Raw genomic sequence first — 60,620 nt, 5'->3', positions numbered from 1 at the left:
TAAATTGTATTTGTGTGTAACTTACCTCTACAAAAAGTGTGCTAGGAGAAAATGGACGGCAGAACACTGATGGTTCTGAGCGGAGACTGAAGGCGCAGTCCAGTCATTGGAAGCATCCTGCAGTTCTGAAATGAACATTAAACACTAAAAGCCTACACGACACCATCATTGTATAGAAAATATGCTTTTTGATCTGCTGAATAGGCAAAATAAGTAGTCCTGTAACATATGAACTCATTCCTGAACAGATTTGTTTGTTAACTAAATAATTGTCAGTTAAAATGAATATATGTAATGCATTGAACTGCCATTGGGCTTGAAAGTCTTACACACTATATCATATTCATATTTCTGCTTGAATTGAAACAAAGACTTACAGCTGTAAGAACAACTTCACTAGCAGTATCCTCATTTTACACAGACAATAAAACACTTCCATGCGGTGGAGTTATACTTTCACTTTTGTCAGTACAGACATTCACAGATCTATAGTGAATTCTGTGGCTGTATATGGTATATACCTTTACTTCAGTTGAGTCACGAACTGTTCCTAAGTGAATTGGAAAAAAAAAAGTTTGATGCTGCCAGATTTTTTGTATATTTTAGCCTACACCAGAACTCTTTCTATGGTACAAAGTCCTTGTCTCTAATACTTAATCTTAATCCTTATTCTAGACCCTATTCCGGTTCAAATAATTAAAACATCAAATACTGATCCACTTGAAATGATTAGATAACAATTATCCTTAATTTCAAATATATATCATGTATGATACAATGTTCCCGCAGCGTGTGTTAAATGATATATATGTGTTTCTAAATGCAGGCCTAGAGTGCTAATATATTTTAAAATAGAAGTAGAAACATGTGGAAAAAAGCAAAATAAATGTAGAAGACGACGTACCTGCTGCACAGTCAGTGTCGGAAAGTCATTTAATCAGACTTCATGACCAAAGCTGTAAATCATTGACAGGATGTGTCCTTAACTCACCCCAAGTTGAACTGCAGCTTGTACATTAATTCATTTTTAGTTTGGAATAAAATTGGTGAAGAAATCCCAAACTTTCAAGTTTACCTCTCCAGTGTTCCCCATGAACTGGGTTGGGTTTTGTCATTGTTTTTATAAATTGTTATCTACTTCGGCCATTCAATTTTGGAATAAATGCACAAAATTACAGCACAATCCGGGGAGGTGATACATTTGCATATGGACAGATACGGACATTATGCAGAATATTAAGGACTGGATCTTTGACAGATTGTATTTGTTATTTTTAATTTTTTATGATATAATATAATATAACATAATATAATATAATATAATATACTGATTTGGATACAGATTCATAAACTTGTATATCATTGGATCTTTCAGGATAAAGGTCATTTTGTAAAACTGTCAATTAATCAACTAATAAATAGAACTTTAAACAGAGTTTTGGGATTGTCTGGTTTTAATAACTTATCTCAGTTTTACTTTGAGTGTCTTTGCAACGCTGAACTTTGAGCCTGTTGCTAGGTAACGGATCACGAGTATAAAATATTACAGCTGTTATCAAAACCATGAGCAATAACAATGTTTCTCTATTGCCTATAGGAAATGGAGACTGTTCATGAGGTAGTTGTTAGGTCTGTTTTGTAACTGCAGGGGGCAGAACAGGACATTTTACCTATAGTTTATGCAATAACATTTCTGTGATAAATCAGAAGTCCAAAATAAATCTGAGATAACCCTGGTGATGCCATCAGGGTTTCGACAACTCTTCCAGAAGCCATACAACTGTTTTAGCAACCTTAGTAACACTCCTTGTATAGAACTAGAACTGTCCCCTATTTATAACACTGGGATTGCATTAGAAATGTTTTTTTTTTTTCCACAGCCTGTATAAAGAGAAGGAAATAACAGTGAACAAAAAAAACGGTTTCTATGTAAAAATGGGGATGTGAGCATTGTGAACCTTGTTTTAAGATGACAAAAGAGAACTTGAGCTGACCGAAGGAGCAGGATGGTCAACCCCGTTGAATGGGTGCCATAACTCTAAACTGGACAAACTACTGTATGTTGAAGCCACTGTGACTCTGGCTTCAGCTTTGGCAGCAACATCAAAAGTCAACTGCACAGGAAGAGGAAGTTCCGCTTGCATACTTGTTGTTGTATTTCAGTCTGATATTCAGACAGCAGCAAGACAACATGGATGTCACATCTCTCTGCTTCAGACTGCGTGAGTGCTGGAGTCTTAGTTTCTTTTTCTACATTTTATATTTTCCTGTAAATTGAAGCATCTATGGTTAATATACAACTTCGCTCTTTGTTTATTCAGTGATGCTTCAATTCATTCTCGGGGACAGGAAGTGCAGAACAGTTATACTCAGGAAAGTGGTGAGTAGCAATGAGTCAATCATGAGAAAATACTTTGTTTTATTATCATTATTATTTTCCCAGTTTGGATGAAAAAATTAAATATCTCTCTGTTTCAGGTGCACCTTTCCTTGGTATCACTCCCGACAGACTACAGCACTTTGAGTATGAGTCCGTCTCGTTTCACTGTGAGGGGACTGATGGGTCCACTCAGTTGAAATGGATCAAGAATACTGAGGTATTTAAACCAGTATGTGATATATGGAGGACGTCAAAAGGGACCTTCTGCACTATTGATAAAATCTATCAGGAGAGAGTGGAGAATACTGGTGTGAGACTGACGGAGGACAGAAAGCAAACAGAGTCAACATCACTGTCACTGGTATGTTTATTGCATTTCTAGCCACTACATGTAATTTGAAGTATAATTACCTCATGTTGCGTATATATTCGCCCCATCATTTTTTATTTAACATAGATTTTGTTCATGGAAATATGAAAACCTTTGGGAATTATTGCTTCCTCTTCTTTGAGATGTTTGAGGCTCATTTATTTTGTGCTGATGAATGTAATGCCTGGATTATGTACAGTTTTGAGAGAATAAAACTGGAGTCACTGCGAGATGTTAGGGTGAATGACGGGCATATAAAAAAGCAATACGTTGACACCAGTCTTTTTATATTACCACAAGGGCTGTTTCTATGGGGGAGCAAAGGCATACATTGTACTCTGTTTAATATTTTGCACCCTCAGTTAAACAAATGTAGTGAAACTTTATTTCAAACAGTAATTACATATCATATATGCATGTACATTAGTCACATACGACTAATGCACATACATATATGATATAATTACAGACAGTGATACACATACGTATCACTGTCATAACAGCCCTACTTTGTCAGGAGTCATACCCACCTTCTGGTGTCACATTACACTATTTTTCATAGCTATTGCCAGCTCACACTTTAGCGACTAGTGCACCCTTTTATAATCTCAGATGTCATTTTGTAGTGTACATTCTTATATCTGTATTTTCACACGTGTAATTTCTCTTCCTGAACTGTGGAAAAGTATCTTCAGTTCCAACTGAGTGTAACTGCAATGTTAATAATTAATAAACATATTAATAACAGCTTTTTCTTTCTTTCCACAGCTGGTTCTGTAATTTTGGACAGTCCTGCTCTCTTCCGGTGATGGAGGGACACATTGTGACTCTGTGCTGCAGAAGCAAGACCAGTTCCAACAAGCTCTTAGCTCATTTCTACAAGGATGGCGTCCTCCTGCAGGGCAGCCCTGCAGAAGGGATAACCAATAACAATGCTCTCCAAGTCTGATGAAGGCCTCTACAAGTGCAGCTCCTCTGTGAGGGTGAAACATCTCCAGGAAGCTGGCTGGCTGTCAGAGGTGAGGAATAACAGTGTTAGAGTTAGAAAGCTGCTGATTATACACGATGATGGCACCCTACTTATGGAAGAGTCCAGTCCAAAATGTAAACATATTTGTCAAATGATCTAATGTTTAAAACAATCATTTTACAATTGAAGTTCCATGCATAGTGTTATTTTCATCCTTACAGCAAATTCTCGATCCCGTCATGAAGAGACCACTCCCCGATGACTCAGAGTCCCCCATGTCTTCACCCTGCTGTGGATTGCTGTCACTGTTTTAGTGATGGCTCTGGTGCTGCTGCTGGTGGGATTCCTCCATGTTAGGAAACACAGAGGTACAGAAATGTGTTACTACAGAGAGCATCGCATCACACTTGTTTTACATTTCTCCAATAGTTTAGGAATGGTGGGATACGTGATTCTAACTGTAATTCTGCACATGAAGCTATTTTTTAGCAAACAGAGCCACAAGTTTAAAAGAATTAAAAACATAAAACAGATTCAAATTAGATTTCTTATCATATTACACATTTCCCTTGCCCTTAGCCAGCTTTGAGGATATGTTAATATTTTGGCTAACAGCTCAATGCTTATTCAAGTGAGTCATAAACTTGTGTTAATATATAGGCTTAAATATTTTATATTTTTATACAACTCACAATGTTGCACTTAGTTGAACAAGTGTGAACCATCTGTTGGCTTAAGTGCACAGTAGAGTAAATTGTTTAATTTTACAAAAAAACCTCTTTTATTTTTCTGCCTCTCTGTTTTCTATCCATCAGTGATGCTCTGCCTTTCCCTCAAAGACTCCACCAGCAGCATCACAGTCGGGTGAGGACGATCAACACGGTGAGAGCAGACTTGTTATAGCTGTACTGTACTTCAGATTTGTCATTGCTCCATGTCATACTGATTTCTAAAAACATTTGAAGTAAAATCAAACACTTAAAATGAAAGACCAAACAAAAGTCCATCATCCATGTAAATAGGGTGTTAATGAAGTATATTTATGGCACAACTATGTCCCTGTCTACCTGACAACCTTCTGGGTCTGTGTTTATAATAATTTAAATGTATTTTTTTCACAAACATTTGGTTTTATGTTTCAGTCTCGAGCGGACTCTGGTGTGAGCGTATGCAGTCGTCATCACCAAAACAGAGAAAGAATAAAGGTTTACTTTATGCATTTTATTTCTTCAACATGATGAGAAACACAACAAGACTGTAATGGAACACTTGTGTCTTATTTATTAGTGATACTCTAAATGTTGAGAGACAAAGAGGTGCACTTTTAACATCTTCAATTAGGTTTAACCACCGAGCACACTAGAATAATAAGAGACGAGTTGTTTGGTTTCACTGCCCTACATAATGAAAGAGGCAGTTGGGGTGTTGGATAACAGTGAGGGTTGAGACATGCTGCACAGTAGAGCTGGTGGCTGAATTATTTTACCCTCCTCTCAGCGTCTCATACGTGCTGTTTTGTTTTAGACTCAGATGCTCTGTCTGATATTCTGGGCCTAGAGACAAACCACAGCAGAAAACCACAGAGGGAAAGAGGTGAGGAGGGGCTCGTTGGACAGTTTTATTCTGATAAGAGCATTGTGGTGTTCCTCTGTCTGTCTGTTGATCTCTTTACTTCCTGTTGGTTTCCCCCTTCAGATGACGATGAGTCCTCACTTCAACCCATTTACTCCACCTTAAAAAAAGTGAGACTTCACAAACTCCAGCGTGGTTCGTATATCATTAAAAAGCCTGTGGACAATTTCACATGTTTTTTACCAATGTGCCCACACAGTTAACTGATGCTCCCTTAAATACAGCCACAGGTGTTTGAATACCACATCTTTATTCCAGCTGTGAGTTTTCTGACCCCAACAAAGTGCCACTGCTACTGTCATTTACCTCAGCAATGCTCATATTTGCTGTAATTCTAAAAAAAGATAGACAGAGGATTTAAAAGCTATCGACACAGAACTGTGATAAATTAAGATTACCCCCAGAATGTATATTTTTCTAAGCATCTGGTTCATATTGATGCTCCATGTTGCTACATGTGTTACATTCTCATATCAGCTCGTTGTTTCAAGTTTACATCTGTACTGCTGACCAAGGAAACTGTAGTTTTTACAATGTAACAAATGATCTCTGGATCATTTCTGGATAACAACAAGTTAAATGACAATGTTCACAATGTTGGGAGAGCTATGGACTGTAATCAGAATGAGAAACAGGGATGTCTTCTGTTGCTAATGAAATAGATGCTGATATAAGTAACAGTTCATCATCCAGTTAATGTCAGTCTGAAAGAGTGTTAGCATCACTTAGAGACTTTAACGTGGATTGCACTCATAAAATGAGAGTGCTGGAGAGAACAATTATCACAGTTTTTGTGTCTTAACATGAAAATGAATTTCACTAGTTTCTAAAACACAGCCTGAATCTCTGAATCCAACAGCAACAAAAAGACTCAACAGAAGAGGAACTGTATTCTCCTGTTCGGAAGGTGCGACTGATGGTAATTATAAAAAAAAGTGGCCCTTGAGTTTAGAATATTTTACCACACATATATCCTTTGTTTTTTTCTGTCTTACAGGCCACAAAGAGCAGAGAGACCTGAGTGATGAAAGGAGGAATTATTAGAAATATTGCTGAATTGTAAAGCTTTGTGTTGAACTTATTTGTGTGTGGTTAGTCATTTCATTGTAGTGTATTATGTATTAATAGAACGTTTCACAGTAGAAGTCAACAACAATATGTCTATATGAACATCAAGCCCTTCATATCTCAGATTGTTCGATTTGTGTTTCCTGTTCACTCTGTAACATAACAAATTTAAGATAAATATAAATATACAATTAAACAAATGAAATGGCCGTGTAGACCTGCACTTTGGAGACGCTTTAATAGATTGGAAATAAAGTTAGGCAGTACAGGACGAGTACAGTTATTATATAATTATATATCATTACATTGCATTTAACAACTTTTTCTGCTGTCACTTTGTGAGAAGATGTAGTTACTAACCCTTCAACCAAAAGACTTCAAACAAAGAATTATGTTTACAACTAAATAATATCTAATGATACAGTGGGTACGGAAAGTATTCAGACCCCTTTACATTTTTCACTCTTTGTTTCATTGCAGCCGTTTGCTATTTCTCATTAATGTACACTCAGCACCCCATCTTGACATAAAAACAGAAATGTAGAAATTTTTGCAAATTTATTAAAAAAGAAAAACTGAAATATCACACTGGTCATAAGTATTCAGACCCTTTGCTGTGACACTCATATTTAACTCACATGCTGTCCATTTCTTCTGATCCTCCTTGAGATGGTCCTGCTCCTTCACTGGAGTCTAGCTGCGTTTAATTAAACTGATTGGACTTGATTAGGAAAGGCACACACCTGTCTATATAAGACCTTATAGCTCACAGTGCATGTCAGAGCAAATGAGAATCATGAGGTCGAAGGAACTGCCCAAGGAGCTCAGAGACAGAATTGTGGCAAGGCACAGATCTGGCCAAGGTTACAAAAGAATGTCTGCAGCACTCAAGGTTCCTAAGAGCACAGTGGCCTCCATAATCCTTAAATGGAAGAAGTTTGGGACGACCAGCACTCTTCCTAGACCTGGCCGTCCAGCCAAACTGAGCAATTTAATTGATTGAATTTAATTAAACACAGCTGGACTCCAATGAAGGAGCAGAACCATCTCAAGGAGGATCAGAAGAAATGGACAGCATGTGAGTTAAATATGAGTGTCACAGCAAAGGGTCTGAATACTTATGACCATGTGATATTTCAGTTTTTTTTTAATAAATTTGCAAAAATTTCTACATTTGTTTTTTTCTGTCAAGATGGGGTGCTGAGTGTACATTAATGAGAAATAAAATGAACTTTTTGATTTTAGCAAATGGCTGCAATGAAACAAAGAGTGAAAATTTTAAAGTGGTCTGAATACTTTCCGTACCCACTGTATATTTGAATATTAACAGGCATTATTCCGGGTGCAGGTGGGGTGTGTTTTTTTTTGGTTTTTTTTTTTTGTCTTTTCGTTTCACTTTGTATGTATATTTTAGGAAAGGGCTTTGGCTCTCGGGGTAGATTAAAGTTTATGTGGAAAAATGGCATATATTCGTTTTAGAGGAGGCCTAACTGAATTGTGAGAGGGAGCATAAATGGAAAACACATTAGTGAATGTGTGCTATGCTGGCAGCGTGGCTTTAGGGATGGCAGTGTCAGTCAGTAAGTCCACCACTTTGGCCCTGAATATCTCAGCAACTATGATGGACTGTACATTAACCTCAGTTCTGTTCTTAATAAAACATTATTAGTAGTTAAACTGTAATTGAGTTTTTCCACTGTATTTTACTTTATATTCCACTATATTTATTAGTTACGTTGCATATTCCAATTGTTGATACAAAAAATAAATCAGTTAATGAATTCTGATTGAATTCTGATATTATTATAGATTGAGTTACCCATTCAGCCATTCTACCTGAATTAACTACGCTGAGTCCAGTAAGGAACTCATAATTACAACAACTGGCAGCATACCTGGCAGGAAGCCGCAGGGGATTGTGGGATAATTCTCCATATTTATAATTTAAAAGATGTTATATTATGTGAAGTTGAATTAGAGGTTGAAGAGGCTGACATTGTAATTAAAACATCACTGGTTTGAGTTTCTGTCCAAATAAATGTTCATTAATTCAAAAAGATTATTATCTGATTGTTTGGTTCAAACCTTTAGAGGATACAATTATTTACCCAGAAAACAAACATGTGCAAAGCATGATGGGAATATTTACAGTGTTTCAGATTAATCTTTTGGATTAGAAAACTGAAATGTGTTAATCTTTATTCATTCAGATACTTTCAACAATAATCCACAAATATAAAATCAGTTTTTCCTTCAGAACATCAGCTTGTTGCAGAGTAACAGCATTATGAGCTTGTCCACCAGAGGGCACCGACGGTCACAACTCTTTCGTTCACCATCAGTCACAAACTGCGACTCTTCAGTTTGGATCTCTGTGGGTTGAAAAGCCTCAAATATATCACTGTTCACTCACAGCAAAAGTTTCAGCCATTCATCAGGGCAAATAAACAATAGTTGCCTCAGTGTGGTTATACCATATTCACTGTGCAATCTATTGCCCATGTGCAACTGCTGCTACTATTTATGTTATCTGTTGTTGTGGATTCTTGTTTTTTTCTCTTGTACAGTGTTTTTTATTATTTCCCTACCCTTACTGTTTTTATACTGTTTTTTTTTTTTCTCTATCCACTTTGCTGCTGTAACATTGGAATTTCCCCATTGTGGGACAAATAAAGGAATATCTATCTTTCTATCTAAGTAGTCACATGATCAGTGTGTGACAGTTGCGTTGAGACAATTCATGGATGACTTGAATAAAACCTTACAGAAAGACAAGATCATACTTTGTATGCTTTATTAAACAAATTGCCACCACAGTAGTCAGTAACTGAGTATATTTCACTGACTGTTTCTGCCCAATAAAACTATAACTAACTACTTTTACTAAAAGAAGGATCTAAATACAGGGGTTACAGACTGAATAAATACATAATAAAGTAGATCAGTTTAACATTGTCTGATGGACTGTAAAATATATACTATTTTAATAGTATATATATATCAACAGATCAAAATGATCTACTTGGTTTGATTCACTGACATAAAGATGAGTGTACAAAAATAATAAAAATCAATAAACTTAGTCTCCTATCTACACATAAAAACCCTTTTTCCCTCTGTATTACTATTCCTTTTATTCAGCAGGAGCTATGGGGTTACCAACACCTGTTCTAGGGTAGTATGTTCTGCAGGGTAGCTCAAATTCAAAGCTTTCATTGCTTATACAGAGTATGCATGATAATAACATAAGCAGCTACATTTTAAAAAAGATTCTCATTGGTTATGAAGAGTGTGCATTCACAGAGCATTTATGACCTACGTAAGCAGGATGAGGTTTCTGTCTCTTAAGAAAAGTCAAAAATAGCAAAAATGAAGGTTTGTGATTGTGGAATGCCAACAATAAAATCAAGTGAATGATGTAGAAGTCATTAGCTTCAGCAGAGGAATAATCAGTAAAAGCTTAAACTTATTAGTCTGACTTTATATCTGTGCTGTTCGGAAATCCACCAACTCTCTGAACTTTACAGCCTTTCATTGACTCTTTACTTTGACAATATTGATGTGGTTCCCAGCATCATTTATTATCGAGAATCATCCCAATGATGTTGAAGTTCAACGGCACTACATTTGTTTGTACATTCCTTCCAAAGATGATGAATTTAGTTTGTTCAAATCGAGGCCACTCTTGTAATTATTCTTCCTGTTTTAAGGCAACACAATTTTTGAAAGAGTAGATTATCTTTCCTCTAGCACCCCCCCTCAAAACTCAGACCCTACCTACATTCTGAGATAGCACCCCCCCCCCTCGGGTCTGATTTGTCTCGTATAGTTTCTTAGTTTTTTTCTATCTCTGCGTCTGCAGGCTGCAAATTATCCCCAAACATTCATCCCTTCATCCCAGCATCCTTTGCTCTCTCTTCCTCTCTATCACAGTAAACTCCCTCCTACAGAGAACACAGAAATGCTGAGGAGTCAGACCAGTCACACCAGAACCCAAATCCAGGATAAAGAGGTTCAGTGAATGTGGTGTTGAAGGTGTGGAGGTGGATCAGTGTGTCAGAGGAGACTGTGTAGAAGGACAGAGTGCCAGAGGGACAGTCCACATACACTGCTACTCTACCAGAGGAGGACGAGGAGGGAGATGGCTGTTCTTCTGTCGTTGTGCCAGACAGAGTAACCATCATTATAGCAGCTCAGACACCAAGACTGACCATTCCTTCCAAACAAACCATTAGCTCCATTTCCTCTCCTGCTGATTCCTCTGTAACTCACTGATATAGAAACTCCCTCCTCTCCCACTCCACCTCCCAGTAACAGCGACCAGTCAGACCATTTCTACACAGCAGCTGAGGAAAGTAGTCAAATTTCTCTGGATGATCAGGATATAACTGATCCTCCCCACATATCATCTTCCTGTTGTTGTCAGACAGTTTGATCTTTCTGTTCACTGTGTTTGTGTCGACTGTGAGTTCACAGGAATCTGATGGAGAGAACAAGACACAATACAGCTGCAGTTATTGATTGATCACTCTGATTCCAAATGTGAAAAACTTAAATAAAAACACAATGCAATGATTTGCAAATCCTTTTTTGACCCATATCCAAATAGATACAGTAGAAACAACATATACAGTGGGTACGGAAAGAATTCAGACCCCTTTAGAACCCAAAGATCACTGTGGCTGAGCTCCAGAGATGCAGTAGGGAGATGGGAGAAAGTTCCACAAAGTCAACTATCACTGCAGCCCTGCACCAGTCAGGGCTTTATGGCAGAGTGGCCCGACGGAAGCCTCTCCTCAGTGCAAGACATATGAAAGCCCGCATAGAGTTTGCCAAAAACACATGAAGGACTCCCAGACTATGAGAAATAAGATTCTCTGGTCTGATGAGACCAAGATTGAACTTTTTGGCTTAATTCTAAGCGGTATGTGTGGAGAAAACCAGGCACTGCTCATCACCTGCCCAATACAATCCCAACAGTGAAACATGGTGGTGGCAGCATTATGCTGTGGGGGTGTTTTTCAGCTGCAGGGACAGGACGACTGGTTGCAATTGAAGGAAAGATGAATGCGGCCAAGTACAGAGATATCCTGGAAGAAAACCTCTTCCAGAGTGCTCAGGACCTCAGACTGGGCCGAAGGTTCACCTTCCAACAAGACAATAACCCTAAGTACACAGCTAAAATAACAAAGGAGTGACTTGAACAACTCTGTGACCATTCTTGACTGGCCCAGCCAGAGCCCCTGACCTAAACCCAATTGAGCATCTCTGGAGAGATCTGAAAATGGCTGTCCACCAACGTTCACCATCCAACCTGACAGAACTGGAGAGGATCTGCAAGGAAGAATGGCAGAGGATCCCCAAATCCAGGAGTGAAAAACCTGTTGCATCATTCCCAAGAAGACTCATGGCTGTAGAAGCTCAAAAGGGTGCTTCTACTCAATACTGAACAAAGGGTCTGAATACTTATGACCATGTGATATTTCAGTTTTTCTTTTTTAATAAATTTGCAAAAAATTCTACATTTCTGTTTTTTTCTGTCAAGATGGGGTGCTGAGTGTACATTAATGAGAAATAAAATGAACTTTTTTGATTTTAGCAAATGGCTGCAATGAAACAAAGAGTGAAAAAAATAATGGGGTCTGAATACTTTCCGTACCCACTGTATATCATTCAAATGAAAGAACTTAGGTTCATCATTAACAGGTTAATTGGTAGCAGGTGACAGTGTCATCATAGGGTATGAAAGGGGCATCCTGGAAAGGCTCAGTGGTTCACAAGCAAGGATGGTCTGTAAAAAGTATGAGGGCTAATAGTCCAACAGTTTAAGAACAACTGTGAAGAAGATGTAGCTTGGCGACAGAGCTGAGGAGCTAATGCCTCTTTATGTAATCTCCACATTTCTGTTCAGTACAGTAATGTTAGAAACATGTTGCAAACTACCAACCAAAGCAAACTTATCTGCTTTGCTTCCGACTTATACTAAAAATATTCCATGACACTCAATTAATAGTAATACAGTTGACTAAAATATACCAGAGGAAATGATTAGAAAACCAGTGCTACAACGATGAAAGCTATATTCAACCCCTTTACTGACTTGTGCTAGATGCACTTCACCAATGACAGCTGGACTGGGAATAGAGATGTAACATACATCTTTTCCAGGTGAATCTAGCAGATGTGTGTTAGAAAGAGGGCATAATCTTGGCGTGTTCATGAGTCATGGTGGAGTGAGGCAAAGTTCAGGTAGCCTAAACCCTAACCACTAGAGGGGGTCTTTTTCAGAACAGTGTTTCTAAACACAGTTTCAAGGAATTGTTTTCATCATCTACAATCCATAATATTATTAAAAGATTCAGAGAATCTGGAGAAATCTCTGCACCTAAAGGGGCCAAAAACCAATCATCAGTCAGTCAAGCTCATGAAGTTGGCAGATGATAATACCCTCACCAGACTCTTCTGGTGGAGTTGAGTCCACCTACAGGTGGGAGATTGACCATCTGGTGACCTAGTGCAGCCAGAACAACCTGGAGCACACGCTGTACTTAATTCCTAGGGGAGTTGGATTGGATCGACTTCATGTTTAACAACCACAGCACTGCATCAGTATACCAAGGCAAATTCCTTGTATATGAAACCTAATTGGCAATAAACTTGATTTTGATTCTGATTCTGTTACATTCGATCACTCAGGTGGGACTGCATTAAAAAACAGCATGATTGTATAAAGGATATTTCTACATGGGCCCAGGTTCAGCGCTGCATCTACAAATACAAGTTAAGACTCTACCATGCAAAGTGATAGTTGTACTGTATATCATCAACATCCGGAAAAGTGTGCTGTGGTCTAATGAGTCCCTATTTCAAACTGTTTTTGGATATCAACGATGTGTCTTCTGGGATAACTGTGTGGCGCATTATGAAGCGCAAAATGGACAATGGAGACCCTGAACTGTTCAGCAATTATAACGAATATTTAAGTAAGAATGTTAAATTTCACCTTTAACTTAAACAATCATTTTGATCATCAAAGTCGAGTCTGTAGGATTTCGTGGCATCTAGTATTGTATTTGCTAATTGCAAACCCTTCTCCCTCACCCTCTTTTTCCTAGCACGACGAAGAAACTATGATGGCCACGAAACTCGTGAAAAATGTGAAAGTACCTGTCTAGAGTCAGTGTATGGTTTGTCCGTTCTGGGCAAAACATGAAACATACCAGTTCAACATGGCGGATTCCACCGGAATAGGACCCGCTCCCTCTGTACATCTCATTCTAAGGTAACAGTTATTCATCATTTTTATTTATTATACTTATTTTCAGCTGATTATTCACTAATGATAACATACCTGTGAATATTACATTTCTAGATATTAGACCATTAAATATCTTGTCTTTGTACTGTTTTCAATTGAAAATAGGTCAAACGGGATTGGCAAATTGCAAATGCATTCAGTTTTGGAATCAGGGTACTATCTGCTGATCATTGATTGGCAGTTTGATGATGACATCAGAGCTGTGAATGAGTGATGTCACAGTGTGAAGATGGTTGAATGTGTGCTGCTTTGTTTTCACACTTACACTTCCTCAGACCTGGTCTCAACCATCGGACTCCAGCAGGCTCCACCCTGAAAGGAGGAGGGGGGTCAGAGCAGCATGGAAACATGGACATTACATCGCTCTCATACACAGAGGTTATTCTCTATAAATGGACTTACATCTTCACATAGAGCACTTATTATTAATCAGCTGATAGTCTTTCAGAGAAAGTAGCCTGAAATTGCAGCAGAGCCACAAAACCTCTTATGGAGGAGGTTAGATAAACAGCAATTTCTTTTTTTCATTTTCTCTTTATTTAGAATCACACTTAACACATTCCACATAGTTTGGATGGAAATATACAGTGATTCACCTTACAATTTTTTTTATATATAAAAATATATATGCTAAGGCGAGAATAAAATAAAAAATTACGAGCAGTTAAACAAAAGAAGGGCGTTTAGGAGCAATATACATTTTCCACTTTTCCCAAATTTCCTCAAATCAAGTTTTCTCTGGTCTCACAGAAAAGGTAATTATTTCCATAACATAGATCTCGTAAATAATGTCATACCATTCCTCTATAGATGGGCTATTTGGCTTAAGCCATTTCTTTGTAATTGCTTTTTTAGCAGCTACGCTCAGAATACCAAACAAGTATTTTGTTTTACTATTTACAGATGTTGAGTGTAGAAAACCAAAGAGAAGTTCGTCCCAATTAAAAGCAATTTTCGTTCCAAATATCATCACTAATTCTGTGTAGACCTTATGCCAGAAAACATTTACAATTGGACAGGCCCAGAACAAGTGGTAATGGTTTGCTTCCTGAGAACCACATTTTCTCCAGCAACTGGAGGAACCTGAGTGATGAGACTGCTGAACAGGTGAAATAAAATATCTGCTGAGACTCTTCCAGCCAAACACTCTCCAAGAGATTGAGCTTGATATCTTCCACTGAAATTCACAATATTTGGTCCAGACTTCCTCTGTGATGCAACCGTTGGTTTCGCTTTTTGTTTAATGTAGATGTTACTATTCGTCTTAACTACTTGGAGTCCCTTAACTAAGTATTTGGGTCTTTTGACTATTCAATTTGTACCCCAAGACTGCGTCAAAGACATCCAGAAAAGACATTAGTTTCAATATTGAAGTCTCTGGGTGTGACAAATAGATTAAAATGTCGTCCACAAACAGATATTTTATGTTCTAGTCCTAGCATTTTTATACCTGTAATGCTATTATCTTGAGTAATCCTTTGGCTTAAAGCTTCAATAAATCAATAAATATTGCAAAAAGTAGAGGACTAATTGGACAGCCCTTTGGTCCGTGTATGTTTTGGTCATTGGATTTTCCTTTCAGAAACGGATATTAAAAAACAGAAAACGAGTGGTTATTTGATTTTCGTTTTAAAATACAAAAATTAAAATTGAAATACAAGGCGTTTTTCTTTTTGATGGTCAAAAAGGGATGAGCGAACTTAAAAAAATTATTCGATTTTCATTTTCTATTTCATATAACAAAAAAATAAAATCACTAGAAAACAGAAACAGAAAAAAGGCCTGTTTTTTCATATTCTGAGACCGGATGTTGTCATTTACAGGACGGTGCTGTGTAGAAGAAACAGTAGGCTAGTAGACTGCGGTCAATCCAGCCGTGAGTCCGATCTCCGTGGTCAAATCAGCCGCACCTAAATGTCCAGTGTACAAGTATTCTCAGCATTATGGTAAATGCGGAGAAACAGCGTATATAGGTTTTCAAAATAAAGGTATTTAGAACAGTAAGCTATAATTAAAATATGTTACATTAAAGTGTTTTATGCGCCCCTAATGAATAAAAAAAAACTTTATATCAAGTATCTTTACTGCACCAGTGTGGAGAAATGCCAAAATAAAAGTCTCATATTTATGCCTCCAGAGATTGCATATTTGACCATATTTGAGCTACTGTAAAAACATATTGCTCAGTGTTTCCTGGCTACTGATGGTGTATTTGACTTTACACATATGAGACTACAAACATACTTAATATCAAGCATTTTTACTGTACCAATTTGGAGAAATTGAAGAATAAAAGTCCCATATTTATACTTCCAGATTCCATATTTTCTTATATTTGAGCTACTGTAAAAAAAAACTGTATGTGGAACCACCTGCAACAGCTGTCACACTGAATAATATAAAAAATAATATGTGAGGAAGAGACAGTAGGTACAATGGTGTTTTGAAGTTAAACCTAATTCTTTTTCCCTTTTACCTACAAATGGACACAGCAGAGCAGCAAAATAAGAAGAATGTGGACTGGCATTTCATTTTGTGTGAAAAGTAAACAAATTAGAATTGTGTAGGATTTTGTGTTTAGTGTTTAGTGTTTATATTATCAAGATGTTAAACATTTGTGTGAAATTTTGTCATGATTACTGCAGCATTATTGAAGTATAATGAAAATGCTTCACCCATAGCCTGGAAATGTTGAGCAATATGTTTTTACAGTAGCTCAAAAATATAAGAAAATATGGAATCTGGAAGTATAAATATGGGACTTTTATTCTTCAATTTCTCCAAATTGGTACAGTAAAAATGCTTGATATTAAGTATGTTTGTACTCTCATATGTGTAAAAGTCAAATATACCATCAGTAGCCAGGAAACACTGAGTAATATGTTTTTACAGTACCTCAAATATGGTCAAATATGCAATCTCTGGAGGCATAAATATGAGACTTTTATTTTGGCATTTCTCCACACTGGTGCAGTAAAGATACTTGATATAAAGTTTTTTTTTATTCATCAGTGGCACAAGACTTTAATGTAACATATTTTAATTATAGCTTACTGTTCTAAATACCTTTATTTTGAAAACCAGAAGTAAATACGCTGTTTCTCCGCATTTACCATAATGCTGAGAATACTTGTACACTCTAAATTTAAGTGCGGCTGATTTGACCACGGAGATCGGACTCACGGCTGGATTGACCGCAGTCTACTAGCCTACTGTTTCTTCTACACAGCACCGTCCTGTAAATGACAACATCCGGTCTCAGAATATGAAACAACAGGCCTTTTTTCTGTTTCTGTTTTCTAGTGATTTTATTTTTTGTTATATGAAATAGAAAATGAAAATCGAATAATTTTTTAAATTTCGCTCATCCCTTTCTGACCATGAAAAAGAAAAACGCCTTGTATTTCAATTTTAATTTTTGTATTTTAAAACGAAAATCAAATAAGCACTCGTTTTCTGTTTTTTAATACCCGTTTCTGAAAGGAAAATCCAATGACCAAAACATACACGGACCCCCTTTCTAGTCCCTCTTTCCAGACCAAATGAGCTTGAGATTTTCTCATTTATTTTTACCCTTGCCCTTGGGTCATTATATAGTGCTCGAATGGTCATGATAAAAGTCTGATGAAATCCAAATTTCCATAATACGCTAAATAGAAACTCCCAATTGACCCGATCGAAAGCCTTTTCTGCGTCAAGGCTCAGCAAGACTGCCTGGGTGTTATTTTTAACTATATGTTCGGTAACATGGAGTTTTCTACGGATATTGTCCTGAGTCTGCCTTTGTTGTAGAAAACCTGTCTGATCCAAACTTATTATCTGGGGAAGGATGTTTTCAAGTCTTTTTGCCAAAATATGAGTGATGATCTTATAGTCCTGGTTCAGTGCACTTATCGGCTGATAGCTGCCACAATCAAGCATATCTTTACCCTCTTTCGGTATTAAAGAAATCACTGCTTCTCTCCAAGAAGGTGGAGTTATGCCAGTCTTGAGTACATGATTATATGTGACTTCATCATACGAATCAGGAGGTCTTTCATTTCCTTATACCACTCAGATGGGTACCCATCTGGACCAGCAGCCTTATTTGGTTTCAAGTTTTCTTCATCTGTAATTACCCCGATTAGAGCCCTATTTTGATCATCCTTCACTTTTGGTAATTTTATCAGGTTGAAGAAAGCATCCATCCTTGTTTCATCTATTCTAGGCTGAGAGTATAGGTTTTTTATAAAAGGTTTCAAATGATTGATGAATTTCTTTAGTTTTACAGTGTATAGAATTTGTTGTAGGGTCCTTTATTTTGAAAATTGTGTTTTCTGCTTGTCGCTTTTTAGCCTGTAAACCAGTCCAAGCCAATCCCTTTGCGTGGAGCCTGTATCCTCGCAGGTACCATGTTTACTGTGTCTTCCGCCGTATCGCCAAGTCAGCTGGCTGACTCGGTCCAGGAGGGACGTCAGAGTTTTTAAAATGGTCACCGATATCCCCCTCTCTGCCATGTCTGCCGTCGCCACCTCCGCCGAGTTATAGATGACCGTACCGTAAAACACCCTCAGTCTGGCCGGAAACGGAGTCTGAAATCTTATATTTTTCTCCTTCAGGGCGGCTTTCACCTCTTTATATTCCCTTTGCTTCCTCAGCAGCTCCGGTGCGTAGTCGTGATCCAGGTGTACCCTCTTTCCTTGAAAATCAAACCCCTTCCACTCCCAGGCTATTCTCAGCATGTCCTGCTTCGTTCTGTAACTTGAAAACTTGTCCACAATGGATCTCGACAGCGTTTCGGTCGGGGGCTTCGGCGCGAGCGTCCGGTGCGCTCTCTAAATATGTAGTGCAGTAGTGGGGGGGGAGCCCTTCATTAATAAATCCTTCACAAAAGAAATCATTGTGGTGACATTATCTTCAGCTCCTTCTTTTACCCCATGTAGCCTGATTTAGCTTCCATCTGCTCCTGAAGTTTCGCCAGCTGCGCCAATACATCCTCCATTGACTGGATCCGTGTCTCGGCCGTAGTGATCTGCTCCTCGATTTCTTCCACTCTTTTGTTCATGTTGTTAATATCTTCTTTAATGCTGTTTAATTGCTGAGTGGAGTCTCTCCTGAATTCTCACAGCTCTTTTAGAATAACACCTAGGTGTACGCCGTGGCTTAGCTCCGAGTCCGTGTCCACGTGCTCGTCTTCCTCCATATTGCTGCGAGCTTGTGATATCTTATCATCCTCCTCTTCGTCGAGGTTTCTACTTTTAGTGTGTTTCTTCTTGTCTTTTTGGACATCATTTTAGGCATTATTATCGGGACCTGTCGCTCTCGATAAACAGCAATTTCATCACCTCACCTTGGCACGATGCTGGTTACTGTTCCCTGACTAATTCTGACTGATCATCTGATGTAAGACACAAACAGTTTGCTGAAAAAAAAAAAAACTGTGCAAATTGATGTGCAAAATACCGATAGGAATGGACAATTTCTATCTTACTGTTTACTGTTTTACACCGTTTATTGTAGCTACTGTTAATTTTATATATATATATATATATATTGTATCTTCTATTTTATTTTTGATTCTATTCTTAAGGTTAGGGATTTTAATTTTAGCCTCATGCATGTTTAATGTATACTTTATATTTTATCTCCTATTTTATTTTTAATTCTATTCTTAAGGTTAGGCGTTAAAATTTTTAGTCTAATGTATGTTTAATGTATGTTTTGTATTTTGTATGCTACTGGATACTTGAATTTCCCTCGGGATAAATAAAGTATCTATCTATCTATCTATCTATCTATCTATCTATCTATCTAATAGACCTCTCCATACCTGAGACTGTCCAGTCTCCACTGTGGATCCTCTGGTGCAGCAGACAGTAGCGCCACTCCTGAGTCTCCTGGATGATTGTAGCTGAGGTCCAGCTCTCTCAGATGGGAGGGGTTGGAGTTCAGAGCTGAGGCCAGAAAAGCACAGCCTTCCTCTGTGATCAGACAGCTTGACAGCCTGAAAAACACACAAAACAACACAAACTGAGGGTGCTATGAAGGTTACTGCAATACAACAGTACCGAAGCCTACTGTTGAGCTCATTACTTCTATCATCACATGGTATTACAGTAACCTGGCCTTATGTACCCAGCTGCTGTGTTGTCTCCTGTTGGCGCCCTACTACTCTTGAAGCAGCGCATCCTTCACTAGAACACTGCTTTTTAGACTACTTGGACCTTTAAATATGAAGACTCTGCCCTTTTCCTTAAGGTTCATGGTTTGCATGCTGCTAATGAGAGTAAACATGGTTACAAACACAAAGCCTGCCATCTGACTTTACAAGGACCAGCAAGGACTGTTAGACTTAATTCTTAATTCTGTTTAACACACTGTTAATCTAATTTCACACACACAAAAACAAAACCACACACGCAGATACAAAATTCTGCCTGACATGTTCCTTTATCTCTGACCAACATAATGTTTCTGGCTCAGCTGAACATATTTTCAAAACAAAAACACATTCCTTCTGGCACGTAACCACACACACACCTTTATCTTTAGATTTCATGTTGTGTGTTTTTCCAGTTTTGCGTGTGATTGACAGCAAGGACAAACATGGCCATTGATGTAGGTTTTTTGGTTGCTGAAGGAAGGGAAGGGACTGAGGGCAGACATGGATAGAGTCTAGAAACTAACTAAAGACCTTACTCAGGTGAGGAATATCTCCATTTATTGAACAGAAATGGTAACTGATTAATCCTGACCTGAGAGTTTCCAGTGTACAATGTGGACTCTTGAGTCCAGTAGACAAGAGCTTCAGTCCTGAATCCTGCAGGTTGTTGTTACTCAGGTCCAGCTCTCTCAGATTAGAGGACTGGGAGCTGAGAACCGAGGACAGAGCTGCACAGCTTCTCTCTGAGAGGTTACAGCCACTCAGTCTGTAGAGACAATACAAAGGAAAATAAAAGTAGTAAGGTTTATTATTTCCTGTTATATAGCAGAAAATATAGCAGACTCTTTAAAATGTGACCAATAAATCCAACTCTGTCTGTACTTACAGAGCTTTGTTGGAGGCTTTGACCACTGGCAGCAGCCTCAGAAGAGCCTCCTCTGAACCAGAGTATTTCTTCAGGTCAAACGCATCCAGATCTGTTTCTGATGACAGTAAGATGAAGACCAGAGCTGACCACTGAGCAGGAGACAGTTTATCTATGGAGAGACTTCCTGAACTCAAGTACTGTTGGATCTCCTCCACTAGAGAATGATCATTCAGTTCATTCAGACAGTGGAACAGATTGATGCTTCTCTCTGCAGAGAGATTCTCACTGATCTTCTTCTTGATGTACTGGACTGTTTCCTGATTGGTCTGTGAGCTACTTCCTGTCTGTGTCAGCAGACCTCGTAGGAGATTATGATTGGTCTGCAGTGAAAGGCCCAGGAGGAAGCGGAGGAACAAGTCCAGATGTCCATTTCGACTCTGTAAGGCCTTGTCCACAGCACTCTGGTAGAATTGTGTCTCTGCAGATTCATCTTTTCTTGTTTCAAACTTCTGGGAGGTTGATTGTTGTTCTGCCAGCAGATTGACTCCAGAGTTGATGAATGTCAGATGGACATGAAGAGCAGCCAGAAACTCCTGAACACTCAGATGGACGAAGCAGAAGACCTTGTCCTGGTACAGTCCTCTCTCCTCTATAAAGATCTGTGTGAACACTCCTGAGTACACTGAGGCTGCTCCGATATCGATGTCACACTCTGTCAGGTCTGATTTATAGAAGATCAGGTTGCCTTTCTGCAGCTGCTCAAAAGCCAGTTTTCCCAGAGACTCAATCATCTTCCTTGTCTCTGGACTCCATTGTGGATCTGTCTCAGCTCCTCCATCATACTTTACGTTCTTCACTTTGGACTGAACCACCAGGAAGTGGATGAACATCTCAGTCAGGCTCTTGGGCAGCTCTCCTCCCTCTCTGGTCTTCAACACATCCTCCAGAACTGTAGCAGTGATCCAGCAGAAGACTGGGATGTGGCACATGATGTGGACGCTTCGTGATGTCTTGATGTGGGAGATGATTCTGCTGGCCTGCTTCTGATCTCTGAACCTCTTCCTGAAGTACTCCTTCTTCTGTGGGTCAGTGAACCCTCTGACCTCTGTCATCATGTCAACACACTCAGGAGGGATCTGATTGGCTGCTGCAGGTCGTGTGGTTATCCAGAGACGAGCAGAGGGAAGCAGTTTTCCCCTGATGAGGTTTGTCAGCAGCACATGCACTGAGGTGGACTCTGTAACATCAGTCAGGATCTCAGTGTTGTTGAAGTCCAGAGGAGGTCGACATTCATCCAGACCGTCAAAGATGAACACAACCTGGAACTCTTCAAACCTGTAGATTCCTGCTTCTTTGGTTTCAGTAAAGAAGTGATGAACAAGTTCCACCAAGCTGAACTTTTTCTCTTTCAGCACATTCAGCTCTCTGAAAGTGAATGGAAATGTGAACTGTATGTCTTGGTTGGCTTTGTCTTCAGCCCAGTCCAGAGTGAACTTCTGTGTTAAAACTGTTTTCCCAATGCCAGCCACTCCCTTTGTCATCACTGTTCTGATTGGTTTATCTCTTCCAGGTGAGGGTTTAAAGATGTCTTCTTGTCTGATTGTTGTTTCTGGTCTGTTTGGTTTCCTGGATGCTGTTTCAATCTGTCTGACCTCATGTTCATCATTGACCTCTGCTGTCCCTCCCTCTGTGATGTAGAGCTCTGTGTAGATCTGGTTCAGAACGGTTGGGTTTCCTGCTTTAGCAATCCCCTCAAACACACACTGGAACTTCTTCTTCAAGTTGGATTTAAGTTCACGCTGGAAACAAAGTGGATGTCCTGAATGAACACACAAGAAAATATTTTAACATTTTATTTCCTTAAATAATGAGTATGTGAATATATTTTGGTCCTTCTGTTGAGACATCAGTAAATGTCTCATTTATCCAGCGAGTTAAATCTTTACAGAAATCCTCTTACTGCTCTGCAGATGGCCAGCCAGCTCCTCCTGCTTCATTCTCCTCAGGAAGTTCAGTGTGATCTTCAGAAATGCCTCTCTGCTGCTCTTCCTGTGCTCTTCATCCTCGCTGTCCAACACCTCCTCATTCTCCCTCTGACTCTCTAAGCATTCTTGGTAATCTGAACTCAGAACCTTCTGGATCTTCTTCAGCTCGTTCTTCACAAAAGTGACAATGTTGTCCTCCAGCAGCTGGAACAGAATATTATATGAATGACTCAATCATGGAACCAAACATCAGATCCATGTTGGACAGACAATCCACTGGTCTAAAAAGAGCAGCATGGAGATTATTGTGAACACAATAGATGTAAAAGTAGTTGTTGTCCATGTACAGACCATAAATATGGAGTCCAGGTGTGTTTGATGCTGCTGGGCAGACTGACCACTGGGAACCTCTGAGCTCTCCTGGTCCACTCTGTGGAGGAATCATGAAGAATGAGCTCACATTATGTCTGTCCACACAGAGACAAACACAAGGTAAAGGTCCATGAAGTGATATTTGGATGTGAACAGTGAATCTGATGACTCCCTGTAGTGGTAAAGGTTTACTAGTCCTGCTGATCCCACTGAGAATCAACAGCTCAGTTTGGTTCAGCCCCAACAGCTCTCACCAACCCCTCCATATAGCTCTCCCTCCCTCACTGTACACTGTACAGCCTGGAGCAAGGCACATAGATAGAGCCTCCAGCTGCTCTGTGCCTAACCCTAACCCCCCCGGTCTTTTTCATTCTACACACAACTATTTCTGAAGTCATCACTGTGAATGTTTTCAGGAGAGACTGTGGTCTGTTATCATATTTACATGATATCATGTCTCCACCCTCTCCTTGACAATCGGCTTTACACAACACTTTTCAGACGTGGTCTGACGAGACGTCCTACATACGTATTTTACATTATTTATTATTTTCTACCATAACCCAACTCTTACTGCCAGTTACAGGTTACCTCTGATCAGCCGACGGAGGGACTCCTTTAAACTCAATCATATCTATCTTTGACCTGTCACTCTTGAAGGACAGACAGCTGGGTTCAGGACAGTCTGGCTGCTGGAGCCTGAAACAGAAACAGCACAGATACATTGTGATACATGTTGGGTAGAAACTGGTGAAGAATATATTCAGTCTTTTAACACAGACACAAACATTGTGTCACAAATGACTTTTAGTCAGGTTTACATTTTTACCTTCCATCAGCATGTTGTCTAAAAACAAGAGGATTCTTCATGGACTCATCACTCTTCATGGACACACAGCTGGGGTCAGGTTCAGGTCCAGGTCCAGGTTCATGTTCAGGTTCAGGTCCAGGTCCAGGTGTGTCATGTTCCCCGAACAGAGTGCTTTTAGAGGAAGGGACTCCCTCCTCTCTGTGCTCACACTGACTCATAGCAAGTGTGTCCACTTTTCTTTTTTTAGACATCACATTACCAAACACACACACACACACACACACACACGCACATGGACACCGATTAAAACGTTAATGTAAATGAAACCTCTGATATTGGCAGAGCAAACCCCGCAACTAGCAGACCGGTGTGCAAGCAAGATGGAGTGACAGCGGGGACGGCCAATCACACAAGAAACGGCAGCTTGTGGGCGGGTCTAAACTAACAGGCTTCAGCTCTTGGTCCTAGTGCTTGACGAGTCTCTGTTTACGATAGAGTAACATTGTTTTTGGACGGTAAAAACTGCAGGGGACCCGGGACCCGGGACCCCCCCCCCAATTACGTCCGTGTCCATACCATAATAAACCGGCGTGTATGATCGCAGCACGCGCGGCATGGTTATCTTTTCCTTTCCTGATCCGGTTCTACTAACGCAAGACAACATGTTAACTGATATCATCATCAGAGCAGAATAAGCTCAATGTTTTTACCAATCAGAGATCGATATATTGATATATTTATGAGTTACCTGTAACAACTGCAGACAGGTTGAAGTCACGGTGAAATTGATTTAATTCTGCGTCACAACCGAAATGAAACCGAAATTGACCTGGGAGCCGCTTTGACGTCACGGTTGGCATGGCAACGGCGGGAACTCAAGAGGAACCAGGACCCAAGTTGAAACGGGACAGTTCCCTCATATCAGCAGCTCATAAACTTTACTGGTCTGCTACATATATAATGAACCATTTTAATGAATCCTAAACTAAATTATAATAAGTTTAGTCCCTAAAACCGATAAGGTAATTATTGTAGGTGGTTTTAATATTCATGTCAATAAAACTTTATTGATTTAAATAAAAACTTTTTGGTTGCAAACATTATTTTAGTAATGTTGATATAAACAACATGGATAAACTAGTTGGAGTAATCAACTTAAACACGTGTTTATGCTACCAATTATTGATTAAAAACTGCTTTAACTGTGGAGGAAAAGACGGTTCCCCGACCTCAGTGTGATACATATGTTAAACATTTTGTGTCTACCTAAATATATATATATGAAATACAACATGGCAGCAGTGCCTTGATGACGTCAGTCAAGTTTCATTCAATATATTCAAAGATTCATTCAATATATTCAAAGATTCATTCATTATATTCAAAGATTAATTTCCTAAACGGCATGCCAAATATGAACTATAGGCCTGTATCTATTATATTATGAATGAAATGTGCGTTATTTGGAAGAAAGTCGAGGTGTGACTGACTTACAGTGGATCCCCCATTCCCCCCCTTGTCCGTTCCATTAGGGAGACCAAGAGGTGAACTGCCCCCCCTTCTCCACATAGCTTCATTGCACAGTACCTTCTCAGCAAGCAGGGGCGCTTGCAGCTGTAGGGGGTGCCAATTTGCCAATTCCCCACACAGTGGTATGATATAGCACATAGAAAACCGCTTCATGGCGCAGTGGATTTTTTTTTTTAAGTGCTTGTCATGCCATCTCTCATGAAAAAATGCCGCCCTGGGCGTCTGCCCGCTTGCCATTGACCGAAACCGCTACTGGAAAGAGGGCAACAATGTGACTCTGAGCTGCAGAAACAAGACGACTTCCTCCAACCTCACAGCTGGTTTCTATAAAGATGGCCTCCTCATGGGCAGCAGCTCTACAGGAGAGATGATCATCCACAGTGTTTCCAAGTCTGATGAAGGACTCTACAAGTGTAAGATCTCTGGAGCTGGAGAATCAGCAGAGAGCTGGTTGGCTGTCAGAGGTGAGACATTGCACTGTTTATCTTCTAATGGTTCTATAAAAAGCAGAACAGCAACCTGATAGATGTTCAGTATGTACCAGAGTAATGCTACAGCAGCCCTTAGAGACAACCTGTGACACACTGTTAATACTGCCATGCTGTTACAGCACATATATCCTCTTGTCTTTGCAGCTCTTCACACAGAGGCTTGTCCCTCCTCAGATCACTCCTTTAATGTTCTCCTCCTTTTAATATGCAAAACTGTTTGGACAACTGTGCAATAAAAAAATTGAAAAATATCTTTAAATATACAATTGTTTATTTTTATATATAGGACAAATAATAATAATAATTATTATTATAATAAAAACAATTTGATATTTCTCAAAGCAAATATTGTCAAGAATCATTAATAATTAAGAGAATAATTAATCAGCATTTGGACTATTGAAAGTGCCACAGGGTTGAAATAAACCTCTTTATTACAGAAACATGGAGCAGATAATTCTAAACTGAGAGTATGAACTTATTTACAAACAATACAAAACAGAATAAAAAATAATATCTTTACTGTCCAAACCAGAAACTGTGTGTGTCAATGGAGAATAAATGTTAACATATAGATTCAATTCAGTAAAAATACAGAACAAAAGTTGCATTCCAGTTTATTTTACCTTCAGTCCTAACCCCGTGGCTAGCAATTCAATATTTAAGATTTTTATTCTTACTAATCAATGAAGAGTAGCAAAAAATAAAAGCAAACCTGTTGCCTCATTTTAAACAAACATAAAATATAAAAGATCAAATGTTGTTGATTTCACAATAAAATATATGTCTATAAAATAAAATAATATTGTCTAATAAATATTATCTTCCAGAGATAATATGATCTGAGTTATGGTGAATGTCTCCAGTGTTGCTGATGAGAGTGACCTGCAGTTTGTCTCCAGGGCTCAACTTCAGGTCTCTCCACAACAGGTCAGTGGGAGGATAATGGGTACCACAACCTGGAGCCCACAACTGCAAAATGCAAATGTTACAGGCTTACAAATACACTTGTGCATTATTATTAATATTATTTATTTTTTAATTTCAAATGGGACTCAACAACAATGGAGAAAGAAAGAAAGAAAGAAAGAAAGAAAGACAGAAAGAAAGAAAGAAATGATAGAAGGACAAACATGAATGAAAGACTCACAGTGACAGTGTTTCCAGCCTGTAGTTTGAATGAGTACTCAAATGTGTACATGATGGGTTCTGTCTCATTTAACCGGACTCCTAACCTCCATCCTCCCAGTTGTTGCTCCTGCAGTGACATTGGGTGAGAGGGAGGATGAGAACAAACTAATGTTACAGTGTTACACTTATTGAATCCATTGTGTTTATTCAATGATTCAATGTCATTTCCCTCTTTACATGAAAACAAGAGCAAATGGATTGTGGGGGAACTAACAGCTCATTATTTGGAATATTATTGTAGTCCAGACTTATACAGAACTCATACAGTGTTCATCCACACACAGACAACAATACCTCATTGGACCAGTTTCTGAGACGAATATATTTGCCGTGTTGGTCGACCTCAACGTCGGGTACTGTGGTTGAGCTCTGATTGGCCGAGCTGGTGTTGTTCTCCTCCACTGCAACCTAATGAGAGGGAGACAACACACACACATATCATTCAGGACTAACCAACTAGCTAACAGACAGACAGATGGATGTTGTCAAACACATTGTGTCTTTAGACATTTGACTGTTGTAGAGTTTTCTTGATAAGTGAAATCTTTCTCTCTTTTTACGACAGCGATGATAAATGTGATCAATTGTAATTTTGATTCTGATATTAGAATAGTTCAGCAACAGTTCAGACTGACAGCAGGTAGATTACAGACATTAAAAACACACAAAGACTCAAGACGAGAGTGGGAACAAGTAGACATTAATAGTTATACTGACTGCTTGTAATATGGACAGGTGGTGATCATGATATGTTGTTTAAGATTGTAAATGTCCTAGTTCAATATTTTATGAAGAAGTTTAAAAGAAAGTCAGAGGAAAACTCTGCTCCATTAATAAAGGGTAAAACATGTACCCTGTTCTTCAGCTCCTTCTTTGCGTTCTCTTTTTTCTCAGCTTCCTCCCTTTTCTTCTTCTCCTCCTTGAGCTTCTTTTCCCACTGGGAGGAAAAAGAGAGATGAAGAGACAATTGGTTTTATATCGTGCACTTAATATCCAGGTCTAAAACTACGTTCTGATTGGTTGTAGGTTGTGATTTATGACCTTTTAATGTTGTTTCGTCCCTGACTGTATTATTGTTTTGTATTGTTTCTGCTGTGGTGTGCTCTGTGTTTTGTCCCTGTTTTCTACAGGAGTGTGCAGCCTGTCTCAGTAGGGATCTTTGACGGCAACCCATAGGTCTCCTCCTGACTGGTTAATTACGTGTCTGTTGCTGGTTGGTTCCCCCTGTGACATCCGCAACATCCGCCATGTTTTAAACATCTGGCCTCACATCAGTCGGGTCAGAAAACCTGGCAGCAGCATCGTTCTGTCCCCAGACCAATGAGAAACTGTGTGTAGTCGTACGAAGGTTGTTGGCAACGATTGGCGAGTTATAAAGATTATTGTTTTCCTATGGTTGTATATAGTGGGTGTGTAGGGGTGAACTGCCATTCAGGAATTAGTCAGCATTTTGTTTGAGAGTGTTAGATCTGCTTTATTTGTTGTTTTGGCCTCGGTTCACCCTGAAGATTGTTCCTGGTTTTTGTTGCACTTCTGGTTTCACATCTGTAAATAAATCAGTTCACTTGTTTGTTAAACCTGTGTTCATTTTTGGTTTGGGGATCAGGAAGGGAAACTTATTCATTGTTATTATTTCCTCTTCACTTGTATGTTGCGCTCCTACCCCATATACAGGGGTGTAACAATGTGCCCATAGTTGAGTCAGGTTCAACCTCTGTTTATACTGTGAATATATACTGTAAATATCAGCTGTAACAATCAGTGCACTACTCAACTGATGAATTCAACATGTAATTCTAAAAAAAGAGCATTAAAGTAAAGAAGCAGAATGTCTCAAAGTCAGCAGTGTCAGCAGGGTTCAACAACAAAATCTAATCTTTATCATATTTATAGAATGAATACATTCACTGTTACACTGCTCTGTGTTTCTTTCAACCTGAGTCCACTTTCATATATAATATATATCATATATAAAATAAAAACATTGATTTAGGTGAAAACATTCACCTCTGTGTTTCTGATCATCAGCTCCTTCAGTTCTCTCTCTGCTCTCTGATTTTTATTCATTTTATTTTTATGAAGTTAATGTGCAGTTTACATTAAGGTCTGAATGGACTCTCGTGTGTGATGATCTGATGCTGTGGTAGAACACTGTTCATGTACAGTTTGTCTCAGGTTGAATCAGTTTACCTTCAGTGGATTTATACTGGAAACACTATCTGACTGTTGTCTGTCCTGAACCACCAGAGTGAGTTAATCATTGCACAGCTTTTTAAACATTGAGTTTAACACTGGTAACAACCAACTGTCTGGTTTGATATTATATATTGAATCTGGACAGCAGGAGGATATTTCATCTGTTACACCAACAATACTCAGTAATGTGATGCCTCTAGTTTAGAAATTCTAAATATTTGTTGATTACTGTATGTATGTGCTGTAACTATATGTAGCAACCATACCTACTACCTGCTGGAGCAATGCTGCTGTACTGTTAGTTCAGACTGAATTGATACACATTAGTATAAGTATTAGTATACTATAACTAAGTATTAGTTAACTGTTAATAACTCACTGAGAATGTGCTTTACAGGATTCACAGTAAACATCTTAAAATAACAGAGATTGTTCTTGATTCTGTTAATAATGTTACATTATTATATTTCAGAGAGCTGGAGTTTGAATGCTGCACAGCACTGACAGTGGCACATTGTGTGGATCTCAACATTCTTGATCAATATTGATTTTAACAGTGTTAATCTGCAGGAATTAACCAATGGATAAAGAATCTGAGACAGTTGAACCTTAATGTTCTAACATTTGTGTTTTCCTCTCAGTACTGATTACTGAATACAACACCTTTATAAGACTTGGTTTAAAGAGGTCTAAGAGGGAGTCTGACCTCTAACTGACCTCCAACATAAACGTCACTGTGGAGAATGTCATACTCTCTATGGATGACCTTTAGCAAATACAATATATATTTGTTCATGTACAGACATTATAACATTATAAACCATACAATATTTCTTAGTTAGTGTAATAATAATACTTTATGCTAATTTCTGTATTGTGTCATCAGCAAAAATGCAGTTCAGTTAGTGGCAAACAGAATGGTTACTACTTATACACTAATACATTTCTTTATATTTTGAGTTCAAAAGAAAAAAATAAATATTTAAATGAAAAGTTAATTTTGGTTTATTATTTCTACACATACCATACAACAGATGAGGTCAGACGGGTTGTATGAGGCAGTAAAGCCAAAGTCAAGAAAACCCGGTGGCTTCAGTTTAATATTATCATCTTAAAGTTATTTAAATGTTTTTATTCATTTAAATAAGCTTTAGATCAAATACAATTGTGAGATTTAACTAAAACACACAAATACTATACGATATGTAAAGAAAACTATATGTATAAAATATTTATATTTATAAATATGTGAATAAATATATATGCCAGATAATAAAGTGAATATGCACTAGTATTACTACTAGTAGTGGTGGTGGGAACAATCCTAAAGTAAAAAGGCAACTCTACTTAAATTCATGAATCAATTGTTTTTTTTCATACATTTTTTGTTTTAGTATAATTGTCTGATTTTAATTGTGTCATTGCTTCCGTTGCTTTTTCAATTTGGGATTTTAAGTCAAATTGAGAACATTCAGCTTTCCTGTGAGAAACTCTGCAGTTCCACAGTTTGACCAGTAAAGCAGCAGCTCTTCTGTCAGTGAGTATAAAGGAACATTTGTGACCTGAAGTCAGTTTTGTTCAATACAGCACACATCCGTCTGTGTCTGAGTTTACTCTGCTGAATCTCTTAGTCAGGAAATATCAGAATGTATTAATTGTACTTCTACGTTACAACTTACCCCAGATGAAGGAGACCGGACCGGAGCAGCTTGTCTCCTTTCCAACTGGGATAACAGAGAGAGGTTAAGAGAGACATGTTCTTTATTAAATATATTTAGTGGTTTATTATCTAAAGCATTAAACAAATTATTTAAAGGGGAACTTGGCAACTTTTTTCAGCTTAATAAACCTGTTTAGAAACAATTTGGATGGTTAAATGGCCTGTTCCGGTGAAAATGGTAACTCCAACCCCCCCCTAGTGTCCCCAGGTGGAAAACCAACTTTGCAACTTTGGGACTACCGTCCCATTAAGTTGGAAATAGGAAGTATCGTGAGAAGCGTGAACCAGCGAGAAACACAAACTGCTTTACAGCAATTCCACATAAACGCACACGCGCCCTCAATACCGGTTAGTGTATAATGTATTACCCACCTCGGTAGACATTGCTCCACACGAAAAAGTTGCCCGGCGAAAAAAGGCACATCAGCAGCGGTAGAAAGGGGGAGGAGTGTGCCGACAGTGAGTTTTTTTACGACGTGTTGTGAAATATACGTCCCAGAGCTGTAGGGGGAGCTCGTTGAGAAAACATGTGATGACAAAAGTGAAAACCAGTGAAGAAATGGCTAGAGTTGCCAAGTTCCCCTTTAACCATAAAGGTTCTCAGTAGACTTTTAGACCTCTATTAGCGCTATGGAGCTTATTTTTTTTTAATGAGTGAGTTGTGGCTGACATACACTCCAGCCAGTGGTTTTATACTATTCCTCTGATCTACAGGTGGCTGCAACAAGATACGCTGCAATGTGACAACAAAGACAGGGAAGAAGACTGCAAGCATGTAAACATTGCATTTGAAAATAATTTGGCTTTGTAAAAGAACACAATGTGTTTTAGTAAGTAACTCTGAACTTAGACATATATTTTGTTTGAAAGGGCAGCTTTAAGTTTATGGTCTGAATTGTTGTTTAAACTCAAAGTCACAATGATCTTTAATCTGTCATGGAAACTTATACGGGATGGGTGTTGCTGGACACCAAATATTACTGCAAATATTCAGATGGTTTTGGTTAAAATAGAAAGACAAACCTCCTTGTTGTTGGACTCCATCAGGGTCTGCAGGTTTGTCTCCACCATCCTCTGAATCTCATCCTGGAGCTGCTGGACTTCAGCTTGTTTGTCTTCAACCTGGGAGGAAAGAGGAGACGAGATGACCATATGAGAGACATGTTTTATTATTAATGCACATTAGAAGTGATGTACTACAGTACCAGAGAAACAGTCAAACCTATGGAATGATGATTTTATCTATAAATCGTATTTAAGCTGCTGCCAAGAGATAAACATTTCTGAATTAAGTAACTATTAAGTTGCTATTTAATTGGTACAAATGCAATGACCAGTGCAAAGCACACACTGTCTTTCATACAACATGATAAAGTCCCAAAACAAAGTATAGTTATGTTCAAGTGACATAGAAGCCATAGTAATTATGACTCAAGTAAAGGAGGAAGTCCTTCTCTGTGTTCTGCTTTTTAATTTAGGTCACTACAGAAGCAGTAGGTTCTGTGCTCACATAGTATAACACTGAAATCTGCAGCCAAAGGAAAATGCTGAGAACAATGGAGACACAGTTTAATGACTGATAATAATGATAATACCAAGGTGATGAGAGTATGAAAGCAAATACGTAAATAGCAGAAAAATAAAATCTTTTGAAGAAAATAAATAGAAACCTGTTTGATTTTGGTGTCTAATTCCTTCTGATGAGTCTCCAGCTTCTTCTTCAGTGTCTCCACTTCCTGCTCAGCTTTATTCTTCTTCTGCTCTTCTTCTTTGCTGCCACTCTGGATCATTAAAACATGTGACTGATCATACTACACAATGTCCCATATGGCAAAGAAATGAAGCCTCTGGTTTTATGGATAACAAGTGAGAAATATCAGCAGAACATTTTAATGGCAAAGTTTAATTTCAGGTCTGTGGGTGGTGACCCCTGACTTCCCCTCAGTATGTGCTGTACACATTCACATTCTCTCTGCTGCTCTCTGTGTTGTATAAAGTAGTTCAGAGCTGCACAATTTAACTGTTAATGAAGTTGATAAAGAAAATGGAGGACCAGCAGAGAATGCAGTCAGTCTGTGTCAGCATGGCTCTCATTCACAAACTAGTGACAAGAGACATCACAATAATAATGGATATATTACAATAACAGACTTTCTTGTTATTTTTGTGACGACACCTCAGAGTGTATTATTGCATTCAAACCATGAGCACTTACCGAAGGCCACCAGGTAGACTGGGCTAGGTTGGCTTGGATTGTCTGCAGGTGGGAGGGAGAGATAGAGACATTAGTATCACATTAAAGCTTATGAATAATTATACAACCAAATGACAGTTAAACCAACACAATATGTAACTTAATATACAGTCAAGTACATTTTATATGCTACATCTTAGTACAAGTTCAGTAACACAAACATGGTGTAGTTGGATTCTCAAACAGCAGAGATAATGAGACATTAACCTCTTTGTGTTTGTTCTCCAGCTCTTTCTTCACGGTCTGCAGGTTGTTCTGGATCCTCTGCCTCTCTTCACGGAGCTGCTGCAGCTCAGATTGTTTCTTTTCAACCTGGAAGGACAGAGAGACAAGTTTGACTGTGTTTACACTATGGATGACATAAGAATGTGACTTCAAACTGAAATAAAAACCTGATATTATTAAAGTGAAGTTGAACCTCATTCTTCCTGTATATGTTCTAATAAACATAGAATGCAGCAGTGAAAGTGGGAAAGAAAAGAAAAGTGCAGCTGTGAGACATTTAAGTTAGTAATGATCAGATGAACATCTTTGTTCTTGCACTTCAGCTGATTGTTCAGGGTCTCCAACTGACTGTTCAGGGTCTTCACGTCCTTCTGCCTGTTCTGTTTCTCCTTCAGGAGCTGACTGATTTCAACCTGTTTTCCCTCCAACTGGGAGTGCAGAGAGACATGGAGACAGACTGTGAGAGACTTACACTTATTTTAGATATGAGAGATTATATAAGACATTAACTAAACACTCAACTCTACTTCAAGCTCTGATTCATTCAGCATTTAAAGTACTTTCAGTCTTGACTTGGACTTTAGATGTGTTGAACTGTTTGTTGTTATTGTAGTTTATTTTATATTTATTCATTAAATTTGAAATGCAAAAATAAAATAAAATATCATAATGTTCTATTTTCTGGAAGACACTAATTTAAAAGTCATTTGAAAAGAGGCAAATAAGTTGCTGGAAAGGAAACTCAAATACAAACCTTCTCCTCCAGGATCTGAACTTTGTTCTCAGCTTCTTCCCTCCTCTGCTGCTCATCCTGGAACCTCTGCCTGGAAATCAACGGCCACTGAAACTGAAAGAGTAAGAGGAGACAGAGATTAGACACTTAAAAAGAAAGTTCATCATCTTTCTTTTTATAACTTTTTTTCATTTTCATTTTTTATTTGTGTCATTGTGATTTTAAGTCAAATTGAGAACATTCAGCTTTCCTGTTAGAAACTCTGCAGTTCCACAGTTTGACCAGTAAAGCAGCAGCTCTTCCTTCAGTGAGTATAAAGGAACATTTGTGACCTGAAGTCAGTTTTGTTCAATACAGCACACATCTGTCTGTGTAAGTTTGTCTTGTGGAGTTTACTCTGCTGATTTTGTTAGTTTCTATCAGGAAATATCAGAGTGTATAAATTTTACTTCTACATTGCAACTTACCCCAGATGAAGAAGACCGGACCGGAGCAGCTTGGCTTCTTTCCAACTGGGATAAAAGAGAGAGGTTAAGAGAGATATGTTCTTTATTAAATATATTTAGTGGTTTATTATCTAAACCATTAAACAAATTATTTAACCATAAAGGTTCCCAGTGGACTTTTAGACCTTTAGTAGCACTATGGAGCTTATTTTTTTTTAATGAATGAGTCCCCAGTTTGTGCATGAGAACACACTTGAATACACATGTGGCAGACACACACTCCAGCCAGTGGTTTTATACTATTCCTCTGATCTACAGGTGGCTGCAACAGGATACGCTGCAATGTGACAACAAAGACGGAAGAAGACTGCAAGCATGTAAACATTGCACTTTAAAATAATTTTGCTTTGTAAAAGAACACAATGTGTTTTAGTGAGTAACTCTGAACTTAGACAGATATTCTGTTTGAAAGATCAGCTTTGAGTTTATGGTCTGAATTGTTCAACACATAAAGTCACAATGATCTTCGATCTGTGATGGAAACTTATACGGGATGGTTGTCACTGAACACCAAATATTACTGTAAATATTCAGATGGTTTTGGTTAAAGTAGAAAGATGAACCTCCTTGTTGTTGGACTCCAGATTCTCCATCAGGGTCCGCAGGTTGGTCTCCACCATCCTCTGAATCTCATCCTGGAGCTGCTGGACTTCAGCTTGTTTGTCTTCAACCTGGGAGGAAAGAGGAGACGAGATGACTATAAGAGAGACATGTTTTATTATCAATACACGTTAGAAGTGATGCACTACAGTACCAGAGAAACAGTCAAACCTATGGAATGATGATTTTATCTGTAAATCTTATTAAAGCTGCTGCCAAGAGATAAACATTTCTGAATTAAGTAACTGTTAAGTAGCTATTTAATTGGTACAAATGCAATGACCAGTGCAAAGCACACACTGCCTTTCCCACAACAGAATTATTTTCCTAAAATAAAGTATCTTTATGTTCAAGTGATGTAGTAACTGTAGTAATTATGACTCAAGTAAAGGAGGAAGTCCTTCTCTGTGTTCTGCTTTTTAATTTTTGGGGACTACAGAAGCAGTAGGCACATAGTGTAACACTGAAATCTGCAGCCAAAGGAAAATGCTGAGACCGATGGAGGCAAAGTTTGATGATAATACCAAGGTGATGAGAGTATGAAAGCAAATAAGTAGATGGCTAAAAAAAATCTTTTAAAGAAAATAAATAGAAACCTCTTTGATTTTGGTGTCTAATTCCTTCTGATGAGTCTCCAGCTTCTTCAGTCTCTCAACTTCCTGCTCAGCTTTATTCTTCTGCTCTTCTATTTTCCTGCGCCTCTGGATCATAATAAAACATGTGACTGAAAATACTACACAATGACACATATGGCAAAGAAAGCAGAACATTTTAATGGCAAAGTTTAATTTCAGGTCTGTGGGTGGTGACCCATGACTTCCCCTCAGTATGTGCTGTACACATTCACATTCTCTCTGCTGCTCTCTGTGTTGTATAAAGTAGTTCAGAGCTGCACAATTTAACTGTTAATGAAGTTGATAAAGAAAATGGAGGACCAGCAGAGAATGCAGTCAGTCTGTGTCAGCATTGCTCTCATTCACAAACTAGTAACAAGATTAATCACAAAAATAATGGATATATTACAATAACAGACTTTCTAGTTATTTTTGTGATGGCACCTCAGAGTGTATTATTGCATTCAAACCATGAGCACTCACCAAAGGCCACCGGGATAGTGTGGCTTGGATTGTCTCCAGCTGGGAGGAAGAGATAGAGACATTAGTATCACATTAAAGCTTGTGAATAATTATACAACCAAATAACAGTTAAACTAAACACAATATGTGACTTATTATACAGTCAGTTACATTTTATATGCTACATTACTGAGTAGAAGTTCAATAACACAAACATGGTGTAGTTGGATTCTCAAACAGCAGAGATAATGAGACATCTCAATAAATGAAGATGAAGACATGAACCTCTTCGTGTTTGTTCTCCAGATCTTCCTTCGGGGTCTGCAGGTTGTTCTGGATCTTCTGCTTCTCTTCACGGAGCTGCTGCAGCTCAGATTGTTTGAGTTTGACCTGGAAGAACAGAGAGACAAGTTTGACTGTGTCTACACTATGGATGACATAACAATGTGACTTCAAACTGAAATAAAAGCCTGACATTATTAAAGTGAAGTTGAACCTCATTCTTCCTCGTCTCCAACTCCTCTGAGAATAGAGTGAGGACCCTCTTCACTCTATTCTCAGCTTCCTCCCTCCTCTGCTGCTCCTCCTTCAGCTGCTGCTCAGTTTTCTGCTTCAACAGAAAGAGAGGACAGAGATGGACAGAGACAAGATGTGAGACATGATTTTATTTGGGGAGGTTACTGAAGACACCGCACAATAACACATGTGTCACAGCCTTTGTATTTAGGTGCAGTTGAGAAATGTCAGACATTAAAGTAACAAATATTTAACAGAATTATTATGAAGTGAAAGTCTTCAGTGGTTCAGAAAACACCATAACTATGTCACTCTCAAATAAAAAGTTTTTTTTTATTTTTTATTTACACCTACATTTTGTATGAAATGTGCTCTATAAATAACATTGACATGTTGTCTTCTCATTTCAGATCATGTTGCTTTATTGTTCTATACTCTGATGAAACTTATCTTGTTTGTTTTCTCTCTGAAAGCAATGTCCTGTTTCTTTACTTACATGTTTGTTCTTCTTTTTCCCTTTTCCCTTGTTCAAAACCTCCATTTGCACTGTTCCATCTGCCATGAGTGTCTCTCTCTGATCTTCAGTTTTGTTTCTTTTGGAGCAATTCTTCTCCTCTCCTTTATCACTGTTACCCCTGTGGCTTCTCTTGTTTACTGTGTAAAATAGAATTAAAGTATGAAAGAAGTTTATTTGCATTTTGTGAAGGTATCACAGCATATGAACATTTCTGTCTAAATAAACCTGACAATTTTGATTGAATATTAAAAGCTGACAAACCACCACATTATTTATCAGCACTATAAGCTGTAATATACTGATGTTTTAATCACCATTACTCATTACACCTGTGAGAATAACTTGACATTTTTAAACCACTGCAATTTATTTGTGACTTACTGATTATGTTTTGTCTCCATTTCCACACAAAGAAGACAAGTAACAGAATAAGCAGGATGCAAACAGCCAAACTAACAGCCAGACCAACTGTGAGAGTAAAAGAACTGGACTGGACCTCGAAGAAATCATCTGAAATGAAACAGAATTACATATAGAAAACTACAACTCAGCTATTTGAAACTACAATTGATTAAAGAGTTCGGTCTAGACCTGCTCTATTTGAAAAGTGTCCTGAGATAACTTCTGTTATGAATTGGCGCTATACAAATAAAATTGAATTGAATTGAATTGAATTGAATTGAAATCACATTAAACAATATTATTTAATAATGACCAGAAATAAAGATGTGTGTCTCTCTGGTCTGGTTGATGTCCTTCTGTTGGACTCTACAGGTGAAGTTGTTGCTGTGTCTCTTCTCCACAGTCACTCTGCTGCTGACAGTATAGAGGTCATCAGGACCTCTGACTGTCTCTGTAGGTCCAGCAGAGAGGAGGTTTCCCTCACCGTCCAGCCAGACCACCTCAGGCTCTGGATACCAGCCTTTAGACTCACACTGTAGATCCAGTCCTCCTTTGTTTCTTTCAATCCCTGATAAATCGATGACAGGTGGGGACACAGCATCTGAAGCTGAGCAAAAGGAAAGATTTTAAACCAGTTGTCAGTTTTGCAATCACTGTTAATAGTTAAAAATAAAAAAAGGTGCACGAATGCAGATAAATGCAAAACTGTAAAGCTAATAATAAACACATACTGTATAGCCTGTGCATTAGCATTGCCTTTAATATAACTGGAGATGGGGCTGGTGACGGGTCATATTTAACATTTCAAAAAGTTGTAAGTGCTCAACAAATGTCATTAAACTGAAATGGCATTGACGTTGTAGACATTAAAAAGTCCAGGCAGTTTAGTTTTAGTTTTAGTTAGTTAGGTAGGCATTTTTTGGCAAGCAAAATAAAAGATCAATCATTAAGAATAAAAAGCCATATATGTTGTACATTATTCTGAAATCACAAACCAGTTATTTTAAACATTACTATAAATTTTGAGAGGTAAATCTGCTGCCATCATCATTGTAAACCATATCTGTGAGGTGGTAAAGCCAGACGGACGGAGAGGTATTAGCAACAGTAACATACGGGTGCAGTAGGACTCAATAAAGGGTTGGTGGACATCTCTTTGGAAAATTTGTCATGGTCTACATTAAAGCATATCACATTCTATCTATTTTAAACTATTTTATGTTTACTCTTTATGTCCCAACAACTGAAAGTTTATCCTCTACATGATTCAATGGATACAATGTACAGACTGCATCAAACTATCCTGTACACATACATTGTGTATCTACTCACCAACAACAAGCACAATGAAAGAGTCTATAGTCAGATCTGGAATGTAGCATCTGTATCTCCCCTCATCAGAAGGTTTTACTTTGGAGAGCTTCAGTGAAATGTTTCCATGCTTCAGTTCACCAGCGAACAATGTCCTTCCTTTATAGGCTGGATTTTTAGCCTTTACATGGTCCTGACCAGCACGCCACAAATAGACAAATCTGGGATCCAGGTCGGGTCTCGTCCACTCCAATGTCTTGGCAGTAATATCCACAGCAGGTTCCAGATGACACGGCAAAATGATGTCATCACCAATTGTTGCCACTATTGGCTGAGGCGAACCAATTAACTGAGACTGACCTGGAAGATAAAATACATTTGTTCAGCTGTATAAAGTGGGGCGGCTGTGGCGCAGAGGCAGAGCGGGTCGTCCCCTAATCGGAAGGTTGTTGGTTCAACTGATGAGAGTGAACTAAAACAGTGAACAGTGAAGTTGTGGGCCAGACATCCAAAACAAAGAGTTGACGGATTCTAAAACACACCATGGAGCTGTCTGTTGTAATTCTCTACTATGAGCAACAACTTTCATTTTACAGATATTTGGCATTTGATTGATTGGTGTGAAAATATGTAGCTCCTCGTATTCAACAACTACTTTCCAACAATGTCTTATTGTGGCCTTAAATTGTATTTGTGTGTAACTTACCTCTACAAAAGTGTGCTAGGAGAAAATGGACGAGCAGAACACTGATGGTTCTGAGCGGAGACTGAAGGCGCAGTCCAGTCATTGGAAGCATCCTACAGTTCTGAAAATGAACATAAAACACTAAAAGCCTACATGGACACCATCATTGTATAGAAAATATGCTTTTGATCTGGTGAATAGGCAAAATAAGTAGTCCTGTAACATATGAACTCATTCCTGAACAGAGTTGTTTGTTAACTAAATAATGGTCATTTAAAATGAATACATTTAATGCATTGAACTGCCATTGTGTTCGAAAGTTTTACACATTATATCACATTCTTTCTGCTTGAATTGAAACAAAGACTTACAGCTGTAAGAACAACTTCACTAGCAGTATCCTCATTTTACACAGACAATAAAACACTTCCATGCACTGGAGTTATACTTTCACTTTTGTCAGTACAGACATTCACAGATCTATAGTGAATTCTGTGGCTGTATATGGTATATACCTTTATCTCTATTGTGTCACAGACTGTTCCTAAGTGAATTAGAATTTTTTTTTGGATGCTGCCAGTTTATATATTTTAGCCTACAGTACTTTCAATGGTAAAAAGTCCTTGTCTCTAAGAATTAATCTAAGATAATAAAAAGATCCTGAAAATGTTCAAATAACTAAACACCAAAGGCTAATCAATTTTGAAATGATTAGATCACAATTATCCATACAATAAGTATGATACAGTGTTCCCGCAGATATAGAATTTACTTTCCCGTGTGTTATTATGATATATATGTGTGCTCTAAATGCAGACCTAGAAGGTGATAGTGTCTTTCAAAATAGAAATAGAAACACGTAGAAAAGGCAAAAATACATGTAGAAGACGACGTACCTGCTGCACAATCTGTCGACCATTTAATCAGACTTCACGACCAAAGTCTGTAAATCATTGACAGGATGTTTCCTGCAGCTTGTACATGCATTCATTTTTAGTTTGGAATTGGAAATGGTGTAGAACTTCCAAACTTTACCCGTGCAGTGTTCCCCATGAACTGGGTTTGGTTGGGTTCTACTTAATCATAAAAATACAGTACAATCCAGGGAGGTGATACAAATTTGCATATGGACAATATGCAGAATGTTAAGGACCAAATCTTTCACAGATTGTATTTGTTATTTTCATATGGCATGATATGAAATATCAATATCAATAACAGATTTGGATACAGATACATAACCTCGTATATCATTGGATCTTTCAGGATGCAGGTCATTTTGTAAGACTGTCAATTAATCAACTAATAAATAGAACTTTAAACAGAGTTTTAATAACTAATCTCAGTTTTACTTTGAGCGTCTTTGCAACACTGAACTTTGAGCCTGTTGCTAGGTAACTGATTACTAATATGAAATATTACAGCTGCAATCAAAACCACATGAGCAATAGGAGAGTGTTCATGAGGTAGTTGTTAGGTCTGTTTTGTAACTGCAGGGGGCAGAACAGGACTTGTTTACATATAGTTTATGCAATAACATTTCTGTGATAAATTAGAAAATAAATCTGAGATAACCGACAACTCTTCCAGAAGCCATACAACTGTTTTAGCAACCTAAGCAGCACTCCTTGTGCATAGAACTAGAATTGGCCCTTATATTTTTTACTGCATATATATATATATATATACATATATATATATATAGTGTATATATTTTTTTATAGTGTATATATTTTTTCATCATAATCATATATGTTCTACTGTATTTGAAAATATTCTTATTTTGTGATTCTTAATGTACTTTTACACTTCTGTACTTTGCACTACAATCCACTATATGCTGCTGTGTCTAACTTGGATTTCTCCTATGGGGATCAATAAAGGAACATCTTATCTTATCTTATCTTATCTCATCTTATAACACTAGTGAATTGGAAATGTTTTTTTGCCACAGCCTGTATAAAGAGAAGGAAAAATAACAGTGAACAAAAACGGTTTCTATGTAAAAATGGGGATGTGAGCATTGTGAACTTTGTTTTAAGATGACGAAAGAGAAACTTGAGCTGACCGAAGGAGCAGGGATGGTCAACCCCCTGTTGAATGGGTGCTTATAACTCTAGACTGACAAACTACTGTATGTTGAAGCCACTGTGACTCTGGCTTCAGCTTTAGCAGCAACATCAGAAGTCAACTGCACAGGAAGAGGAAGTTCTCGCTTACATACTTGTTGTATTTCAGTCTGATGTTCAGACAGCAGCAAGACAACATGGATGTCACATCTCTCTGCTTCAGACTGTGTGAGTGCTGAGTCTTAGTTTCTTTTTCTACATTTTATATTTTCCTGTAAATCGAAGCATCTATGGTTAATATACAACTTTGCTCCTTTGTTTATTCAGTGACGCTTGAATTCATTCTTCTGGGGACAGAAGTGCAGAACAGTTATTCTCAGGAAAGTGGTGAGTAACAATGAGAAAATTGTAAAATAAAATACTTTGTTTTATTGTGTGTCATTTTCATTCTGTCATTTTCCTACTTTTGGATGAAGATAATGTAAATATTTCTCTTTTTCAGGTGCAGCTTTTCTTTGGATCAGTCCGAACAGGCTGCAGCACTTTGAATATGAGTCCGTCTCTTTTCACTGTGAGGGGACTGATGGGTCCACTCAGCTGAAAGGAATCAGGATTACTGAGGAATTTAAACCAGTATGTGATATTAAGAGGACGCCAAAAGGGGCCTTCTGCACTATTGATAAAATCTATACAGTCGATAGTGGAGAATACTGGTGTGAGACTGAAGGGGGAGAAAAAACCAACAGAGTCAACATCACTGTCACTGGTATGTTTATTGTTATTTATAGCCACTACATATGTAATTTGAATATGTTTCTCATAAAGAATGTCTAGTGTGAAACTTCACTGATCCAGTTTAGACTGTAAGCCCATCATTTTTAATTAACGTAGATTTTGTTAATGGAAATATGAAAATCTTTGGGAATTAATTAATTGCTGCCTGGATTATGTACAACTTTTTTTGATAGAATGAAGCTTGGAGTCACGGCGAGATGAAAACGGTCTTAAAATAATTAAAAGCTAGACGTTAACACCGGAGACTGGGATTTGCAGCCTGAGTCCTGTCTGTGGTTAGGTTAAAGCAACACAGTTGTTTTTTTTGTATATTACCAAAAGGGCTGTTTCTACGTGGGTGCAAAAGCATACATTCTACTCTGTTTACTATTTTGCACCCTTAGTTAAAAAAAATATAGTGAAACTTACATTATTTCAAATCGTAATTACATATCATATATGCATGTACATTAGTCGTATGTGTATCACTGTCATAACAGCCCTACATTGTATCAGGAGTCATACTTTCCTTCTGGTGTTACTGAAAAGGAACAACACGCTGTATTCACCTTCTTCTGTTTCAAACCTTTTCCAGCTGCGTTCCTCCATAGCCTGTTAATCGGGGACCACGGTCAGGATGCGTAACACATTACACTATTTTTCATTGCCGTTGCCAGCTCGCACTGTAGCAACTAGTGCACCCTTTATAATCTCAGATGTCATTTTGTAGTGTACATTCTTATATCTGTATTTTCACACGTGTAATTTCTCTTCCTGAATTGTGGAAAATATCTTCAGTTTCCAATTGGGTGTAACTGCAATGTTAATAATTAATAAATTATTAATTACATATTAATAACAGCTTTTTCTTTCTTTCCACAGCTGGTTCTGTAATTTTGGACAGTCCTGCTCTTCCTGTGATGGAGGGACACATTGTGACTCTGTGCTGCAGAAGCAAGACCAGTTCCAACAAGCTCTTAGCTCATTTCTACAAGGATGGCGTCCTCCTGCAGGGCAGTCCTGCAGAAGAGATAACCATTAACAATGTCTCCAAGTCTGATGAAGGCATCTACAAGTGCAGCTCCTCTGAGGGTGAAACATCTCCAGGAAGCTGGCTGGCTGTCAGAGGTGAGGAATAACAGTGTTAGAGTTAGATAGCTGCTGATTATACACGATGATGGCACCCCCTACTTATGAAGAGTCCAGTCCATAATGTAAACATATTTGTCAAGTGTCTCATGTTTAAAACAATCATTTTACAATTGAAGTTCCATGCATAGTGTTATTTTCATCCTTACAGCAAATTCTCGATCCCGTCATGAAGAGACCCTCCCCGATGACTCAGAGTCCCCCCATGTCTTCACCCTGCTGTGGATTGCTGTCACTGTTTTAGTGATGGCTCTGGTGCTGCTGCTGGTGGGATTCCTCCATGTTAGGAAACACAGAGGTACAGAAATGTTACTACAGAGAGCATCGCATCACACTTGTTTTACATTTCTCCAATAGTTTAGGAATGGTGGGATACGTGATTCTAACTGTAATTCTGCACATCAAGCTATTTTTAACGAACAGAGCCACAAGTTTAAAAGAATTAAAAACATAAAACAGATTCAAATTAGATTTCTTATCATTTTACACATTTCCCTTGCGCTTAGCTCAGCTTTGAGGATATGTTAACATTTGGGCTAACAGCTCCAATGCTTATTCATGTCATAAACTTGTGTTAATATATAGGCTTAAATATTTTATATTTTTATACAACTCACAATGTTGCACTTAGTTGCACAAGTGTGAACCATCTGTTGGCTTAAGTGCACAGAAGAGTAAAAGTGTTTAATTTTACAAAAAAAAAAATTCTGGCTCTCTGTTTTCTATCCATCAGTGATGCTCTGCTTTTCCTCAAAGACTCCACCAGCAGCATCACAGTCGGGTGAGGACGATCAACACGGTGAGAGCAGACTTGTTACATAGGCTGTACTGTACTTCAGATTTGTCATTGCTCCATGTCATATTGATTTCTAAAAACATTTGAAGTAAAATCAAACTCTTGAAATGAAAGACCAAACAGAAGTCCATCATCCAATTATAAGATGTAAATAGGGTGTTAATGAAGTATATTTATGTACAACTATGTCCCTGTCTACCTGACAACCTTCTGAGTCTGTGTTTATAATTATTTAAATGTATTTTTTTTTCACAAACATTCGGTTTTATGTTTCAGTCTCTGGAGCGGACTCTGGTGTGACGTATGCAGTCGTCATCACAAAACAGAGAAAGAATAAAGGTTTACTTTATGTATTTTATTTCTTCAACATGATGTGAGAAACACAACAAGACTGTAATGGAACACTTGTGTCTTATTTATTAGTGATACTCTAAATGTTGAGAGACAAAGAGGTGCTTTTAACATCTTCAATTAGGTTAACCACCGAGCACAGTAGAATAATAAGACGAGCTGTTTGGTTTCACTGCCCTACATAATGAAAGAGGCAGTTGGGGTGTTGATACCAGTAAAGGTTGAGACATGCTGCACAGTAGAGCTGGTGGCTGAATTATTTTTACCTCCTCTCAGCGTCTCATACGTGCTGTTTTGTTTTAGACTCGGCAGACGCTGTTGATAATTTGAGCCCAGGAACAAACCACAGCAGAAAGCCACAGAGGGAAAGAGGTGAGAGGGGCTAGCTGACAGTTTTATTCTGATAAGAGCATTTGTGGTGTTCCTCTGTCTGTCTGTTGATCTCTTACTTCCTGTTGGTTTCCCCCCTTCAGATGACGATGAGTCCTCACTTCAACCCATTTACTCCACCTTAAAAACAAGTGAGACTTCACAAACTCTCCAGCGTGGTTCGTATATCATTAAAAAGCCTGTGGACAATTTCACATGTTTTCTAAAAATGTGCCAGTTAACTGATGCTCCCACTTAGATACAGCCACAGGTGTTTGAATTCCACATCTTTATTCCAGCTGTGAGTTTTCTGACCCCAACAAAGTGACTGCTACTGTCATTTACCTCAGCAATGCTCATATTTGCTGTAATTCTAAAAAAGATAGACAGAGGATTTAAAAGCTATCGACACAGAACTGTGATAAATTAAGATTATTTCCCAGAATGTATATTTTTCTAAGCATCTGGTTCATATTGATGCTCCATGTTGCTACATGTGTTACATTCTCATATCAGCTGGTTGTTTCAAGTTTACATCTGTACTGCTGACCAAGGAAACTGTAGTTTTTACAATGTAACAAATGATCTCTGGATCATTTCTGGATGAAAAAGATGCTGATATATGTTGCAGTTCATCATCCAGTTAATGTCAGTCTGAAAGAGTGTTAGCATCACTTAGACTTTAAAGTGGATTGCACCTCATAAAATGAGAGTGCTGGAGAGAACAAATAGAAACAGGATTAGTTACTGAAGATTTTCAAATTATTTGAAGCCATCCAGTGGTGCAGCTATAATGGGAAGTTTGACTTAAAGGGATTTGTCCAGATGAAATGTCAGTAGGTATTCATTAACTTTTTTTTAGATTAGATTATCACAGTTTTTGTGTCTTAACATGGAAAATGAACTCTACCAGTTTCTAAAACACAGCCTGAATCTCTGAATCCAACAGCAACCAAAGACTCAACAGAAGAGGAACTGTATTCTCCTGTTCAGAAGGTACGACTGATGGTAATTATAAAAAAAGTGGCCCTTGAGTTTAGAATATTTTACCACACATATATCCTTTGTGTTTTCTGTCTTACAGACCACAAAGAGCAGAGAGACCTGAGTGAAGAAAGGAGGAATTATTAGAAATATTGCTGAATTGTAAAGCTTTGTGTTGAACTTATTTGTGTGTGGTTAGTCATTTCATTGTAGTGTATTATGTATTAATAGAACGTTTCACAGTAGAAGTCAACAGAAATATGTCTATATGTACATCAAACCCTTCATATCTCAGATTGTTTGATTTGTATTTTCTGTTCACTCTGTAACATAACAAATTTAAGATAAATATAAATATACAATTAAACAAATGAAATGGCCGTGTACACCTGCACTATGAGACGCTTTAATAGATTGGAAATAAAGTTAGGCAGTACAGGACGAGTACAGTTATTATATAATTATATATCATTACATTACATTTAACAACTTTTTCTGCTGTCACTTTGTGAGAAGATGCAGTTACTAACCCTTCAACCAAAAGACTTCAAACAAAGAATTCTGTTTACAACTAAATAATATCTAATGATATATGTGAATATTAACATAGGCTGTTGTTTTTCCAGGTGCAGGTGGGGTGTTTTTTGTCTTTTTGTTTCACTTTGTATGTACATTTTAGGAAAGGGCTTTAGCTTTCAGACTAGATTAAAGTTAATGTGGAAAAATGGCATATATTCGTTTTAGAGGAGGCCCTAACTGAATTGTGAGAGGGAGCATAAAGGGAAAACACATTAGTAAATGTGTGCTATGCTGCCAGCGTGGCTTTAGGGATGGCAGTGTCAGTCAGTAAGTCCACCACTTTGGCCCTGAATATCTCAGCAACTATGATGGATTGTACATTAACCCCAGTTCTGTTCTTAATAAAACATTATTAGTAGTTAAACTGTAATTGAGTTCTTCCATTGTATTCTACTTTATACTCCACTATTTTTTTTTTGTTACTACTTACGTTGCATATTCCGATTGTTGATACAAAGTATGAATCAGTTAATAAATTCTGATTGAATTCTGATATTATTATAGGTGAAGCTACCCATTCAGCCATTCTAATTGAATTAACTATTAACTATTAACTATTGTTTCTTGAATGATTTGTATTAGTAATGTAAGCACAGAATATCAATCACATTTAACCATCTGCTGTGTTACTGCATCACCTGACTTTTGAATGATAATATAATAAGAATATAATACAATAATACAATAGCTCTAAGCACAACCGTACCCACGTCCTGGATTTCTGTGATTTCTCTACTCAAATCTTTCTGCCTGAGATTTATATTTATTTATTCTCAGCTTTTCATGTCACATCAATTTAAAATAATGATTAATGTTCACAACTTGCAGCTACATTCTTACACTGGTTCACTCAATATTTTGATTTAACATGTATTTAAGTGTTTGAGCAATTATGAAAAAAGAAAGAAATATCTGTTTTATTGAATAGAAAATATGCAAAACTGTAAGAAAAAATACAAAAATCTCTTTAAATATAAAAGTGTTTATTTATATACTGTAAAGTTGTACCTCACAGGACAAATAATAATAATATAAACAACATGTCTGGAAAACATATTTGATATTTGATTTTTACCTCTTTAATACAGAAACATGGAGCAGATCATTCTAAACTGACAGTATGAACTAATTTACAAACAATACAAAACACAGAATAGAAAATAATATATTTACTGTCCAAACCACTGAGCTGTAGAAACTGTGTGTGTCAAAGGAGAAGAAATGTTAATATAGAGATTCAATTCAGTACAAATACAGAACAAAAGTTCCTGAGTTACATTCGCTCAGTTTTTGAGTTTATTTTCCCTTCAGTCCTAATCCCATGGCTAGCAAAGAAAACGTGTTTTGAATTGTTGAAAATGCCACAAAAAGGAAAATGTAATAATGTTTGATTTGATATTCATAAAAAATTAAATAAAATATCCATTGTTGTTGATTCCAGAATGGAAGAATGATTCATGACATGAATTTTAAGTTATAGTGAATGTCTCCAGTGTTGCTGATGAGAGTGACCTGCAGTTTGTCTCCAGACCTCCAGGACTTCAGGTCCATCCACACCCGGTCAGTGGCATCATGACGGCCACCAGAACCTGAAGCCCACAACTGCAAAATGCAAAGGTCACAGACTTACAAATACACTCATGCATTAGTAGTAGTAGTAGCATTTTTATTAAAAATATTTTTTTTATTTCAAATGGGACTCAACCATGGGAAAAGAAAGAAAGAAAGAAAGAAAGAAAGAATGAATGAAAGAAAAGGAAAAACATGAATGAAAGACTCACAGTGACAGTGTTTCCAGCCTGTAGTTTGAATGAGTTCTCAAATGTGTACATGATGGGTTTTGTCTCATTTAACCGGACTCCTAACCTCCATCCTCCCAGTTGTTGCTCCTGCAGTGACATTGGGTGAGAGGGAGGATGAGAACAAACTAATGTTACAGTGTTACACTTATTGAATCCATTGTGTTTATTCAATGATTCAATGTCATTTCCCTCTTTATATGAATGGTAAATGGACTTATACAGAACTCATACAGTGTTCATCCACACACAGACAACATTACCTCATTGGACGAGTTTCTGAGACGAATATATTTGCCCTGCGGGTCGACCTCAACGTCAGGTGCTGTGATTGAGCTCTGATTGGTCGAGCTGGTGTCGTTCTCCTCCAGCACTTCACATCTGTTTGCAATGTACTGAGAGGGAGACAACACACACACACACACACACACACACACACACACACACACACACACACACTATCATTCAGGACTAATCAGCTAGCTAACAGACAGACAGATGGATGTTGTCAAACACATTGTGTCTCTAGATTGGAAATGTCCTCATTACAGATGAAAATCAATAATTTATAAAGAAGTTTAAAAGAAAGTGAGAGGAAAACTCAGCTCCATTAATAAACAGTGTTTAGGGTAAAAAATAGACCTTGGGCTCTGGTTCCTTGTTTGAGTTCTCCACTTTTCTCTCAGCTTCCTTCCTTTTCTTCTTCTCCTCCTTAAACTTCTTTTCCCACTGGGAGGAAAAAGAGAGATGAAGAGAGATTTTTTTTTTTCGTGCACTTAATATCCAGGTCTGAAAACTACGTTCTGATTGGCTGTAGGTTGTCATTTATGACCTTTTAATGTGCCCATAGTTGAGTCAGGTTCAACCTCTGTTTATACTGTGAATATATACTGTAAATATCAGCTGTAACAATCAGTGTACTACTCAACTGATGAATTCAACATGTAATTCTGAAATAAGAGCATTAAAGTAAAGAAGCAGAATGTCTCAAAGTCAGCAGTGTCAGCAGGGTTCAACAACAAAATCTAATCTTTATCATATTTATAGAATGAATACATTCACTGTTACACTGCTCTGTGTTTCTGTCAACCTGAGTCCACTGTCCACAGTCAGATCTGCTCTCGTGGTTAGTTTGATCATCTTCTCAGCTACAAATCAGTGTCACATTTTATCATATATAAGATTAAAAGAATTTTATTCAGGTGAAAAGGTGAACCTCCTTGTTTCTGATCTTCAGCTCCTTCAGGTCTTTCTCAGCTTTCTCTGCTCTCTGCTGCTCGTGCCAGAGCTTCTGGTCCAACTGTGAGGAAGGAGAGATGAAGAGAGACATTTTATTTCATGAAGTTAATGTGCAGTTCACATTAAGGTCTGAATGGACTCTCATGTGTGATGATCTGATGGTGTGATAGAACACTGTTCATGTACAGTTTGTCTCAGGTTGAATCAGTTTACCTTCAGTGGATTTATACTGGAAACACTATCTGACTGTTGTCTGTCCTGAACCACCAGAGTGGACTAATCATTGCACAGCTTTTTAAACATTGAGTTTAACACTGATAACAACCAACTGTCTGATTTGATATTAAATATTAAATCTGGACATCAGGATGATTTTCCATCTGTTACACCAACAATACTCAGTAATGTGATGCCTCTAGTTTAGAAATTAACTAAGTATTAGTTAACTGTTAATAACTCACTGAGAATGTGCTTTATAGGATTCACAGTAAACATCTTAAAATAACAGAGATTGTTCTTGATTCTGTTAATAATGTTACATTATTATATTTCAGAGAGCTGGAGTTTGAATGCTGTACAGCACTGACAGTGGCACATTGTGTGGATCTCAACATTCTTGATCAATATTGATTTTAACAGTGTTAATCTGCAGGAATTAACCAATGGATAAAGAATCTGAGACAGTTGAACCTTAATGTTCTAACATTTGTGTTTTCCTCTCAGAACTGATTACTGAATACAACACTTTTATAAGACTTGGTTTAAAGAGGTCTAACAGAGAGTCTGACCTCTAACTGACCTCCAACATAAACGTCACTGTGGAGAATGTCATACTCTCTATGGATGACTTTTAGCAAATACAATATATATTTGTTCATGCACAGACATTATAACATTATAAACCATAGAATATTTCTTATTTAGTGTAATAACAATACTTTATGCTAATTTCTGTATTGTGTCATCAGCAAACATGCAGTTCAGTTAGTGGCAAACAGAATGGTTACTACTTATACAATAATACATTTCTTTATATTTTGATTTCAAAAGAAAATAAATATATATTTAAAGGAAAAATTATTGTTGATCTATTATTTCTACACATACAACAGATGAGGTCAGAGGGGTTGTATGAGGCAGTAAAGCCAAAGTCAAGAAAAGCCAGTGGCTTCAGTTTAATATTATCATCTTAATTTTTTTAAATGTTGTTATTGATTTAAATCAGCTTTAGATAAAATAAAATTATGAAATTCAAAACTAAAACACACAAATACAATACGATATGTGTATGGAAAGAAAACTATAACAATAATCGACAATACCACAATAAAATATGTAAGACAGATTATATAATAGTGAATATTCACTAGTATTACTCATAGTAGTGGTGGTGGGAACACCACATTAACATAAACATAAGATGGTTTTGGTCTTGACTCCTGCTTTTGACATGATCTACTTTAAAAAGGATTTTAAACCTGCTCCTGATATTTGTCATTGTATAAGTTCTAATAAACACAGAATGCAGCAGTGAAAGTGGGAAGGAAAAGAAAAGTGCAGCTGTGAGACATTTAAGTTAGTAATGATCAGATGAACCTCTTTGTTCTTGGTCTCCAGCTGATTGTACAGGGTGTCCACTTCCTTCTGCCTGTTCTGTTTCTCCTGCAGGAGCTGACTGATTTCAGCCTGTTTTCCCTCCAACTGGGAGTGCAGAGAGACATGGAGACAGACTGTGAGAGACTTACACCTATTTTAGATATGAGAGATCATATAAGACATTAACTAAACACTCAACTCTACTTCAAGCTCTGATTCATTCAGCATTTGAAGTACTTTCAGTCTTGACTTGGACTGTAGATGTGTTGAACTGTTTGTTGTGATTGTAGTTTATTTCATATTTATTCATAACATTTCAAATGCAGAAATAAAATAAAAATGTATAATGTTCTATTTTATGGAAGACACTAAATTAAAATGGGATTTTGTTGTTGTTTATTTGATAACTTTTTTGTTTTAGTTTAATTGTCAGATTTTATTTGTGTCATTGTGATTTTAAGTCAAATTGAGAACATTCAGCTTTCCTATTAGAAACTCTGCAGTTCCACAGTTTGACCAGTAAAGCAGCAGCTCTTCCTTCAGTGAGTATAAAGGAACATTTGTGACCTGAAGTCAGTTTTGTTCAATACAGCACACATCTGTCTGTGTAAGTTTGTCTTGTGGAGTTTTCTCTGCTGATTTTGTTAGTTTCTATCAGGAAATATCAGAGTGTATAAATTGTACTTCTACGTTACAACTTACCCAAGATGAAGGAGACCGGACCGGAGCAGCTTGGCTTCTTTCCAACTGGGATAAAAGAGAGAGGTTAAGAGATACATGTTCTTTATTAAATATATTTAGTGGTTTATTATCTAAACCATTAAACAAATTATTTAACCATAAAGGTTCCCTGTGGACTTTTAGACCCCTATTAGCGCTATGGAGCTTATTTGTTTTAATGAGTGAGTCCCCAGTTTGTGCACGAGAACACACTTGAATACACACATGTGGCAGACACACACTCCAAACAGTGGTTTCACACTATTCCTCTGATCTACAGGATACGCTGCAATGTGCCAACAAAGACAGGGAAGAAGACTGCGAGCAGGTAAACATTGCATTTTAAAATACTTTGACTTTGTAAAAGAACACAATGTGTTTTAGTGAGTTACTCTGGACAAAAGGGCAGCTTTAAGTTTATGGTCTAAATTGTTCAACACATAAAGTCAAGATGATTTTTGATCTGTGATCAAAACTTATTCGCTGGACACCAAATATTACTGCAAATATTCAGATGGTTTTGGTTAAAGTAGAAAGATGAACCTCCTTGTTGTTGGACTCCAGATTCTCCATCAGGGTCCGCAGGTTGGTCTCCATCCTCTGAATCTCATCCTGGAGCTGCTGGACTTCAGCTTGTTTGTCTTCAACCTTGAAGGAGAAAGAAAATGAGAGGCAATGTGACATACATTTAGTATTAATGCACATTAGAAGTGATGTACTACAGTACCAGAGAAACAGTCAAACCTATGGAATGATGATTTGATTTGTAATTCTTATTTAAGCTGCTGCCAAGAGATAAACATTTCTGAATTAAGTAACTATTAAGTTGCTATTTAATTGGTACAAATGCAATGACCAGTACAAAGCACACACTGTCTTTCCCACAACATAATTATTTTCCTAAAAGAAAGTATATTTACGTTCAAGTGACATAGTACTCGTAGTAATTATGACTCAAGTAAAGGAGGAAGTCCTTCTCTATGTTCTGATTTTTAATTTAGGTCACTACAGAAGCAGTAGGTTCTGTGCTCACATAGTGTAACACTGAAATCTGCAGCCAAAGGAAAATGCTGAGAACAATGGAGACACAGTTTAATGACTGATAATACCAAGGTGATGAGAGTATGAAAGCAAATACGTAAATAGCTGAAAAATAAAATCTTTTAAAGAAAAAAAAAATAGAAACCTGTTTGATTTTGATGTCTAATTCCTTCTGATGAGTCTCCATCTTCTTCTTCAGTGTCTCCACTTCCTGCTCAGCTTTATTCTTCTTCTGCTCTTCTTCTTTTCTGCCTCTCTGGATCATTAAAACATGTGACTGAACATACTATACAGTGACACATATGGCAAATAAATGAAGCCTCTGGTTATTGCTGGATAAAAAGAGAGAAATATCAGCAGAACATTTTAATGGCAAAGTTTAATTTCAGGTCTGTGGGTGGTGACCCCTGACTTCCCCTCAGTATGTGCTGTACACATTCACATTCTCTCTGCTGCTCTCTGTTTGTATAAAGTAGTTCAGAGCTGCACAATTTAAGTGTTAATGAAGTTGATAAAGAAAATGGAGGACCAGCAGAGAATGCCGTCTGTCTGTGTCAGCATTGCTCTCATTCACAGACTAGTGACAAGATGCATCACAAAAATAATGGATATATTACAATAACAGACTTTCTAGTTATTTTTTTGTGTGATGGCACCTCAGAGTGTATTATTGCATTCAAACCATGAGCACTTACCAAAGGCCACCGGGATAGCATGGCTTGGATTGTCTGCAGCTGGGAGGGAGAGATAGAGACATTAGTACCACATTAAAGCTTGTGAATAATTATACAACCAAATAACAGTTAAACTAAACACAATATGTAACTTATACAGTCAGTTAAATTTTATATGCAACATTACTGAGTACAAGTTCAATAACACAAACATAGTCTAGTTGGATTCTCAAACAACAGAGATGATGAGACATCTCAGTAAATGAAGATGAAGATGAAGACATGAACCTCTTTGTTCTTGTTCTCCAGCTCTTTCTTCACGGTCTGCAGGTTGTTCTGGTGCCTCTGCCTCTCTTCACGGAGCTGCTGCAGCTCATCTTGTTTCTTTTCAACGACAGAGAGACAAGTTTGACTGTGTCTACACTATGGATGACATAAGAATGTGACTTCAAACTAAAATAAAAGTGAATATTGTTAAAGTGAAGTTGAACCTCATTCTTCCTCGTCTCCAGCTCCTCTGAGAATAGAATGAGGACCCTCTTCACTCTATTCTCAGCTTCCTCCCTCCTCTGCTGCTCCGTTTTCTGCTTATTTAACTGAAAGAGAGGACAGAGACAGGATGTGAGACATGATTTTATTCGGGGAGGTTACTGAAGACACTGCACAATAACACGTGTGTCACAGCCTTGGTATTTAGGTGCAGTTGAGAAATGTCAGACATTAAAGTAACAAATATTTAACAGAATTATTATGAGTGAAAGTCTGCAGTGGTTCAGACTAGTTTTAGTAAATCAAACTTGCACTTTAGGAACATGGACACCATAAGTTGGTCAAAAAAACATTTTTTTTAATTTATTTATTACACCTACATGTTGTATGAAATGTGCTCTATAAATAACATTGACATGCTGTCTTCTCATTTCAGATCATGTTGCTTTATTGTTCTATACTCAGATGAAACTTATCGTGTTTGTTTTCTCTCTGAAAGCAAAGTCCTGTTTCTTTACTTACATGTTTGTTCTTCTTTTTCCCTTTTCCCTCGTTCAAAACCTCCATTTGCACTGTTTCATCTGCCATGAGTGTCTCTCTCTGATCTTCAGTTTTGTTTCTTTTGGAGCAATTCCTCTCCTCTCCTCTACCACTGTCACCCCAGTGGCTTCCCTTGTTTACTGTGTAAAATAGAATTAAAGCATGAGCATTTCTTCAAGCATTTTTTTTTTTTTTTGCATTTTCAGAAGGTATCCTAGCAAATGAATATTTCAGTCTAAATAAACCTGACAATGTGACTGATTGGAATTAAAAGTTAACAAATCACCATATTTTTGTATCAGCACTATAAGCTGTAATATACTGATGTTTTAATAGCTTTTATCAACTTATTTTCACAAACAACTAATTCACATCACTCTTACTAATTGTACCTGTGAGAATAACTTGACATTTTTAAACCACTGCAATTTATTTGTGACTTACTGATTATGTTTTGTCTCCATTTCCACACAAAGAAGACAAGTAACAGAATAAGCAGGATACAAACAGCCAAACTAACAGCCAGACCAACTGTGAGAGTAAAAGAACTGGACTGGACCTCGAAGAAATCATCTGAAATGAAACAGAATTACATATAGAAAACTAGAACTCAGCTATTTGAAACTACAAATGATCACATTAAACAATATTATGTAATAATGATAATAATAATATAACATTTAGACCTGCTCTATGTAAAAAGTCGAGATATCTGATGAATTGAATTACCAGAAATATAGATGTGTGTCTCTCTGGTCTGGTTGATGTTCTTCTGTTGGACTCTACAGGTGAAGTTGTTGCTGTGTCTCTTCTCCACAGTCACTCTGCTGCTGACAGTATAGAGGTCATCAGGACCTCTGACTGTCTCTGTAGGTCCAGCAGAGAGGAGGTTTCCCTCACCGTCCAGCCAGACCACCTCAGGCTCTGGATACCAGCCTTTAGACTCACACTGTAGAACTACTCCACTGGTGTCTTTATCAATGCCAGCCAAACTTAAAACCGGTGAAAAGACAGCAGCTGCAAAAGGAAATATTTTAAACAGTGCTAACATTGGAAGCGGACGCTCATAAATAGTGCATCAACAAATCCTGAATGGTTGCTATCTGATGACACAAATCTTGAATTCTGAAATCTAAATGGTGTTTGTATCAGAAAGGTGCTATAATAATAAACTAAGCTACTGTATGTCAATGCTACTAAAATTAAGCATAAGGACTGGGTGAAATGCACCATGAACATGTACAATATGTATGCACTTACCAACAACTAGCTGAACAGAAGATTGCTTTCCTGGTGATGGAATAAAGCATCTGTACGTTCCCTGATCACCAATCTTCACTTTGGAGACTTTCAGTGAAATGTTTCCCAGCTTCAGCTCATCGATGAACAGTGACGTTCTTCCCTCGAAGGAAGGATGTTTTTTACTCTCAAGTTCTTGACCATCACGCCACACATGGACAAATCTGGGGTTCAGGTCAGCTCTCGTCCACTCCAGTGTCAAACCAGAGGCATCTTCCGCAGGGTCCAGATGACAAGGCAAAATTATGTCGTGGCCAAGTGTTGCTACTATTGGCTGAGATGAGCCAATCAGCTGAAACTGACCTGGAAAGACAAATGTGTTTTTTTCATATTGATAAAGGAAGTATTTTTAAAGGACCTCAATTGTTTGACTGTGTATGAAATAGAGCATATAGTGAAGTAAAAATCATTCAAAGTAATAATGTCTTTACTGTAAAAGAGGTCTAGAACACAATTGGGAGCATTTCTTGTTAGTATTTTAGCACTGATAGTTGACAGAGACAGTCAGGAAATACTTACACAATAGTGACCTATTAAGATTGTATTTGTGTATAAGTTACCTCTACAGAAGTGTGTTAGAAGAAGATGGAAAACCAGAACAATGAGGGGTGTGGGATGAGATTTAAGGAGCTTTGTGTCTGCGTTAAGCATCTTGGAGCTCTGAAAATGAAGAGAAACCAGTGCTTACAGAGATAACTGGCAAAGGGAAAAGATTTGGAAATGATATCTATCTATCTCTCTATCTATCTATCTATCTATCTATCTATCTATCTATCTATCTATCTATCTATCTATCTATCTATCTATCTACTGAACATCACAACAACACCAACAAATAAAAATCAAATATCTAATGCGCCCTCCAGTACATTACACAGATTATATTTATTATGTTATATTCAGTGTTTGATTCACATACTTCATACCTGTGAGAACCCGTTTGCTCTTCCTTCAGTCTTACTGCTGACAGCTTTAAAATATTGACAAAGTGTCACAGCATTATGCTCTCCATAAGTTAGTCTATGACTAGTTCAATAAATATCACGTTATACTTTTATAGTTTAAGAAAACTTAAAATATGTTTGAAGCTGCAATAGTAATTTGAAATTATATCACGCTAACAACCATTTCAAAACCCAGTACCTCCGGTGCGTGACTATCATCACTGTAAAAACTCCCTAGAACAAGAACAGAACTGACCGATGTTTTGTTAAAATGCTCAAAATTCAAATAACATTTTAAAACAGTTGAAATCAGAAAGCAATTCAATTCATTGACTTCCATTTGAAATACAACTGGCTGACACAGAGGCAAGAAGAAAAGAAATACTCACAACTCAGAATGCAGACCCACTTTTTTTAGATTTCTAATTTATTTTACATTAAATGTTAGACGACGATCACATACCTGTTGAGTGTTGCATTTCAGAGTCACCTCAACTGACTCGGTGGCAAAACTCTGTCAAAGGTCAGGAGCCTATAAATGATTGACAGTTTTTACAGTTGCTCCAACTGCAGTTTATTTCTCAATTGTTTTTTTCCTCTGACCGTCAAAGTGGTGATTCACTGTTGTGCCATGTATTGTTTTCAGTGAGTAAATGTCTCTGCAACAAGACAAGACACATTTGTTGCTGTTGCAATTTTCTATCATCAAAAAACTCACCCTTAAAACAGACACACAGGCCTTAGGCAGCAGAATGTAATATACATTAATAATTAATACCTTTACGATGATTAGGTTTAAACTATATATATAACATAATTATAGACACTTTAAAAACATGGAAAGATTATAGTGATATTTGTATCTTTTCGATAGCCAAGCTGAGTTTCCCTTACACTCCAATTAAATCTGGTAGTTGCAGAGGACCATGAACAGCATTAACAGCACAGCATGGCAACAACTTAAGAAAAGCAAATGCTCTCTCGGTTTTTCTGCAGCTTTTGTATTGTTTCAAACTGCAAGCAACAGCATCAAAATCACTGTCACTGAAATTTCTATAAAAAGTCATTGTATGAAATCAATGGGATTGTTTCCTTAAATGTTAAAAAACGAGAGAAAGCTTAAAGAAGAGATGAAACTGACAACTTCTCACTCACTCCCTGAATGTTTTTCCCCCAGCTGATTCTGTGATCCTGGAGAGTCCAGTCCTCCCTGTGAAGGAGGGTAACAATGTGACTCTGAGCTGCAGAAACAAGACGACTTCCTCCAACCTCACAGCTGGTTTGATTAAAATAGTTGTAAAAACAGCCATGTTTCATTATTTTCCCATCTTACATTCATCATTCGCAACACAAAATGTATCATTTGAGAGGAGGGCCACAAGAATTAAAAATGATAATAATGGAAGTTACAGAATGTATGTGAAATTAAAATAGTGATTAATTGTTAATTGATTTGATAAACTTGATTGATATTTTGATTGACAGCTACTGTGATAACCACAAGGCTGTGTGTCTACCATTCAAAACACCCAACTGACAGCTACAGAAAGATGTTCTTGCAAGCATCCTGATTTGTCACTACTACAGCGACTGGTTGAGCCTTGTTCCTGGAGAAACAGGTTCTTGCTTATAAGTGTTGCTGCAACACTTATAGAGTTTTTTTTTTGTATGCTGTGTAGCAATATGTGTTCTTTGCTAATCTTCACAGGATCTTATCTGAGCTCTTATGTTACTTTCAGGTGTGTGCCCCCACTAAGGTCAGAGAACAGAGAACAGAGAGATCAGCTTGTCTAAGTCTCTATCAGCAGAAAAGGTTGGGACATCAAATAGTTCAAGCAGGAAGACCTTCTCAGTGAGCCTCATTCATTCACAATTATCTCACTCTTCTTTCTAATCACCTATGGCTGTTTACTCTTTCAGCTAATTCAGAGTTCACCACAGTCTCCTACAGCCAATCATGTTGCTTTGAATCTGTTCTCCTCCCTGCTGCTTTCAGCTGTCATTTCAGTGCAAAATTGTCTCATCGAACTCCTACAAATTCAACACATTTCAGAAAAAGCAGCTGGTTCAGTGATCCTGGAGAGTCCAGTCCTCCCTGTGAAGGAGGGCAACAATGTGACTCTGAGCTGCAGAAAGAAAATAACTGTCTCCAACCTCACAGCTGATTTCTATAAAGATGGCCTCCTCATGGGCAGCAGCTCTACAGGAGAGATGATCATCCACAGTGTTTCCAAGTCTGATGAAGGACTCTACAAGTGTAAGATCTCTGGAGCTGGAGAATCAGCAGAGAGCTGGTTGGCTGTCAGAGGTGAGACATTGCACTGTTTATCTTCTAATGGTTGTATAAAAAGCAGAACAGCAACCTGATAGATGTTCAGTATGTACCAGAGTAATGCTACAGCAGCCCTTAGAGACAACCTGTGACACACTGTTAATACTGCCATGCTGTTACAGCACATATATCCTCTTGTCTTTGCAGCTCTTCACACAGAGACTTGTCCCTCCTCAGATCACTCCTTTAATGTTCTCCTCCTCTTAAGGACTGTGTTCACCATTGTGATGGTGGCTCTGCTGCTGCTGCTGGTGGGACTACTTCACTGTGGGAAACTCACAGTTACACACAGAAAACTCATGCTCATATATAAAGGTGACTGACATCATCTGTTTTTACTTTTCCTTTAGTTGAAATTTAAGGTGTAAGGTGTCCTGTTACGGCCGCCGCTTTAGTGTATATTCATTATGGTGTTTCATATGATTCCCTGTTGAGGATTGGTCCTTCTGGAGCAGAGACCGCCTACTTCCTGGTTGCTGTCCCCTGGCTTCAGTGATTGGTGTGGCTGCAAGTCCACTGAAGCTACCAATCAGGAGACTTCAATCAACACCAGCTGCACTTAAATAGCTTGTGTGTCCACAGTTCAGGGGCGGCTGTGAACCAGTGATCAGTTCGCCTAGCTGTCGTTTGCACACCATTGTGTTAGAGTGTTTGTACTTTCTAGTGTTGCCTGGCTGTTGTCTGAGTGGATTCAGCCAGTGCCTTTGTATCTTTTGTGACCCTTTAAGTTGTTCAGTAATTGCTAGTTTGGTTTTGTTTCTAGTTTGTAAGCGTATGGGTGCTGATCTCTTTTGTTCTCCAGTATTATCCAGACCTTTTCATTTTTGTACTAGTTATTTGTCAGCACCTGTATAGCCTCTCCTTTGTTGTATTTTATTGTGCAAGCATACTCTCCTTAATTAATTAAAACTCCTGATTTTAACCTGAACCTGTCAATTGTTGTATTCCATCCCTTTTTCCAATTCCAATTATATGTTACTGCTCCCAAATCGAGCTGGGTCGTAACA

General features: G+C 37.7%; 5 protein-coding genes across 5 annotated transcripts; 1 reads left to right on the top strand and 4 right to left on the bottom strand.

Annotated features, from left to right (window-relative positions):
- Positions 1-10,304: 10,304 nt before the first annotated feature.
- On the bottom strand, positions 10,305-24,745 carry LOC127376170 (NACHT, LRR and PYD domains-containing protein 4-like). The gene is made up of 11 exons (XM_051422813.1): positions 24,665-24,745; positions 23,935-24,153; positions 23,697-23,804; positions 23,085-23,163; positions 22,709-22,937; positions 20,767-22,567; positions 20,473-20,646; positions 19,548-19,721; positions 14,004-14,050; positions 10,725-10,900; positions 10,305-10,364 (listed from the first exon to the last, which is right to left on the bottom strand). The coding sequence occupies exons 2-11, from the start codon at positions 24,132-24,134 to the stop codon at positions 10,305-10,307; spliced, it is 3,048 nt and encodes a 1,015-aa protein (XP_051278773.1). The 5' UTR covers positions 24,135-24,153; positions 24,665-24,745.
- A 1,720-nt stretch (positions 24,746-26,465) lies between these two features.
- On the bottom strand, positions 26,466-33,602 carry LOC127376358 (lamin-A-like). Its single transcript, XM_051423165.1, has 9 exons — positions 33,506-33,602; positions 33,260-33,301; positions 32,715-32,825; positions 32,068-32,166; positions 31,004-31,048; positions 27,982-28,065; positions 27,423-27,536; positions 27,088-27,195; positions 26,466-26,909 (listed from the first exon to the last, which is right to left on the bottom strand). The coding sequence occupies exons 4-9, from the start codon at positions 32,113-32,115 to the stop codon at positions 26,757-26,759; spliced, it is 552 nt and encodes a 183-aa protein (XP_051279125.1). The 5' UTR covers positions 32,116-32,166; positions 32,715-32,825; positions 33,260-33,301; positions 33,506-33,602; the 3' UTR covers positions 26,466-26,756.
- A 3-nt stretch (positions 33,603-33,605) lies between these two features.
- On the bottom strand, positions 33,606-39,992 carry LOC127376169 (butyrophilin subfamily 2 member A1-like). Its single transcript, XM_051422812.1, has 13 exons — positions 39,891-39,992; positions 39,206-39,544; positions 38,187-38,474; positions 37,853-37,981; positions 37,451-37,608; positions 36,935-37,048; positions 36,724-36,828; positions 36,460-36,498; positions 35,959-36,063; positions 35,326-35,433; positions 34,278-34,370; positions 33,826-33,951; positions 33,606-33,647 (listed from the first exon to the last, which is right to left on the bottom strand). Exons 1-13 carry the CDS (start codon positions 39,979-39,981, stop codon positions 33,606-33,608), a joined length of 1,737 nt encoding a protein of 578 aa, XP_051278772.1. The 5' UTR covers positions 39,982-39,992.
- Positions 39,993-42,047: 2,055 nt separating this feature from the next.
- On the top strand, positions 42,048-47,304 carry LOC127376357 (uncharacterized). Its single transcript, XM_051423164.1, has 11 exons — positions 42,048-42,166; positions 42,266-42,325; positions 42,441-42,704; positions 43,595-43,840; positions 44,013-44,159; positions 44,595-44,660; positions 44,934-44,996; positions 45,312-45,380; positions 45,482-45,529; positions 46,327-46,373; positions 46,462-47,304. Exons 1-11 carry the CDS (start codon positions 42,112-42,114, stop codon positions 46,483-46,485), a joined length of 1,089 nt encoding a protein of 362 aa, XP_051279124.1. The 5' UTR covers positions 42,048-42,111; the 3' UTR covers positions 46,486-47,304.
- Positions 47,305-47,906: 602 nt separating this feature from the next.
- Positions 47,907-57,809, bottom strand: LOC127376356 (lamin-A-like). Its single transcript, XM_051423163.1, has 18 exons — positions 57,745-57,809; positions 56,898-56,997; positions 56,299-56,640; positions 55,768-56,055; positions 55,483-55,611; positions 55,021-55,178; positions 54,501-54,605; positions 54,298-54,393; positions 54,031-54,069; positions 53,481-53,591; positions 52,838-52,942; positions 52,277-52,321; positions 51,575-51,679; positions 49,956-50,039; positions 49,382-49,468; positions 49,003-49,134; positions 48,722-48,829; positions 47,907-48,542 (listed from the first exon to the last, which is right to left on the bottom strand). The coding sequence occupies exons 2-18, from the start codon at positions 56,986-56,988 to the stop codon at positions 48,396-48,398; spliced, it is 2,172 nt and encodes a 723-aa protein (XP_051279123.1). The 5' UTR covers positions 56,989-56,997; positions 57,745-57,809; the 3' UTR covers positions 47,907-48,395.
- Between the last annotated feature and the right edge of the window lie 2,811 nt (positions 57,810-60,620).

Source organism: Dicentrarchus labrax, unplaced genomic scaffold (genome assembly GCF_905237075.1).
Source record: "Dicentrarchus labrax unplaced genomic scaffold, dlabrax2021, whole genome shotgun sequence".
NCBI lineage: Eukaryota > Metazoa > Chordata > Actinopteri > Moronidae > Dicentrarchus > Dicentrarchus labrax.
This window is presented reverse-complemented; position numbering and strand designations above follow the sequence as displayed.

Bases quoted from the DNA above. Each gene is read 5' to 3' on its own strand.
- LOC127376170 (XM_051422813.1), bottom strand. From the start codon at position 24,134: ATGAGTCAGTGTGAGCACAGAGAGGAGGGAGTCCCTTCCTCTAAAAGC. The intron at 19,722-20,472 runs GTCAGGATTAAT...TGTGTTTTTCAG, and splicing joins TGTACACTGGAAACTCTCAG to GCTGTCAAGCTGTCTGATCA. The intron at 14,051-19,547 runs GTATGGAGAGGT...TCCTCCTTTCAG, and splicing joins TGGAGACTGGACAGTCTCAG to GGTGGAGCCTGCTGGAGTCC.
- LOC127376358 (XM_051423165.1), bottom strand. From the start codon at position 32,115: ATGGTGGAGACAAACCTGCAGACCCTGATGGAGTCCAACAACAAGGAG. The intron at 31,049-32,067 runs GTTTGTCTTTCT...CTGTTATCCCAG, and splicing joins TGGAGTCCAACAACAAGGAG to TTGGAAAGGAGACAAGCTGC. The intron at 28,066-31,003 runs GTAAGTTGTAAC...TTTTCCTCCCAG, and splicing joins TCCGGTCTCCTTCATCTGGG to TGGGAAAAGAAGCTCAAGGA.
- LOC127376169 (XM_051422812.1), bottom strand. From the start codon at position 39,981: ATGCTTCCAATGACTGGACTGCGCCTTCAGTCTCCGCTCAGAACCATC. The intron at 36,829-36,934 runs GTTCAACTTCAC...CTGTTCTTCCAG, and splicing joins TGGAGACGAGGAAGAATGAG to GTCAAACTCAAACAATCTGA. The intron at 33,648-33,825 runs GTTCATCTGATC...TGTCATCCATAG, and splicing joins TGAAGTGCAAGAACAAAGAT to TGTAAACACAGTCAAACTTG.
- LOC127376357 (XM_051423164.1), top strand. From the start codon at position 42,112: ATGTTCAGACAGCAGCAAGACAACATGGATGTCACATCTCTCTGCTTC. The intron at 42,705-43,594 runs GTATGTTTATTG...TTCTTTCCACAG, and splicing joins AGTCAACATCACTGTCACTG to CTGGTTCTGTAATTTTGGAC. The intron at 44,160-44,594 runs GTACAGAAATGT...TCTATCCATCAG, and splicing joins CCATGTTAGGAAACACAGAG to TGATGCTCTGCTTTTCCTCA.
- LOC127376356 (XM_051423163.1), bottom strand. From the start codon at position 56,988: ATGCTTAACGCAGACACAAAGCTCCTTAAATCTCATCCCACACCCCTC. The intron at 56,641-56,897 runs GTAACTTATACA...TTGTCTTTCCAG, and splicing joins TCTAACACACTTCTGTAGAG to GTCAGTTTCAGCTGATTGGC. The intron at 48,830-49,002 runs GTAATGTTGTCT...ATGTCACTGCAG, and splicing joins TCAGAAACTCGTCCAATGAG to GAGCAACAACTGGGAGGATG.